This window comes from Mya arenaria, chromosome 9 (genome assembly GCF_026914265.1).
Source record: "Mya arenaria isolate MELC-2E11 chromosome 9, ASM2691426v1".
NCBI classification, from domain to species: Eukaryota; Metazoa; Mollusca; class Bivalvia; order Myida; family Myidae; genus Mya; species Mya arenaria.
This window is the reverse complement of record NC_069130.1, coordinates 38,535,474-38,588,647: the sequence shown is the minus strand read 5'-3', so window position 1 is coordinate 38,588,647 and position 53,174 is coordinate 38,535,474. Positions and strand designations below refer to the sequence as shown.

The following is a 53,174-nucleotide window of genomic DNA, read 5'->3' as shown; positions in this document are numbered from 1 at the left end:
TGCTTCTTGGTTGTCACCAAAAAGAGCAATATTAGGGAAACATTTAGCCTCCCTACTTGGAGTTAAGGTGTACACCATTTCACCACATTAAAAACGTATACATGTAAGTACGGACCCATGAACAGCATCATTTTAAACAAAAATGATAAGGCCCTTTTAAGGGGTATGAAGTGATGGTAATACTACAGTTGCTGATGGACAGACGGACAAAATGTTAATAGAATAATGCCATACATTTATTGACACCACACTCAATTACCACATTGTAAGAACAAATGTCCTCGGTAAACCTCTTAACTATCGAGTCAAAGATGAGCCTATCTAGACCTGCCTACTGCTTGTCGCCTTATTGAAAGCATAATAGAGACATTCTAGTCTTTGTATATGTAATGACCTCAGTCTTCTGGCTCTCTCCTGAGAAGAAATTAATGCGGACGATCTAGGCTCGAACTGAACTAATAATAACATCCGTCTACTGTGTCCCCCTAATAGGCATAGGTACATTAAAGGGAAATACTAGACGTGAGCTGATCAAAAAGTGACATCCACCTGCAGGTTGAAGCCATAGGAGACATACTTTTATAATGACATACCAGACCTCAGCTGAACATATTGTGACATCCGCCAATTGGTTGTCGCCTTGCACAATACATTAAAGAGACATTCCAGGCTTAAACTGTAAATATAATGTCGCAAAGGAAGACTCTAATACGGAAGCTATAGTCTTTAACTAATTTCACAATGACCTCCGCCTACTGGTTTTTTGTCCTAATAGGCTCATAATATGGACATACGAGACTTCAGCTAAACAATGACCTCCGCCTTCTGGTTGTCTTCCTAACAGGCTCATTATATGGGCATACGAGACCTCAGCTGAACAATGACCTCCGCCTTCTGGTTGTCTTTCTAATAGGCTCATTATATAGATATACGAGACCTCAGCTGAACACTGACCTCCGCCTACTGGTTGTTGTCCTAATGGGCTCATAAAATGGACATACGAGACCTCAGCTGAACAATGACCTCCCCTTACTGGTCTTCCTAATAGGCTCATAATATGGACATTAGAGCCCTCAGCTGAACAATGACCTCCGCCTACTGGTTGTCATCCCAATAGGCTCATTATATGGACATACGAGACCTCAGCTGAACAATGACCGCCTACTGGTTGTCGTCCTAATAGGCACATAATATGGACATACGAGACCTCAGCTGAACAATGACCTCCGCCTTCTGGTTGTCGCCCTAATAGGCACATAATAAGGACATTCGAGACCTCAGCTGAACAATGACCGCCTACTGGTTGTCTTTCTTATAGGTATAGAGGACAATGACCTCCGCCTTCTGGTTGTCGTCCTAATAGGCACATAATATGGACATACGAGACCTCAGCTGAACAATGACCGCCTGCTGGTTGTCTTCCTAATAGGCTCATAATATGGACATACGAGACCTCAGCTGAACAATGTCATCCGCCTACTGGTTGTCGTCTTAATAGGCTCATAATATGGACATACGAGACCTCAGCTGAACAATGACCTCCGCTTACTGGTTGTCTTCCTAATATGCTCATAATATGGACATACGAGACCTCAGCTGAACAATGTCATCCGCCTACTGGTTGTCGTCTTAATAGGCTCATAATATGGACATACGAGACCTCAGCTGAACAGTGACCTCCGCCTACTGGTTGTCGTCCTAATAGGCTCATAATAAGGACATGCGAGACCTCAGCTGAACATTGACCTCCGTCTACTGGTTGCCACCCCAATGTACACATAATAATGACATACTATCCCTCGGCCGAACAAAAAGTGATCTTCGCCTTCTGGTTGTCGCCTTATACAATATATTAAATGGATATTATAGTCTAAAACTGTATATCTAACGGCCTCCGTTTACTAGTTATCGCCTTAAACAATACATAATATGGACATTCTAGACTTCAACTGTATATTTAATGACCTCCGTAAAACGGTTGTCGCCAAAATAGGCACATGCTAGACATCGGCTGAACATATAGTTACTGTCTACTGGCTGTCGCCTTCTACAATACATTAAAGGGGCATTCTAGTCTTGAACTGTATATTTATTGTCCTCCGTCTACTGGTCGTCAAATTGGAAGATCCTTATACGAACTTTCTTGTCTTGAGCTGAACACATAATAACCTCTGACTACTGGTTGTCGCCATAAAAGACACAGGGACATACTAGAATTCAGCTGAACATAATGTTACCTCCGTTTACTGGTTGTTGCCTTGAAAGACCCTAATACGGACGTTATATAGTCTTGAACTGAACACATAATGACATCCGACTTCTGGTTATCGCCTTGGTGGACCCTTATACGGACGTTCTAGTCTTGAACGGAACTCATAATGACCTCCGTTTACTGGTTATCGCCTTAGATATATAAATAGTGACCTCCGCCTACTGGTTGTTGCCTTATAAAATACATCATACGGACGTTATAGTCTTGAACTGAACACACACATAATGTACTCAGTCTACTGGTTGTCTTCATTTTACGGACCTACATTTTAGGGATATTATAGTCTTGAATTGTATATTAAATGACCTCCGCCTACTGGTTGTCACCTAAGGAGACACAAACATGGGGAACAAAGCCTGAGCTGAACATATAGTGACCTCCGCCTACTGATTGTCGCTTTAAGAGACTTTTTGAGGGACATTTAAGGCCTGCGCTGAACATAATTATAGTGACCTCAGTCTAATGGTTATCGACTTAAGAGAAAACACTTGGACATATTAGGCCTGAGCTGAATAAAAAAAAACTCGACCTGCTGATTGTTACCTTAGGAGACACTATAGGTTTGAGCTGAGCCTATATTGACCTTCTTCTACCGGTTGTTGTAACTTGTAATGGTTGTCCTTCTATACGACACTATAGGGGATACGATGACGAATATTGTTTTTCTACAGTATTGACAAAAAATCACGGTGACATTTTGTTATTTTACCTAGAATGCATTTTTTAAATAAAGATGTTACGGGTTGCGAAATACAACGTAAATGGACTTTCTACGTTTAGCTATACGTCTATATGGTTATATTCTAATAAGGCCTGTATGTACGCACAAGGGGCCGTATCTAAATTGGTACAGTACCTAAATATGGAACACCCATTATAAAAGTGTTTTCCGATCGAGATCAGTTTATTTACAATTTCAATCAATAAAGAACATGATTAATAACACTTTCTAACATCAGGCCAAGAACAGTAACTATGGCAAAAGTTGAGTAGACATTTGCTACGTAGTTTTATAGTTGAGAATAACCTAACCACAATACAGTACGGCATCGCTTTTTCACAATAAAATTTTAATATTCATAGCTCCGCCCAAACCATTCGGAGCTCCTCGGCCATTTTATCGAAAACAACGTTGTTTTCGATAAAATGGCCGAGGAGTTCCGAATGCGCCCAAACTACATACATTCGGAGCTCCTCGGCCATTTTTTTCAAAAACAACCTCGGATGTATATGGACGGTTTACGTACTTAAAAAGTGGTACGTTTAAGTCCGCTGCAAATAGATCGCGTAGTAATCTTATTTAGTAGTTAAAATTTATGACTTAACTCTTGGGAATCGTAATTATGTTTACAATAATACACTTCACTGGCGATCAATTTAAACTGAGAGCAATGAATACAACTCTTAAACACTACATTTAATTGACCTTACGACAGCGGCTTCTAAGCCACGCCCCCTGATATCAAGGGAGCGAACTCTGTCTATGTCCGTCAAACAAACGAGGAAGTAATGGCGTCTCGTGTCGTTTCGCTTTCCGATATTCCTGACAAATTATCATAAATGTGAAATTACAATGCGAAAAAAATAGAAGTCAAAGGAATTTGTAACTGGCTGCTACATCGGAAGGCTCGTTATATCTTTAGAAAATGACGATATCTAACATTTACGGGGTGAAATCTATCCAAGTCAGAGAAAATCGATTAGCCGCCATGTTGTCAATATTGACATCGATACAAAGGAAAAGCATGTGTGTGACGCATACTGTAAATGCAAACAAGGGTAAGTTTAACTTTTAATAACACCGGTCCTTCTTACAGTATTGTTGAAACACAGATTAAATCATCGCACAATATGAGTAAATCATAAATGGCCCGAATGGGGAACCCGGAAGTGACATTAAATAACAGTTACATGCCAGCTATACAGTATAACCTTGTATTCTATAGTATGAGCAGAAATGGTTTATTGGGGTTATGCATAAAACATTTCAGTTCTAAGCGATTGAACACTCTCCCTTATGAATAATAATGTAATAGTTGACAAGTGACAATCGTGGGTGATACCAATCTGTAACTTTTGCATTGCTCAAACATTCACATGCTTTGATTTTTGTTCTTACAGAAATTGTGGAACATGTTCACACACTCTGGCTGTAAAAGTAGACCTGGGAGGAAAAGTGCCCCCGGTGTGGAACTCACAACCACCAGAACCGCCCGGCACTCTAACAAACTAAGCTGACCGGGCAGCTGGTTCTAACCCACACACACTACCCTCCCCCCAATTACCGGTTACGGCTGGTGGAGGGTCTCCTGCTATTTACCGTTGACACCATTAAAGTATTCTGATTGATGGAGATAAGGAAGTCCCCTTATTATTGTATTCAACAAGCCTACCGCCACAGGGGACCTAGCATAAGACCGGAAACCGCCCCCCCACATGATATTTGCCAGTCCAGGCAATTTCAACCGCAAGAGAAAACCAGTGATGACAAGTTTTACAAATAATCGGTAGGACCTATTTTAAAGCTTTTTATAACATTTAGTTTTACTTTGCTGTACAAAAGTAATGGACTATTTGTTCAGAGAAAAACAACAACCACAAAACATTAGCTATTATCTTGTCAATATTTCATTATGATATACATGTAGAAAGCAAACATCAAAGGCAGTAGCATTTACAGCTAGTATTAAAATATTTAACAATACATGTAACTGATTTATTTTAATATTGGCATCTTTTATTTATTTCAGGAAAGTGTGGTCTTTTGAAGAGAGTTCTTGAAGTTGTTCAGCATGTTGTTTTGATGGATTCTTGGAAGGATGTACCTCTATGATGTTAGCTTCAGTTCTGGAGTATAACACCAGTTGTTGCATATTTAATATCAGATTTATTAAATACATTGTTGTTTTGCAAACATTACTTAAACTTTGATATTTCTTTGGTGTTTATGTATGATATTGTAGGTGAATATCTCTTTATTGCAATGGCAAATATATTTTAAAATATATAGCATTAGCAGAAGTTATTTTTCACTGTTAAAGCTGCACTTTCACAGATTGATCACTTTGACAACTTACACAGGATTCGATTGCATTTATCATACTTTGGCTCGGAGAAGTTTGCTTTGTGATTTATATATTAGGTCTTAATTTAAAGAATGCCAAAATAAGCCGATTCTGAGACAAAAAGTGTCAAACTAGAATTCTGTGAGAGTGCAACTTTAAGAATACTGTTAATCGAGTGTGCATGTGATCCGGACTCTGAACATTGGATGAACTATCATTAAATATTGTAGATTAACGTAAATGGCCCAAAATATAAGAATAACAATGAAAATATGTACATGTTTGACTTGTTCTTTATTCATAATAAGTCTAAGTCTTTACAGCACATGTTTGGCAGAATCAAGTTCTAATGAACATAATAATTGATTTAAATTTACAGAAAATAATACCTTAACGATTCAGACCGATCTGTTCTCGTTTTGTTTTGGTGGCTCAAATATTTATCTGAGTTTTGGAGGAGGCCTAGCTGGTGTGAGCTGGTCAAATACAGTAGCTGCTTGAGGGTCAGGGTTTTCTTGATTGGATTTCCCGTCGACAAAGTGCTGATATGAAAATAAGAAATCTATGAAATGTGTCGGAATGACAGCTACAAAAGCCATTGTTTACATAGGAACCATACGAGTAGATGAGATTCGGAAGCATGCGATGGTTCGGACAAAAATTTAGTTGTACGATATTTCCTGATTTACTTTGAAAGCAAAGCAGTTTATAAAAACTACATAACGGTATTAACAAAAATACCTCTATCTTGAATGAAATCAATCGTGTCCATGTTGAACCAGATATTAAATGGCCATTAATGCCGATTTGACAACACAAGCCAAAGCATAAATGTACGATGTTTATAGTTTAAAAATAGTAACACTTATTTAGGTCATGCACGGACAATTTCAGTATTAAATAAATTTTGAGTGGATTGAAATAAGTAGTTTTGTTCAAAAAATACTTTTGTACAGACGTATAGATGTTTCGCCTTTGAACGATGTTTCAAAATTTCCAAGTTCAGCTGTTGATGAGGTCTTCCACAGAGTCTGATACAGCACTTGCATTTTTCTAAATAACTCGCTGGTTTCGAATACGGAACAAATTGGAAGTCATCTTTAGTCGGTCTGGCTACCTTGTATCCGAATTACAAGTGCCATGACAACACCTTTTTACCATAATACTTAAAAAGGCGAGGAATTGCCAGCGCATGTATATGACGGACTCTGGTCAGTTTGACAGACAAAATGGCGGATAGCAACACGGCTTATCAGCCCTACATTCTGATTGGCTGATAGGACCTGTCAATCAAATCCTGTCGTAAGGTCAATTAATGCTTTTTGTAACGATCTAGCATTCATCTTTGAAACATTATTACAGTATGTTTATCCTCCATTCACAAACACGTGGACATGATATTGATAAGCAAAGTACATGCGTATATTTGATAAACGAACAAAAACATGCAAACAGGTAGCAGGGTGAAACAATATGAACAATATCATTCCTAATGCTCAGAACGTATACTTGATCAAAGATAATGACATTCAAGACATGAGTTTTTAAACTATCATGAATTGCGTAAAGGGCTATACACTTTTGCAAAAAAAAAAAACCCTTGCAATAGTATTTGGATATATTTACTTCTTATTTATCAATGTAAAGCTATCATTCAGTTACGGCAGGTGTTCAATGTAACTGAGCACAATTTAAGAGTGTAAACGAATTTCGTCACTGCTTTTAGCTACAGCTCCTAAACCCTGACAATAAGTGAACCGAGATAATGGCTCCTTTTCAAAGAATCATTTGAAATGGATGAATTCTGAAACAAAGAATGATTGTTGAGCTTATTTTTTTACGAAGTATTAAGTCAATACACAATATTATAGAACATTTATAAATAATATCACTGACTTATAAATAATTGTTTAACCTATACTGGTAATAGGTTCGTGATAGTGCTATCATACATATATATGTACCCATTTCATATGGCAAGAAAAAAACATACCGTGAGTAATGGAAACGAAATAATAAAAAGAAGCCACTTTTGCATAGGATAAAAGATACACATCGAAATGTTTTTTTCTTTAAATTGGAGTGATCAAATTAAGTTTGTCACTAAGTCAACATAGTTTAATGTACCTACTGACAATATAAGATGGTGTTCTCTAACCTATTCGATTAACTGAAAGACACAAATTGAGCCCACCAGGAAATGAAAATTAGTAAGTTATTCTTTTTTAAAAGTATTTAATATTTTCGAGCATCTAGGACCAGAAGGCTTCAGAAAAGGATAAATAATTCGCAAATCTGACGCAGTTGTATATAAGATCACTGTTTTAGATTGCACACAACGTCACAAGTGAAAACACCGATGTAATACTCGAAATCAGGTAACATCTTGCAATGTTATTTTCTTGAATAATCTACAATATTAAATTAATGAGCAATAATATCATGACATGTATATATCCCAACTTTATTTCTCCCCAGCAGATGTTATATGGTGGAAGTCTCCAACTGGTGATTCCTCCAACTTCTGTGATCACCAACTTCTGTGAACTCCAATTGGTGGCTTTTATCTATAGAAATTGACTGTGGAATTCTCCAATTGGAATTTTCCCCAATTGGAGAGCCGTTTTTACAAAATCATAATTTTTGATTATTTATTAGATTTTAATTATGTTTATGAATCTAGTACTACAGACATACATAGAAATGTAATTTTCTGTTCCAAATTGTAATATTTGATTTTTTTCAAATTGCTGATTTTTTCCCCCGTTTCGGCTCATATGGAAAATTCTCCAATTGGAGTTTGCCAAAACCCTGCGGGGGACCTAAAATCCAATTGGTGGCCAACGGGAGAAATCAATTTTGGAATTAAAATTTTCATATTTCTTTTTTTTTTATTTTACTTAAAATATTTTTAATTTAATGGACAAACTTTCTATGTGTCGCTTTTGAAGTTGATATCTAAGATAATAAAAAAACTAAGTTTGCAAGTTAACCGGATTTGCAAACTTATACCGGATGCTGTTCGTGCAGGTTGTTTACGAAAAAATAGCTGAGGAGTTCCGAATTGTTTTTAAAATGTCAACACGAAATAAAAATACGCCGCCCTAATACCCCACACTGGTTATCAAAAACTCTCTAGCATATGTTCCTAAACTGCTTTTGCTTTTGCCTCCCTTAAGGGTTTTACTTATTTATCTGTCCAATCAGATCAATGAATTGGGATTATGTAGTAAACACATGATTTTACAGACGCCAAAATTTGATTTTAAGACAAAAATTAAATTCACATTCAAACGTTCTACGGACGTACCTATGCATACTTTAGTTTATCCGGGCATACCTACGCACACTCCAGAACGCCCGAGTGTACCTATGCACACTCCAGAACGCCCAGGAGTACCTATGCACACTCTAGAACGCCCCTTGCGTCCCTATGAATACTCGAGAATGCCCGGGCGTCTATATCCATTCTCCAGAGAGCCCGGGCGTACACATGCATACTCAAGAACGCCCATGCGTATCAGTGCATACAACAGAGTTTCTATGCAAATTTCAAAACGTCCGATAGTACGCATGCATACTTCAGAGTGCCCGGGCGTACCTAGGCATACCCCAGAGTGCCCAGGCGTATCTATGCATTTTCGAGAGTATCCGAGCGTACCTATGCATATTCCAGAGTACCCGAGTGTACCTATGCATATTCCAGAGTACCCGAGTGTACCTATGCATACTCAAGAGTGCCCGGGCGTACCTATGCATACTCTAGAGTACCCGGGCGTACCTATGCTTATCTAGAACGGCTGGGCTTACCTATGCATACTTCAGAGTGCCAGGGCGTAACTATGCATAATCGAGAGTACCCGGACGTACCTATGCATATTCCAGAGTAGCCGGGCGTACCTATGCATATTCCAGTGTGCACGGGTGTACCCTTGCATACTACAAAGTACCCGGGCGTACCTATGCATACTCTAGAGTACCCGGGAGTACTGTAGAATACTCCACAGGACGCCCGGACGTATCTTTGCAGAACGCATGTGAATACCCTAGGCATACCCGAGAACGCCCGGGCTTGCATATCCATACTTCGGAGAGCACGGGCGTACCCATGTTTATTCCAGAACGCCCAGGTGTACATATGCATACCACAGAGTGCCCGGGTTTACCAATGCATACTCCAGAGCGCCCGTGTATACCCATGCATATACCAGAACGCCCGGACGTACCTATGCATACTCCCGAGAGCCCGGGCGTACCTAGGCATACTCAAGAGTGCAAGGATATACCTTTGCATAATCCAGAGTGCCCGGATGTACCTTTGCATACCCAAGTACGCCCGGGCGTACCTTTGCATTCTCCAGTACGCCCTGAATTAAATATGCATTCTCCAGAGTGCCCGGGCGTACTTTTGCATACATCAGTTCGCCCTCACCCCCCCCCCCCCCGAGATACCTTTGCATACTCCACAGTGCCTCGGCGTACCTATGCCTACTCCAGAGTGCCCGGGCATACCTTTGCATACTTCAAAGTACCCGGGCGTACCTATGAAAACTCCCCACTACCCGAGCGTACATATGCATACACCAGAACGTCCGAGCGTACCTATGCATACTTTAGAGTGTTCGGGCGTACCATGGCATACGCCAGATTGCCCGTACGTACCTATTATATATATATATATATTCTCGTGCGTTCTGGAGTATTCAAAGGCACGCCCGGTCACTCTGTAATATGTATATGTACATCTGGCTCGGTGGAGTATGCATAGGTACGCCCGTACGTACTGGAGTATGCAAAAGGTACGCCCGGGTACTCTTGAGTATGTTTAGATACACCCTGTCGTTTTGGAGTATGCATAGGTACGCCCGTGCATTATGGGGTATGCAAAGGCACGTCCGTGCACTCTGGATTATGAATAGGTATGCCCGGGCATTCTGTAGTATGCATAGGTACGCTCGCTAGTACTGGCGCATGCAAAGGTATGCCCGCAAACTCTGTTTATCAACGCTCGGGCACTCTGGAGTGTGCAAAGGTAAGCCCGGGCACTCTAGAGAATGCAATGATATGCCCGGGCATTCTGGAGTTCGCAAAGTTACGCCCGGACATTCAGGAGAATGCAAAGATACGCCCGGGCATTCTGGAGAATGCAAAGGTACGTTCGGGCATTCTGGAGTATGCAAGGGTACGATTGGGCACTCTGGGGTATGCAAAGATACGCCCGGACACTCTGGAGTATGCTAAGGTTCAACATGACGATCTCGAATATGCAAAGGTACGACCGGGCGCTCTGTAGTATGCATAGGTATGTACGGGCGTATTTGATTAGGCATATCTACGCCCCGGCACTGTGGAGTATGCACAGATATGCCTGGGAACTCTGGAGAATGCATAGGTACGCCCGGTCACTCTGCATTATACATAGGTACGCCCGGTTATTCTTGAGTATGCAAATATACACCCGGGCATACTGGAGTATGCATATGCACACCCGGACAAACTAGAGTATGCATAGGTACGCCCGAGCAATCGGGAGTATGCAAAGGTACGTCCGGGCAATCGGGAGTATGTAAAGGTACGTCTGGGAACTCTGGAGTATGCCAATGCACGCCCGGGCACTCCGGAGTATTTAAATGTACGCCCTTTTATTCTGGCGTATGCAAAGGTACACCCGAACACTTTGGAGTATGCAAATGTTTGTCTGGCGTTCAGGATTATGCATAGATACGCCCAGATACTCTGGAGTATGCAAAGATACGTCCGGGCGTTCATGCAGAGTTACGCCCGGGCGTACTGGAGTATGTATAGATACGCCCGGGCACTCTGGAGTATGCATAGATACGCCCGCGTATTCTGTAGTAGGCAAAGGTACGCCCGGGCGTATTGGAATATGAACAGGTACATCATAGGCACACTGGAGTGTGCAAAAGTACGTCCGGGGACTCTAGAGTATGTAAAGGTACACCCGGGCACTCTGGAGTATGCAAAGATACGCCTGCGTACTTTGTATTATGCAAAGGTTCGCCCGCGCACTCTGAAGTATGTATATATATATGCATTCTCCAGAACGCAAGGGCGTACCTATACATAATCCAGAGTGACTGGGTGAACCTATGCATACTACAGAGTACGCGGGCGTACCTGTGCATACAACAGAGAGACCGGGCGTACCTATGCATACTATTGAGTGCCCGGGCGTACCAATGGATACTCCAGTAGGCCCGGGTGTATCTAAGCATACTCAAGAGAACCCGGGCGTACCTATGCATACTCCAGAGTGCCTGGACGTATCTACGCATACCCCAGAGTGCCCGGGCATACCTTTACATACTCCAAATTGCCGGGGCGTACCTTTGCATACTCCATAGCATCTTGATGAACCTAAGCATACTCCAGAATGCCCGGGCGTATCTTTGCGTACTCCCGGGTGCCTGGGCATATCTATGTATACTCCAGATTTCCCGGGCGTACACTTGCATACTCTAGAGTGCCCGGGCGTATCTTTGCATACTCCAGAGTGCCCGGGCGTACCTCGCATACTCCAGATCTCCCGGGCGTACATATACATACTATAGAGTACGCGGGCGTACCTTTGCATACTACAGAGTGTCCGTATGTAACTGTGCATTCCACAGTGTTCCCGGACGTACCTATGCATACTCCAGAGAGCCTGGGTGTACATATACATACTACAGAGTACGCGGGTGTACTATGAATACTACAGTCCGCCCGAGCATATATATGTATTCTCCAGAACGCAATGGAATACCTATGCTTAATCCGGAGTGACCGGGCGTACCTAAGCATACTTCAGAGTGCCCGGGCGTTCCTTTATATACTCCAGAATGCCCGGGTGTAATTTTGCATAATACAGAGAACGTTGGCATACCTTTGCCTACTCCCGATAGCCCGGGCATACCTTTGTATCTTCCAGAGTGCACAGACGTACCTGTGCATACTCCCGATTGCCCGGGCGTACCTTTGCATACTCCCGATAGCCTGGGCGTAACTATGCATACTCCATTATGCCCGGGTGTACATTTGCATACTCCAGAGTGCCCGAACGTACCTATGCATACTCCAGAGTGCACCGCGCGTACCTTTGCATACTCCCGATAGTCAGGAAATATCTATGAATACACCAGGGTGCCCGGGCGTATCTATGCATACTTTAGAATGCCCGGGCGTACCTCTGCATACTCCAGAGTGACCGGACGTACCTATGCATTATCAAGAGTACACCTTGCGTACCTTTGCATACTCCCGATAGTCCGGGAATATCTATGAATACACCAGGGTGCCCGGGCGTATCTATGCATACTTTAGAATGCCCGGGCGTACCTCTGCATACTCCAGAGTGCCCGGACGTACCTATGCATTATCAAGAGTACACCTTGCGTACCTTTGCATACTCCCGATAGTCCGGGAATATCTATGAATACACCAGGGTGCCAGGGCGTACCTCTGCATACTCCAGAGTGCCCGGACGTACCTATGCATACTCCAGAGTACACCATGCGTACATTTGCATACTCCCGATAGTCCCGGAATATCTATGAATTCATCAGGGTGCCCGGGCGTATCTATGCATACTTTAGAATGCCCGGGCGTACCTCTGCATAACCCAGAGTGCCCGGACGTACCTATGCATACTCCAGCGAGCCGGGCGTTCATATACATTCTACAGAGAACGCGGGCGTAACTTTGAATATTACAGAACGCCTGAGCCTATATATGCACTGTCCAGAACGCAAGGGCTTACCACAGAGTGCACAGGGCGTACCTATGCATAATCCAGAGTGACCGGGCGTACCTATGCATACTACAGAGTACGTGGGCGTACCTTTGCATACAACAGAGGGCCCGGGCGTACCTATGCATACTCCAGAGTGCCCGTACGTACCCGTGAATACAACAGAGTGCCCGGGCGTTCTTATGCATATTCCAGAGTGTTCGTACTTACCTGTGCAAACCACAGAGTACTCGGGTGTACATGTGCATACAACAGTGTGCCCGGGCATACCTATGCATACGCCAGAGTGTTCGTACGAACCTGTGCATACCACAGAGTACACCGGGCGTACCTGTGCATACAACAGAGTTCACGGGCGTACCTATGCATACTCCAGAGTGCCCGTACTTATCTGTGCATACCACAGAGTACGCGGGCGTACCTGTGCATACAACAGAGTGCCCGGGCGTACCTATGCATACTCCAGAGTGCCCGGGCGTACCTATGCATACTCCAGAGTGCCCGTACGAACCTGTGCATACAACAGAGTGCCCGGGCGTATCTGTGCATACAACAGAGAACCCGGGTGTACCTATGCATACTCCAGAGTGCCCGGGCGTATCTATGCGTTCTCCAGAGTGCCCGGGCGTACCTTTGCATACTTCCGAGTACGCAGGCGTACCTGTGCATACAACAGAGTGACCGGGCGTACCTATGCATACTACAGAGTACGCGGTCGTACATATGAGGCATCAGATTGCCCGGGCACACCTTTGCATACTTCAGAGTGCCCGTACGTAATTGTGCATACAACAGAGTGCCCGGGCGTACCTAAGCATACCCCAAAGTGCCCGTACGTTCCCGTGAATACAACAGAGTGCCCGGGCGTACCTATGCATACTCCAGAGTGCCCGTACTTACCTGCGCATACCACAGAGTACGCGGGCGTACCTGTGCATACAACAGAGTGCCCGGGCGTAATTATGCATACTCCAGAGTGCCCGTACGTACCTGGGCATACAACAGAGTGCCCGGGCGTACCTATCCATACTCCAGAGTGCCTGTACGTACCTGTGCATACAACAGAGAACCCGGGCGTACCTATGCATACTCCAGAGTGCCCGGGCGTACCTTTGCATACTTCCGAGTACGCAGGCGTACCTGTGCATACAACAGAGTGACCGGGCGTATCTATGCATACTACAGAGTACGCAGTCGTACATATGAGGCATCAGATTGCCCGGGCACACCTTTGCATACTCCAGAGTGCCCGTACGTACCTGTGCATACAACAGAGTGCCCGGGCGTACCTATGCGTACTCCAGAGTGCCCATACGTACCTGTGCATACAACAGAGTGCCCGGGCGTACCTATGCATACTCCAGAGTGCCCGTACGTACCTGTGCATACCACAGAGTGCCCGGGCGTACCTATGCATACTCCAGAGAGCACTGGCGTACATATGCATACTACAGAGCAAGCGGGTGTACCATACATACTACTGTCCACCCGAGCATATATATGTATTCTCCAAAACGCAATGGCGTACCTTTTCTTAATCCAGAGTGACCGGGCTTACCTATGCATACTCCAGAGTACCCGGGTGTACCTTTTCACAATGCAGAGTACGTGGGCATACCTTTTTATAATCCCAATAGCCCGGGCATACCTAAGCATACTCCAGAGTGCCCGGACGTACCTTTGCATACTCCGGATTGCCCGGACGTACCTTTGCACACTCCCGATTGCCCGGGCGTACCTATGCATACTCCAGTATGCCCGGGTGTACCTTTGCATACTCCAGAGTACCCGGGCGTACCTATGCATACTAGAGAGTACGAGGGCGTACCTGTGCATACAACAGTGTGTCCGGGCGAACCTATGCATACTCCAATATGCCCGGGCGTACCTCTGCATACTCCAGAGTGCCCGGACGTACCTATGCATACTCCAGCGAGCCGGGCGTACATATACATACTACAGAGTACCCGGGCGTAACTATGAATATTACAGAACGTCCGAGCCTATATATGCATAGTCCAGAACGCAAGGGCTTACCTATGCGTACTGCAGAGTACGCGGGCGTACCTGTGCATAAAACAAAGTGCTCAGGCGTACCTATGCATACTCCATAGTGCAAGGGCTTGCCTTTGCACACTCCAGACCGACAGTGCGAGTTTGTGCACACACCAGAACGCCCGGGCTAACCAATACATATACCAGAATGCCGGGGCGTACCAATGCACACTCAAGAACGCCCGGTCGTACCTATGCATACTCAAGAACGCCCGGTCGTACTTATGCATACGCCAGAGTATCCGGGCGTATCTATGCGTTCTCCAGAGTGCCCGGGCGTACCTATGTACACTCAAGAACGCCCGGTCGTAGCTATGCATACTTAAGAACGCCTGATCGTACCTATGCATACTTCAGAGTATCCGGGCGTATCTATGCGTACTCTAGAACGCCCGGGTGTATCTATGCATACTCAAGAGTACCCGGGCGTACCTTTGCATACTCCAGAACGCCCGTTCGTACCTATGCACACCCCAGATCGCCCGGGTGTACCTATGCACACTTAAAAAACGCCCGGTCGTACCTATGCACACTCCAGAGTGTCCGGGTGTATTTATGCGTACTCCAAAACGCCCGGGCGATCTATGCATACTCAAGAGTACCTGGGCGTACCTATGCACACTCCAGAACGCCTGGGCGTACCTATGCATACTCCAGAACGCCTGGGCGTACCTATGCATACTCCAGAACGCCCGACTTACCTATGCATACTCCAGAACGCCTGGGCGTACCTATGCATACTCCAGAACGCCCGGGCGTACCTATGCATACTCCAGATCGCCTGGGCGTACCTATGCATACTCCAGAACGCCCGGGCGTACCTATGCACACCCAAGAACGCCCGGGCGTACCTATGCATACTCCAGAACGCTTGGGCGTACCTATGCATACTCCAGAACGCCCGGGCGTACCTATGCACACCCAAGAACGCCCGGGTGTACCTATGCATACTCCAGAACGCCCGGGCGATCTATGCATACTCAAGAGTACCTGGGCGTACCTATGCATACTCCAGAACGCCTGGGCGTACCTATGCATACTCCAGAACGATCGGGCGTACCTATGCATACTCCAGAACGCCTGGGCGTACCTATGCATACTCCAGAACGCCCGGGCGTACCTATGCACACCCAAGAACGCCCGGGTGTACCTATGCATACTCCAGAACGATCGGGCGTACCTTTGCATACTCCAGAACGCCCGGGCGTACCTATGCACACCCAAGAACGCCCGGGCGTACCTATGCATACTCCAGAATGCCTGGGCGTACCTATGCATACTCCAGAACGCCCGGGCGTACCTATGCACACCCAAGAACGCCCGGTTGTACCTATGCATACTCAAGAACGCCTGGGCGTACCTTTGCATAATCCAGAACGCCCGGGCGTACCTATGCATACTCCAGAACGCCCGGGTGTACTTTTGCATACTCCAGAACGCCTGTGCGTACCTTTGCATAATCCAGAGTACCCGGGCGTACCTATCTATACTTCAGAACGCCCGGGCGTACCTATGCTTACATTAGAGTGCCAGGGCGTAACTTTGCATGCTCCAGAACGTATACATTTGGCTATCCTTTTCTCCTACTTCAATTAGGTAGATCCAAACATTTAGCCATGTTATTAATTAATTCTTGCCTACGGGCTAATATAAAACATGAACCCGTATGTAACACTTTTTGGACTAGGGCACTTGTGGCCTAGTTCATAGTCATAACCGCGATGTCTGCATTTTCAAGCCGCATCTGAGGGTTCACTGACGTAATGTATTCATACGCTGTATTTTGATTGGATTGCCGTTAGCGAATTTGAATAATCAAAGTAGTATCAGAACTGATTACAATCACAACATCCAATAAAAATAGTTCTCCTAACAATTCAAGCTAACTGTATGTTCTTTTAATGAAGCACAATAAATGCATACGTAGCGAGTGAGTTAATCGGGTTAACCACATGAATATTCTTGCATACGGTCAGATTATATGCAATAAGAATATGAACATATTGGAAAAGTATGCATCGAAGTTTTTCCGTTCAATGCTCTGTATTGATATACTGGTACCCTCTTTCTCTTTTATCCGAAAAGAAATTAGTATCAGCTAACCGTGGTGCCCGTCGCGCATTCGAAATGTCTTGTGAATTCATACGTAATAAAAGCGAATAAAGCGTGCGGTCTAAGTAGAAAACCACCAGGAAAGTTGGTTAAAAAAAGTAGTGTTATCCTTTGTATACAATGTTGGTATTCCGAAGTCGGTCCCTGATCTTTTTTTTTCGACATAATTTGCATGTTTCCGTGATATTTTCTTTTCGATACAAAGTTTATTTAACTAGTCATCGCATGGCACTTAGCAATTTTTTAAATACAACATGATTTTTGGTATTTATTGTTCAAATACTATTAATGTTAACTAAAAACCATATGCCGCGTACCTGTATATAACTTTATATTTTTGGAAAAGTAAATCAGGGTACCAGTCTACTTATTGACCTCAAAATTTACTCTGATCAGAGCGGCCGAATGATTCAGACATGTATGTTATCACTACTTCCGGATGTTGATGATGTGAATTTCATAGTTTTTTATCGAGGAAATTTATCAATAAAGCCGCCATTGAATGATTACAACCATCAAACGGATTTATTTTTATCTTACCGTGGGTAGCATTTTTAATTTGACACGTTAATTTTCAAGCAATACAAGTTCGTTTGAAAAAAATCATGTGATTCAGATTTCAATTTTGCAAAATGGAGATAAAAAAAACAAATATGCGCATACTTATTTATGAAGTTTCATTCTAAATGAAGCCAAATGTATGGATATGTGCACAGCATCTGTGAATAAGATGATTGTTTACCTATGTGCATAGAAAAATCTTGGAGCCACTCTCAGTGTAAGTACATGACATTGTGATAAACCATCGCCATTGATAAAACAATCTTGCATGCTCAATTTTGATTTCCTCTCTTATATAATGCACCAGTCAATTGTTACCACGCCCCCCTCGGGGATATACCAGGGAAAAGGGCTGTGTTTTTACCTTCCAGGTGCCCTCGTAGCTAAAGAACTTCAGCGAACACATTATATATTACCTTTTTGGACGTGTTGTAAACATCAAAAAATAAATATCAACATTACAGTTATGGAAGCCAGAACTAGTGTCCTCGCAATGCTGGGTGATTTTTGTGGTTTTACTTTCGCGCAAAAACATCACACGACTATTTAAAGAAGGAGCTAGTGGGTCGACTTAGTGCAAACACCAAATGAGTTCATTATTGCGATCTACAAGAAATGGTACGAGTGTCTTCGGTCTGTGGCCTCGCTGCACTCGCTGCACTGGCTCCATTTTCCGTAACTCTAACATATGCAAAGAAGGGCATTCTTCAAAATGTGCAGGATTTCAATGTTAAAAGCGCTCATAACTTTTTTCAATGGGATATTAACCAAATGATTCTTAATGACCTTCATGTTCGATAGTGCCAAATAATGGACTCTTCTTTCTCATGATCAAGCGATAAGTCATCTCTGCTGGTTGTGGCACACTAGCAGATGTGACCTGACACTGATTCAATCCGTAGCTTTAACAAAGAATCAATTTTATTCTTAAGGTGCGTTAGGACGGCTGGAATACAAACACAACATTTAAAGGGACTGTATCACAGATTGGCACCAAAAAAAGTTGTTTTCTGTTACGAATCTCAGGACAATTATCTAATAGAATGTGTCACGCTTTGATATCATAATTGTAAAAAAGTACCAAAATGTAAAAATAAAAATGTGTCGGAGACCGGGTTCGAACCCGCGTCGCCAAAATTGAAGTCCAATGTCTTACCTACAGAGCTGTTAATGCTTACTCTAATCGCGGGACATAACTAAGCTATAAACCTATCTCGGTAATATCGCGTCATAACACCGACTAGCCAATTACGCATAAGGAATGAATTCTACCTGGTAGACATACCCAGTAACTTTTTTAATGGAAAAATACGAAATAACTGCTCAACTTTAATAAATTGTAAACTATGTGGTACTTCAGTAATTAAGTTTCAATGCATTGTACACATCGATGCCAAGTTTCTGTCATTTTTCGACAATTTTCTCTTTTTTTTCCCGCTATTTTATCATCTGTGATACAGCCCCTTTAACGCATGGTGTAAATAGTCCGTTACTAAAATTTTCAATTAACAAGGTGCATAACTAACAGGTTAATTTCTTATACAATGTCATGCGTATTGTATCAAGTAATATGTGGACTAAGTATTATGCGATACCCTAGAACAGATTTTGAGTTTGAGCCAATGCAAAGTTTAGAAAAATGACGAGGCATATGATAATACATTTCCTAAAAATAAAATAAACACTAATCATTTAAATGTTGTTATTCCTTATCATGTAATAATTTACTTTTGAAACATGTCGGAGCTTTAAATGTCCATCTTATGATATTGCAGATATTCCGTCCGCAACCACTTGTTTTTTTGGTAACGCCGATCTGAGACGAAGGTATAAATATCCATATTGTGATATTGTAGAAAATATGCACAAAAACACTGTAAACAAATGTGTTTCATCGGGATTGAAGAAAATCAAAATAGACCAGCTCGCCCGAAAAGTCCAGTTCTTAGCTTGAAATTCGCATGTCTGTCTGTGTATGCATCAGCTCGCATATAAACCGTTGGCTTAAAGAGCAGCCTCGCCCATCGCATGACAGCTCCACAACATTTCCAGTGACAGAACCGGTGAAACTGCAACACAGCTTTCTACGCTAGGGATAAGATGTCTGGAATACGAGGACTTCGACATTATCAGTATGTTTAGAAATTTTAAAAGTTTAAAACGGAAGCTACTCTAATGCCCGAGAGAGAAAACGTACTGGCTGCGATTTACAGATTGCATATTGGAAGATCATTAGGTGTAAAATTGGAATTGTTATTTTTCTTGAAAAAAATGATGATTGAAAATAGATTATTCATTTTTAAAAACTTTGAATTTGTTAAATGCAGAATATTTACTGAGCATAACACTTTCTACCAGTGACATAAAACATTTTAGGAAATCGTTGAACTTATGGAAAATGTACAATTTAAGATGCTTCAGTCCAACGGCCCAAGGGTTCTTTCTATTTGTGAAATCAAAAGCGTACACTTTAAGCTCATGATTTTAAATAATATAAGATTGACTTACGATTAGAAACAAACACAATTAAAACGTAGGTACAAACAATGATTCCATTAGACTAAAGGATCGATGCTGCTGATGAAACTGTTGATGTTTGTGGTGTTGGTGTTGGTGTTGGTGTTGGTGTTGGTGTTGGTGTTGGTGTTGATGTTGGTGTTGGTGATGATGTTTGCATCAAACAAAATATTTGAAATTAGTTCGTTCAGTGGCTGGCTTTGTACAGGGGTAGTATTAAGGATCTGGTGTAAGAGGGGGCGTTAAGTGGCGTAACCTTTTGACTTGCACTCCTCTATCAGAACCAAAATTTGTTCGTTTTAAGGTGTTGACAGGGAGGTTTTGGGTACTGTCCAATGACAATAAAACATTTCAATGTCCGAATTCGTGCATTTCTTGTATATTTTGTTCTGTTTTGTTGACGATTTTAGGGCGGTGTGGGGTGGTGCGCACCATAGATCCGCTAGTGCTGGCGGTACACCACATGTTCGGTTACGGTATAAACTACTTTTTATGTACCCCGCATCCAGGATAAGAACCTTATGGTTGTTACAACACATCATGCATCTACTCAATTAACCACCCTTTTTACTTTAAGGCGAGTACGCCCTGGCGAGGTAGCTACCCCAGATTGTCACACAGAACCCGGAGCCCGTCACGCGACACGTGTCGGAGCTGGTATCGTTCATGGAGTCATGTGGTGTAACCGAACGCATCAGTCTTCTCCAGGTGTTGATCGCAAAATCTAAACACAAGGTGAGAGGGGATGAGAGGTGGGAGAGAGTGTTGGGCGAGACGGGAATCGGTAAACGGACTGAGAGATCAAAGCGCATACGTGCAATTTTGGTATCGCCTCCAATTCAGAGGAAAAAAAGGAATTACTTTGTCTGGGATCGTTGTAGTCCGTGACGGCGTCACACCTTTGATCCCTATTAAAAATCGTTTTGAACTACTAGTATTCGGTGTATACTTTTAAACTTCATATGTTCATTGGTCATTGATATAAGTTTACCCGTACTGATTTATGGGTTAGTAGGTCAAATGTCGACGTCATGGTGACAAATTATAGATGCGTCCGAAATTTGATGTTTTTCTACAATATATGAGATTTTAAGGTCGCAAACTCAGTTTTTCGAGAAACATGTTGGTTTCATTTAGAACCAAATCGAAACCATAGGGTCAATAGAGATACTGGAGAGGTTGCGGTTAATACTGATTTTAGGTTGGAGACAGGATTGTATTTTGAAACATAACTGATGATATGGAGATACCTTTACTTGCTCCATCGTTCAAAGAGACCATATTTTTCAGCATACATCCCATCGATTCATTTTCAGGCGCTGGAGGGCCACGTTGCAGCGTTCTGTAACTAACTGACCGTGAGCACACTCGTGCCCCTCATTCTCGCTATGTTTGTTGACATGGCGACTGCAAACCCCGCTGTTTTCATCGACCATGTGAACGCGCTGAAACTGCTAGCTGAACAGCAGCCAGAGTTCATTCATCAAATTGTGCAGATCGTTGGGGCGGTAGGTACTGTCTCATTGGTAGGTGCTACCATGGTAACCAAGTCAATAAATAAAAATAGTGGTTTAGAAGATGTCTATATTAACTCATTGGTAGGATTAGTGGAAACCATGACAACCAGAATAATACACCCGTGGTTAAGAACGTATCGTCCCTGTATCATTGGTAGATTTAGTAGTTACTAAAGCAACGAGTTAAATACATGCAGTGCTAAAGCAGTCGGTGCCCTGTCTAATTGGAGGGTTTAGTAGTTACCATGGCAACCAGTTAAATACAAGCAGTGCTAAAGCTGTCGGTGCAGAGCTTATTGAAAGGTTTAGTAGTTACCATGGCAACCAGTTAAATACAAGCAGTGCTAAAGCAGTCGGTGCAGAGCTTATTGGAAGGTTTAGTAGTTTCCATGGCAACCCGTTAGATCCAAGCAGTGATAAAGCAGTTGGTTCACTGTCTTATAAGGTGCCCCTTTATCAGCCTATAGGGTGCCCCTCTATCAGCCTATATTGTATCCCTTTATCAACCTATAGGGTGCCCCTTTATCAACCTATAGTATGCCCCTTTATCAATCTGAAAGGTGCGCCTTTATTAACTCATTGGGTGCCCCTTTATCAGCCTATAGGGTGTCCCTTCATCAGCATAAAGTTTGCTCCTTAATTGTCAGCCTCACATATCCCTACTTTAGCTCGGGTCAAAAGGAGATGCGGTCCGTATCCAGCCAGACAGAGGGAACTATGACCATTATCACTGTTGGCAACCCAGCCTACCCCAGTCATGTCGTTGGTGTGAGGCAGCAACAGCAGCAGTAGCAACAGCAACTACAAGTCCCACACAGCAACAGATCCAGTCAGCTTAGTCTCACACCATCATCCAGGTTGGTATCTTCGTTATAGTATGCGAAAGGCGGACATATGCCTCTGAAAATAACTTATTAACAAAAACTAGAATTTAGAACATTCGAACCCCGTTGGCTCGAACTCATTCAGTGAAGTTATAGTGAAGAAATTCACACTACTGAAGAAATTCACACTTGTTTCCTGGATGTCGAGGTATGAAGTCATAGAGTGAAGTTATAGTGAAGAAATTCACACTTGTTTCTTGCTGTCCAGGTTTGAACTCATTGAGTGAAGTATAGTGAATAAAATTTACACTTGTTCCAGGCTGTCCAGGTCTGAAGTCATAGAGTGAAGTCATATTGAAGATATTCACACTTCTGAAGAACTATTCACACTTGTTCCTGGCTGTCCAGGTATGAACTCTCTGAGTTAAGTTAAAGTGAAAAAAATCACACTAATGAAGAAATTCATTCTTGACGTTTAAGGTAGTTGTTCATATTTTTATAGGCCTAGTCAGCGTAAGCCCTGGGCCAGCAGGATTTAAATTCTATAGACAGCAACACTGTGTGACATCGAACCTATTTATAGACTCAGTCAGCGTCAGGACTGGGCCAGCAGGATTTAATTTCTATAGCTGGCAACACTGAATGACATCCTATATATTTAAAGACCTAGTCAGCGTTAACCCTGAGCCACCAGGATTTAAGTTCTTTATAAATGTTATAAAGCAATACTGTATGACATCCTATCTATTTATAGACATAGTCAGCGTCAGCCCTAGGCCAGCAGGATTTAAGTGCTATATAAAGCAATACTGCATGACATCCTACCTATTTATAGACCGAGTCAGCGTCAACCCTAGGCCAGCAGGATTTAAGTTCTATATAAAGCAATACTGTATGACATCCTATCTATTTATAGACAAAGTCAGCGTCAGCCCTGGGCCAGCAGGATTTAAGTTCTATAGATAGCAACACTGTATGTCATCATATTTATTTAAAGACCTTGTCAGCGTCTACACTGGGCCAGCAGGAGTTAAGTTCTATAAATAGCAACACTGTATGACATCCTATCTATTTATAGGCCAAGTCAGCCTCAGCTATGAGTCGGAAGGATTTATGTATGAGCAGCTGTTAACATTGCTTTGCAGAAAGGCTATGAATAGAAATACTGTATGACATTCTATCTATTTATAGGCCCAGTCAGCCTCAGCGTTAAGCCAACAGGATTTAAGTGTGAGCAGCCTTAAACATTGCCGGGATGCGCTCTACCCGGAGAAAGGAAACAGTGGCTATATCACACTTGTCACCTCATCCTTCCAATCAGCAAAGGTAACATCCCTAATGATAATGTATTGGCGGTAAATAAAGTAAATATATGTGAATGTCTTTGGTTTGCATATATATGCATGTTATTTAAATCCAATTAGAATTTATCAAAAGTGTTTATATATGTTACTGCTAAAAAATATGTGTCCAAAATGTATTCTCAATTATACAAGTTCTCTCTATTTGAATGCAGTCTTATCCAAACATTTTCCAGGACCAGGATGCCTTGCTTCAGGAGCTCCATGGTGACCGATACTGATGTGTTCGATTTTAACGCCTCTCGCAAGTACTGGGCCTGCTTCATGTGTAACCACCCGGAGAAAATGTCTGAACTGATGCCTGATGGAAGTCCAGTCATTGCTGTATGTTAACAGTTTTTTTTAATATTTGAATTTTTAAATCATACTTGAATTGTACTGGTGATTGATGCATGATGGCAATCCAGGCATGATAGTTTGTGTACACTTGAATCTTGCCAGATTTTACTGCCCGCTGGCAGCCCAGTCACGACTCAGCTGTTTATAATTTTAAAAATAGAATATTTACTTTTCTCCATTGAACAGGGTCAGTTGAAGGAGAAGAAAGGGCGCTGGAAGTTTTTGAAGCGGTGGAAGACCCGATACTTCACTCTCTCCGGCAGCCAGATAACCTACAGCAAAAGTGATTCGATATGTTACATTTTATATTCACTGAATTGTAACTGATATTAGACCTACAGGTAAGTGATTCCATATGTAACACTTTACATAACCTTAATTTAACTGACATGAGACCTTATTCCTATGTGACTTCAAAGTCTAACTGGAATTAGATTGTGTAAGCTGAAAGTAAGGGCATGGTGAAACATAAATCACCTCAGATTTTATTTCACTCTATATTTGTTGCGTCAGATAGACGTAGTTACCACAACAGCGGTCAACCAGGTGTATGTTAGTGCGTCCGGTTGTATGTCCATCAGTAAGTCCAACTTGATAATTCACTTGGTAATTTTTAAGTTATTTGTCACAAATGTTCACCATGTGAAGCTGGCATGTTAAGTGCAAGACCAAAGACTTTTCGTCAAAGGTCAATGTCACACGTTAAGGTCATTTGTCAAACTTCCATGTCAATGACTTATTTAAGGTGAACATACCTCCACTTTGTCTTGTCCTGGCTGTAATTATTCCAGTAGGAAATCTTATAATAACACAATTGTTTTCCACGTATGAGAAGGAGGCATTTCAATCCATATTGTTTGGTAAAATGTCAAGGTCACACTGTGTGGATTTTGTCCAGACGCTCGCTTGTTTGACATCCCTGTAAATAGAGTGCTAATCAAACATGCAGTGCCAAGTAGATATCTGATTATGAATGTCAATGTGATAACTTACATGTTCTTGTATAAGGAATGAAAAAAAATGTTCATCTTTAAATATTCACCTCCAATTTAATTAAATTTACAAATTAAAAGGATGTGAATGTTACAAATATTCCGATGGTCTTGTTCATCTGTGTATGGTACGGTGTCAAGCAATTTTACTATCAATGTAAGTTAAGGCTTAGTTTAATAAAAAATAAATCTGCGTATACCATCTATAATATCATAAAATTAAGTTGTTTTTATAGAGAAAAGAAATGTTACCAGTGCGAGAAATACAGAGTGTGAAAGCTGTTCGCAAAGGCATTTGTGATATTCCAAAGGCGTTTGAAATCTTCACAACAGACCAGAACTATGTGTTTAAGGCAAAAGGCCAACAAAACAATGAGCCCTGGGTACAGTTCATCCATCTAGCTGTGGCCAAGGCTCAGAATGATGGAGAGTGTACTGTTGTGGAAAACGTCACCATACCAACCATTCCAACCAGACCTAGATCTGCTGTACGCGATACAAAGTTATAGCATTTGTGACACAGTGCACACGCTGTGATAGACAGTAATATTAAGATCTTCATAACTTTAGATGTAGAATTGTTGTAATTATAACAAAGTGTACATATCTGAATAAATAAAAATGTTAGCATTTTGACTAAGTGCATATACTGTGATACAAAAATTTGTAGTTTGTTACCAAGTACAAACATTATTGATGAAAGATGGTGGACCATTTGTGTCCACTTTCCATTCTTTTGGTGTCTTAACTGCTGGTGTATTTTGATGGCTCAGCCTGTTTCTCTTTTGTTTTATTGTAGTTTATATTTGTTGTTCTATGATTATACATTTAAATACATTTATGGATATATTAATGTGAATGTTTTTGAAAGTGAATTTTATAATGGTGATATGGCCATGCATTTATTAATGTTAATAGGTAAGTCAGTATTGTATTTGTCCACATTAATGAACTGATAATTGCATTTAAAAAAAACACATGTACACATGTACAAAACCTTTTTCCAAAAAATGATAATTACTTCAAAGCTGTATTTTCTTATTTTAACAAAACGTGGCGCTTATGGCGCAAATGGATTACCATAGTAAAAACCCATTGTAAGTTATTTTTATGAAGACAATTTAAAATTAGTATTAATTGATATGCTGTAGATTGGAAACATTGTTACACATTTATCAGAAAATGTTGTTTACATGTATATATGTGTTTTGTTAAATAATACATAATTTGTTTTATTCGTATTCGTATATATACACAATTATCAAATGTGTAAATAAAAGCGTACATTGAGGCAGTAATAACAATATTGATGCCAGATTCAGTTTTGTTTAATTTATAATAAACAAAAGGCAAATGTTATCACCAGAAAACCACAATATGTTGACATTCATGTCATGTTAAGAAATGAAAATATTAAATATTCAAGTGCATAATGTTACATTAAAATCATCTCCAGCATCGTATTACACCTGCTTTCATGAAACATCATTGAAATGTTGGTTAGCATGGGAAATTATGCATCTGCGATTTTTATGTATTTTTACTTCGTTAAACAAGAGTAAGTGCCCTTTAATAAGTAAAACAGTGTATGAAGTACATATCTTGTGCAGAATTAAGCTCCAACAGTATTGTACCTTCACTCATAAGACTTCATAGGAATTTTGGTCATCACGGGCTGTTGCCATCCCTGTCACTTTTCGCTCTGTCTAACAAAAGTTAGTGCCCTTTAATTAGTAAAACAGTGTATTAGTGTCTAATCGTAATTTAAAATACTTTTAAGATAATAGTTGATAGGAAACTATCATGAATGCATAAGTGAACATCTGCTAACATGTCAATGTATTTTTCTTGTTTACATCAAGTGTGTAGCCAGTTATTATCATAATAATTAAATAAAAACAAACTGATTATACGAAATGTCCAATGGCGTTTTAAGTATTAAGTGTTGTTTCTATTAGAGACAATACCATTTGCCTATGTTTTCATAATTACAGTTAATTATTTCGATTGCTGTATTAATTTTTAGTAGAACAGGGGCTGTATTGCAAAAATTTCTTAACATTTTTTAGAATCTTATAACTTAACATGTGAAATTCTAAATTGTAAAATTTCTTTCAAAACCTAACACTTTCTATAGTTTTTTTAGTTTTAAAGCTTCAGTTTCCATAAATTAATGCCAGAATATACATTAAGCATATAAGCATCTTTGAGAGTGCAACACGGCAAATAATGAAATTCTTGACTCTAAGGAAAAGGCTCATTCTTTATTAAAAAAATAATAATTCTGTAATAGGGCTCCAGTATGGGTCTTTCTGTATTGGTCTTCTGTATGGGTCTTTGGTGTTCATAAGGACATTTTTCTGCTGTAAACCTTTTAAAAGGAAGTGCAATATATAACGTTTGTAGAAGTAGTATTAAAATGAATCAAAATTGGTTTAAAGCATTTGAGAGTACTGCAGCCATATTTAATACACAATGCTATTACTTTGAGGCTTGACTGTCAGGGGTGTAGCTAGCCTTATATTCATGTGGATTCATTATTGGGCTAGGCGGTTCGGGGGCATGCTCCCTCGGAAATATTTGATTAACAGGGTGCATTCTGGGCGTTCTAAGGGTTTTTTTAGTACTGGAAAATGGACAGTTTTAGTCAAGTACGCATAGTGCAACTTTGGCTGATTTTTTGTCAAAATCAGGTGGATTCGGCCGCGTACGTATAGTCAGCTACGCGCCTGACTTTCAACTATTACCCTGTGAACACCTTTGTCATTGTTACAATCCATACCTTTGTCCTTTTTTTTAATCCTTATACTAACTATACAGTATAGTTAGTATAAGGATTAAAAAGCAATGGTAACATAAAACCATCTTAAGCTAAGGCCCTTAAAACCAACTTTTGCGGTGTGGAACGCCTTAAATTCACCGACAAAATTGTGTTTTAGCCTATAACTTTATCGTTTTGTTTATAAAAGCCAACCTATCAAAATTAGTATTTAAATTTTGTGTTTAACCTATTTATATTGAAACTAATCAACTTGTTTATTATGACTCCCACAAATTAACTCCAAAGCAAAAAGTATGCTTGAGTAGTTGTTAAGAAACAAGGATTGTACCTAAATACATCTTTGACTGTAGAAAAGTATTCCCTTGGGATCTTGACCAAAGTCATACTTCAACATGATATTGTTTAATAAAATTCCTTATCAAAGGTGTAAACTCATGTTATTTTCAATAACTTCTGATGCTTTGTGGTAAAATGAGCTGAGATTGAGATTTGACTGAAGTGTTTTCGTGTTATTGGGGCCTGGTGTGATCTCACTTCTTCTCAAAATAGGCACCGGACCATTGTACACAGCGTTTGTATCTCTTTGGCCATTTGTTGAAGATGGTATCCCGAATGTACTCTGCCGGGTACTGGTGTATCGATGCGTTTGCAGCTGTCTTTAGCTCTCGTAAACTTTTAAATGGGCGAACTTTGAGGTGGGAGTTTAACTCCGGGAAAATAGCAAAGTCAAACGGGGCCAGGTCAGGTGAGTATGGCGCTTGTGGGAGAACCTCCAGCGCTAGGACGCTAATCGCATGCTGAGTGGTCGCCGCAGTATGAAGTGGGGCATTATCCTAATGGAGAATTATTAGTATCTATAAATGTGTTTCCGGTATGGATAGAAAAATCCGACCCTAGGGCACGCGCGTAAGCCGGTAACGAGGCTTTCCGACAAACAAATTACTGTTTAAACTCAAATTAGTTGACTGCAGTCTATGTACATTTTGCAATTCAAATGTAGAATCAATTGAACATTTATATTGGGAATGTCAAAAAACACAACAGCTATGGAACAAATTAAACAACTTTATTGCATTGACGCCAATGAATATCACAATTAACAAACACGAAGCCCTATTGGGAATAGTAAAAAAAAACAAGTACAGTAATATCTGTAATTTTTTAATTATCTTAATGAAATTTTAGAAAATCTCAACAAAATGTAATGACAGACAATTATCTTTCGATGCATATTTGCATTATCTGAAACTAAGAATAAATAAAGAGCAAATAGCATTAAACAAATATAAGTTTGAAACCCATCGAAATAAATGGGAAGTACTCAATATTCTAAACAACTAATATAAACAGCAGACACATCGATAAAGCGATAAAGAATGCCTTTCAACACAACATAGAAATGTTTAAGCATATATATATATATGTTCTTGATGCATTATGTTAATATGATATATGTTGAAAAATAAATGAGTTACTGGCCACGCAGCGTGTCCGAGTGTCGGGTTTTGCGATCCGGACCGAAAATACATAATTGATATTTTTCTTGCATATCTAAAATTATGAATTTGTGGAAAACATGACGTAGAAAACGCCCTTTTGAACATTTCACAAAAAGCGCGTGCGACGTTGGGTACTGACGTCAAAAAGTGCAGTAATTTTAAATCACTATTGACGTCAAACAGTTCCTCTAAAATCGGTTTTACGATTATTTATTTTCAATTTTAATTAAAAGTATTGCATACTTATATTTCTAATTGCGCTGTTTTGAAATGGCATGATATACTTTTTATCAACCATACAATAAAAGAAATAAGAAGATGCGCGTTGTTGCGCGTGACTCATCTTACATGGGGGTGTAAGACGACTTTTTCTGGCTAGGCATTTTCGGTGAATTCAGCCATATGGCAACCCCCCCCCCCCCCCATGCCAGATGAGTCACGCGCTGTGACGTTATATTGTTAATTTCTTTTATTACACACTTTATATAACCATTAATATGATATTTCAATAGATGAGGTTCATTCACATGAACTTTTCAAAAAATATTAATTGAAAACAAAACAAAATAACCCTTAAAAGACGTAAAACTGACGGGACTTATTGACGTAAGCAGTGAATAAAAAGATACTGCGCGTCATGACGTCAGTAAACATCATCGCACGCGCTTTTTTGGTGAAATGTACCAAAATGCGCTTTTTAAGATGTACTAGAAAAATATCAATTATGAGTTTCTGTTCCAAATATAAAAAACTCGACCCTCGGGCACGTTGCGTAGCCGGTAACTTGGCTAGCCTCGTTACCTGGCAACACAGGTGCCCTCAGGTTGACCGGGATGTCACTCCTCTTCTCTTCTAAGCGCCCGGATGAGATCACGGCCGAGTACCTGTTCACAATGTTAAAAATATTTTAGGATTCATACTGTTACCTTATTGTTAGAAATAAGGTTGGTGGTCAGATTTTTGTGTGCGGTTCCACAGCCGACATTGGCAGCCTCTGACAGCTCTTTAACGCCGCATAGCGGCATCGCCGCATAAACGTAATTTTTTTCGTTTATGAGGTGATTTTCAACGCATAAACGTTTATGCGGCGACGCTCAACGCATAAAGCAGAAATTGCTTATATGGGGTGCAACTGTGCCCTTTTGCCACATAAAGAGGATTAACCTAACCGTTTATTATAAAGCTAAAAAATATTTCAACAAAAACGATGGTGATGACGTTGATGAAGATGATGATGATGATAATGATGGATGATGATGTTGATGATGATGATGATCAAGATGATGATGATGATGATGATGATGATGATGATGATGATGATGATGATGATGATGATGATGATGATGATGAAGATGATGATGATGATGATGATGATGATGAGGATGATGATGATGATAATGATGATAGTTATGATGATGCTGGCGTTGGTAATTATGATGGTGGTGGGGATGATGATGATGATGATGATGGTGGTGGTTGTGATTGTGGAGATGATGGTGGTGGTTGTGATTGTGGAGATGATGATGGTGGTTGTGATAATGATGATGATGATGATGATGATGATGATGATGATGATGATGATGATGATGGTGGTGGGGATGATGATGGTGGTAGTGGTTGTGATTATGGTGATGATGATAGTGGTTGTGATGATGTTGTTGATTATGGTGATGATTAAGATTAGGGCGCTGCATATTACTGTCAATTTAAAGAAAATAAACCCTTAGAGTGTTCAAATGACTAGTGCATTTAAACACAATCAATGAAAGAATGAAGTCCATGATGACCCTATTATTAGTTGGAAATGGCGTTGAAAGTATGTAGTTAGCGGCCTAGCGGCCTGGCGGCCTAAAATGATATGCTATTTTCTTATAAAACAAAGAAATATTAGCTGAGTATTAAGCACACTCTGAGGCGAGTATTAACATTTTTTTTTTAAAAAGTCGAACAAGCAGTCAGCTTTTCAAAGCATGTGAACATGCCTCTTCTTCTATTTTTTTTTTAATATATTTTCTGTGTTTATGCCCAAATTATCACTCTTAAGCAATTATAAACCTTTTCTTAAAAAAATGTCGATCGAGCACTTCAGCGGCCTAGCGGCGTGAAGTTAGCGGCCTGGCTGTCTAGCAGCCAAAAATGGTATGTATACATCCGTTTTCTTCAAAAACAATGATAAATCTATGGTTTAACAATTGTTTTAAATGCTGATATTCGTTATAATGGTTGTTTTATGCAGCTTGGTCGAGTTTTAGGCGAAATGCAGACATTCATTAAAGGATGGTGATTTGTGATAGAAACCATAACTTTGTCATTTTTTAGAGAAGGAAAGGCATGTATAAATGGTTTATATTAGAAACCAATTTTAGGCCGCTAGGCCGCTGAACTGCTTGATCGACTATTTTGAAAAAAAAAAGTTGCTTAAGAGTGATTATTTGTGCATAAAACAGTAAATATATCATTGTTTTAGAAGAACAGGCATGTTTAATGCTTTAAAATAGCTGACTACTTTATCGACATTTTTGAAAACAAAATGTTGATAATAGCTTCAATGTGTTAATTTGTGCATAAAAACAGTTACTTTGTCATTGTTTCAAGAGAGAATGTATGTATACATGCTTTGAAATAGGATTCAATTTTATGCCGCTAGCCCGCCAACTTCACGCCGCTAGGCCGCCCGGCCGCTTACTTTGAGTTGCTAGGCCGCTAACTTCACGCCGCTAGGCCGATAACTTCACGCCGGCAGGCCGCTAGGACGCATGACCGCTTACTTCAAGTACATGTTGAATGTGCGCATTGTCAAGGGTTCATGCTCGTCAGTCAGACAATAAGGCAAGAATATATGTTACGTCATAGGACGATTCAGTTTTCTGAATGTCCCTAATGACGGTGTTGTGCTTTGTCGTAACATTTATTCCATCCTTTAGTCGGGTTAAACGTCATTTCAAACGTTTTCGCAGAAATATCAATTGGTTTGGTACACATTTAAACCGATCTTACTAAATCTTTGTCAAAAATTACGTCTCTAAAAGTCTTGTTCAAAGCTTGGTTAAGTGGACATAAAAACTAAGACCGATCTTGATGAAACTTTATCAACCACTATTATATACTAGTATATGTTTTAATAGCTTTTTATTCGGCGAAAGTGTGCCTTTTTGCCCCATAAAAAATCATTTTTATGCGTGAAAATCACCGCATAAACGAAAAAAACACGTTTATGCAGCGATGCCGTTATGCGGCGTGACACAGCTCCCGTACAGTCACTGTGCAGTCCGCTTTCAGTTTCTCTTCAATTGACGTCACGGCTAACGGTTCGATTGTTGACTTCCGTCCCCAACCTGCATCATCTTCAATGGACTGTCATAACAGTGTCGATGCCACTTGAAAACAAGCGCACGGAAAACGCAGTTTTCTCCCCGTGTCAGCTTTAGTAGCTTATACGTTTCGGATTGTGTTTTCCCTATTTCTTTGCAAAATTAAATGTTTGAGCGAATTTCAAAACGTTCTTGTTACGATATATTTCATAGCATGCGTGACTGTTTAAGAGCAGACGTTGTTTATTTCAAAATGCAACAGTCGATTGACGTCAAATGTTCAGATGACGTCGAGCAAACGTCGTCAAACAGAATCGCGGAGTTGCATTATATTGTGTTGTTTCGTGCTATGCTATGCTATGTCATGGTACTCTTATCGAGGCAGTAAGGAGAATGTAAGTATCTATCATGTGTTTCCGGTACGGATAGAAAAATCCGACCCGAGGGCACGCGCGTAAGCCGGTAACGAGGCTTGCCGAGTTACCGGTCACGCAGCGTGCCCGAGGGTCAGATTTTTCGATCCTGACCGGAAAAACGTGATTGATATTTTTTCTTGCATACCTGAAATGATAAATTTGTGGAAAACTTGACGTAGAATACGCATTTTTGTACATTTCAACAAAAACGCGTGCAACGTTATGTACTGACGTCACAAAGCGCAGTAATTTTAAATATTTATCGACGTCAAATATTTTGCGATTATTTATTTTCAATTTTAATTAAAATTATTGTCTCATCTTACATGGGGGAGGGGTGTAAGATGAGTTTTTCCAGCAACGGTCACATGGCCGGAAACACACGTCCGGTATGCAAGAAAAAGGTTTACTCTTTCAAATGGTACTAATTTTAGTATTTTGCAAGTGGTATGAACACAATTAAGGGACAAGTATACGTAATTAATGATCATCCCTCGAATATGTTTGAAATTGATTAAAAGATACGCCCCACACCAGTCAATTGTAACCACGCCCCCCTCCAGGTCCGGGGTTATACCAGGGATAGCCGGGGAATTGGACCGTGTTTTTACCTTCAGGTGGCCCTGCAGTGCCGGGTGAATGCGGTGGTTTTGTCTTCGAGCAAAATATAGCAGAGGGCCTAACCTAGGGTCCCTGGGTGTGGGGGCATTTGGCAGGTATTATACCATCTGTTCGTCCCCGCAGTGTGGGAATTTTACCCGGGCTTGGCTGGACCCTAAGTCAAAGTCCCCGCTATTCCCCGGACCTGGGGGGAGGGGGCGTGGTTACAATCGTGGTTGTAGTCATTATTATCATACTTATACTCACCATTCTATTACATTTTCATACTCATCGAATTAACCACTACAACCACCATCATCATCATCATCATCATCGCCGTCGTTACCACGGCTACCGCCATCATCATCATCGACGTCGTCGACATCGTCTCAACCACAACTACCACCATCATCATCATCGACGTCGTCGAAATTGTCTCAACCATCATCATCATCATCATCATCATCATCATCATCATCATCACCATCATTTTCATCATCATCATCATCATCATCATCATCATCGACGTCGGCGTCGTGGTTGTAGTCATCATCATCATCATACTTATACTCATCATTCTAACACATCTTCATCCTCATCGTATTAACCACCACCAACATCATCATCATCATCATCATCATCATCATCATCGTCGTCGTTGCCACCACCGCCATCCTCACAATCATTATTATCATCATCATCATCATCATCATCATCATCATCATCATCATCATCATCATCATCATCATCATTTTAACACATCATGACCCTCATTGTATTAAATACAATATTAAAATCAAAGCACTTTAAGCGCTACAACTCTCTAAAATAGACAAAACATTCCATTAAACTTTTTATATAGACTACTTTTGCACAGTTATTTTGTCGAAAAGTGATAAAACGAGTAAGTTAACATTTTGAAGTTTTCCAGATTTCTGTTCCTTATTCGGAGTTTGGTACGTTTTTAAAGCACTTTAAGTACTAAAACTTTCTTAAAGAGACAATGTTTTTCTGTAAACTTTTTATGTAGACCACTTCTGCATAGTTATTTGATCAAAATATGTGTTACTTTAAAAGATGACAATTCACCGTTTCTGTTCCTTATTCGAGTTTGAATAAGGAATAGGGAACTAGTTCCTTATTCCTTATTCGACTTAGTGTGCGTTATAAAGTACTTTGAACACTCCATCCTGCTCAATAAGACAACGCATTTATTCAAACTATTGGATAAGATCAATGTGCAATTAATATTTCGGCTATGGTTACCTCCCTTCAGGAAATGGTTGTCAATTTTTCGTTCCGTGAAATGTTTAAATATAAAATGACCTAAAGGTTTTTAAAGTGTCAAAACTTGCAAATGTGATTGGGATAATGTAACTGGACTTATATATAAACACTGGAACTAAAGGTACTGTAACTTGAAGTAATAAAAAACGCATTGTTCTCAAAATTTTCACCTGGATATTAATAGCCATTTTATTGTGACCACGACATACATGTGTGATAGCTGTTGTTACATGTAAAAACTTGAATACATCAGTACATAATAGTGTAGAGGATTACAAAGGATTATTTTCTGCGCTCATAGTTCTGGTCGCTCATTAAACTACACTGCGCAGCGAAAGTTATGTCTAACCCAAATAGTACATCTACCCCGATTTCTAAGTCGGCGGCCTCCAAAAGGGACTTATCATCACCCATGGACGATGCCGACACCAAAAAGTATAAACTGTCTGAATCAAACACAACAGTACATATTGAAGATACCAGTGGCATCGCCCCTTGTGCACTTTCCAAAGAAGATCTGTTTTATGTCTCAAAGCAAATATCAGCAACATTTCATGATGACATGTCCACTCTGGTTGAGACACTGATATCAAAGTTAGTGCCTCCTCTTGTCAAGAGTATTCATGCTGACCTAACATCACGCATCAATGCTCTGGAATACGAAAATGCAGAACTTAAAAGCAAAGTCTTTAAGCTTGAAAATGAAGCCGATAGAGCTGAACAATATAGTCGGCGAAATTGCTTGCGTGTTGCTGGTGTCGCAGAAACGACTAGCGAAAATACTGACGACATCGTTTTGGGCATATCTAATGCTGTCTCGAGCGGCTTATCGATCGAAGAAATTGACCGCAGCCATCGTGTTGGGCCGGTGCGCAACGATAAAAAGCCGCGCGACATCATCGTGAAGTTCGTCTCGTATCGCTCTAGGCAAAAACTGTACCAGCGTAGATCAGCTCTCAAAAAGTCTAGCGAGCACTCGTATGTCTACGTCAACGAAGACCTCACCAGAAAACGAAGCTCTCTTCTTTATGAAGCTAGAAGACACGCCAAAACTGGTTCCCTGTTAGGCGCTTGGTCGTCCGACGGGAAAGTGCTTATTAAGGACAAGGCAGGCAAAATACATGCTATTAACTGTCCTGATGAACTGTACGCTGCTCTACCTGCAATGTCCTATGCCTCAGCGGTGCAGAAATAATACACATTTTCGTCATATGACACAGACTTTTTTTGTTCTGCAGTATACTTCGATCGTTATTTTGCTCGTCAACTGGCGAGTTCACCTGTACCATATTCATTGTAATCTTGTCTTACTGGCCGTTCTGCATCCGTGATCCTATAATATTAAATTAAACAATTATGTTCAACATATCATTTATCTTTTATTATTATAAAGTGATTGTAATACTGATAAATTATCTTAGTGACGACTGAACAGATAATCCGTTACTATTCTTTGAAAAATAGCAGTGTTATTATGTCACCATATGCTTTTTATAAACTGGTATAACATGCATCGTACTGATTAAATAATAAGCTATTCACTCTAAGCTATGTTTAAATATATAAATTATCGATCTTGATATTTAAATATAGCCTTAAAGATATATTTGGTAATATCCATAAAATATTGAAGATATTGTTACTTGTTTTTAAACATTTGGATTATACCAACATAATATTTTTCATAACTATAATATATATAGTGTAGATAAAGTACTTTTGTTGCCAAATTTTAAGAGAAAACAATACAAGTCCTATTTGTAAGATATTTTATGCACTATTGTTTTGACCAATTCACCATTATCATGTATCGTGGAACATTATATTTTTGTTCCGTTTTTCTTTTTACTTCCATTTTTGTTCACTCATTGTGTCTCCAAGATATTACACTTTACTCTGTAAAAAGATATGAATTCAGCGACCGCACTGTTGTATACTTCCTTATGCGACTGCGTCTCTTCTGTACACTTGTTTCACATATAACCTAAATATGCCCCTTGAGTTTGTTCATTCCCCTACTCAACAAACCTTTGACATAAGATCAAGACTTACTCGTCTCTTAACCCTGTTGTTTTCCCTGGTAATATTGTTCAACACCATCTTCGCTTTCTCAGTGCTTGTGAACTTAAAGTCACTAGACACTAGACTCTGTGGTAAGATATACCGTGGTCTGCAATCCAAGAAGTATGACCTAGCAGGAAGCCGAGTGTTCCAGTGTAATAACACTTTTATTAGGAATTGTATACTCACACTATCCGTATATACTCTTTGCACCTGGTTGGCAGTACTTCTTAACCAGAGTGGTGACATCCATCCTAATCCAGGCCCTGCAGATCACTCATCACGATCATCGTTAGATTTGTCCCATAATTTATCCTTGGTTCATTACAATGTCCAAAGCATATTACCAAAACTTGATATAATCAAAGCTGAACTTCTAGACTTCGATGTTTTAGCGTTTTCGGAAACTTGGTTATCACAGTCAGTTGACACCAACAATATTCTTCTTCCACATTTTCAGGCTCCTGAACGCAAAGATCGGGCAACCAACAATTATGGAGGTGTTATTTTATATGTCAAGGAAAATATATTTTATAAGAGGAGATTTGATCTAGAAGTTATGGACACTGAATGCATTTGGATCGAGTTGGCTATTAAACCTAACTTGAAGATGCTTGTTGGATTGTTTTATCGACCCCCAAACACTTCTGCTGTCTTGGATTCACGTATTGAGGAGTCTATTGACACGGCTGTAAACACTGATATTTCTAACATTGTTTTGGTGGGTGATTTTAACTTGAATGCTACTCCATATTGTATCAGTCCTAAAATAGTGTCTTTATGTCAGCAATATGGTCTTACCCAATGCATTTATGAGCCCACTCATTTTACCGAACATTCTTCGTCTATTATTGACCTGGTATTTTTAAAAAATACTAGAAGTTTGCTTCTCTGTGAAGTTGGAGATCCCTTGTTTGATCAACAAGTTCGCTATCACTGTCCCACTTTTGTCTTCTTTAAGTTTTGTAAGCCAAAGTTAATTTCTTATCGTCGTCTTGTATGGCTGTATGACCGTGGTGATTACAATACATTTAGAGCACACCTCGAAGATTTTGATTGGGACTCGATTCGCTCCAATGATCTTAATACATGGGTTTCTCGTTTTACTTCTACTATTCTTGATGGTGCCAAGCGCTATATACCTAATCGTATGATCACTATCAGACCTCAAGAACCCAGATGGATTTCATCGGATATCAAGAGGCTCATTCGTCGTCGCAAACGCTTATATAAAGAGGCGAAGAGGTCAAACATACCATCTACATGGAGGAAATTTAGAGAGCTACGGAATCTTATTATTTCTAAAATTAGAGAAGCCAAGGCTTTGCATATTGACTCTATCTCTAAATCTCTACTCGAAAAGAAACATTCCAAAGGCTGGTGGTCTACCATTAAACAATTCTTGTCCCCTAACTCTGGTTCTCTTTCGATTCCACCTTTAGTTGTTGAATCTGGTATTATTCATAGCAATGCAGATAAGGCTGATGCTTTCAACACTTTTTTCGCCAATCAAACACATCTCACAGAGCCTAACAGTGAACCTGTACCACCGACTTACCATATATCCTCCCTACTAGCAACAGTCGTTTTTAGTCCCTCGGATATAGAGCCTCTCCTTCGTTCTTTGCCACTAGGGAAAGCTGTAGGTCCAGACACGATTAATAATCGTGTTCTTATTGAACTATCTGCCGTCCTCGCAAAACCACTTAGTGATATTTTCAATTATTCGATGTCTATTCCATCCTTTCCTGATTCCTGGAAGATTGCTTATGTTTGCCCTATCTTTAAGAAGGGTGAGTCTAATCTTGTCGCTAATTATCGACATGTATCTCTACTTGACTCACTTGGCAAAGTCTTTGAACGTGCAGTCTATAAGCACTTGTTTAACCATATTGTAGATAACAATATATCGACGGATTTTCAGTCTGGCTTCCGACCATGTGATTCAACTGTGAATCAACTATCCTTTATATATAACAGCTTCTGTGAAGCACTTGACAACGGTAAGGAGGTGCGTATCGTATTTTGTGATATAAGTAAAGCCTTCGACCGTGTCTGGCATAGAGGCCTTCGTTCGAAATTGCATGCAGGCGTCCGAGATCATTTGCTACACTGGCTTGGTAGTTACCTACAACACCGCAAACAACGTGTTATACTTCAGAATTCTTCGTCTTCCCTTCGTTACATTAAAGCAGGTGTTCCTCAAGGTTCCATTTTAGGACCCTTGCTCTTTATCATTTATATTAATGACATTGTTCGCGACATCGAAGCTAACATCAGTCTTTTTGCTGATGACACTAGCCTATCTATGGTAGTCGATACCCCTAACAATACTGCTTCTGTTCTTAACTCGGACTTACAGAAGATAAGCCGTTGGGCCGATACTTGGTTAGTCTCCTTTAATCCCCAGAAAACCAACTCGATGATAATTTCCAGGAAACTCCACCGACCCCTACATCCCCCTTTGACTATGCTTAACCATAACATTTCAGAGACTTCCTCCCATAAACACCTCGGTATGTTTCTTTCTAGTGACTGCTCCTGGTCTGCCCATATTGATTATATCAAAGACAAAGCATGGTCCCGTGTTAATATTCTACGTTCGCTCAAGTTTACTCTTGATCGTCTCACCCTTGAGACAATTTATATGACCTTTATCCGACCATTGCTTGAATACGGCGATATTATATTTGACAACTGCACTGCAGGGGAAAAGCAGGAACTTGACAAAATACAACACGAGGCTGCGAGAATCGTCACAGGTGCAACAAAGCTAGTTTCTATTGATAAACTTTACAGTGACCTGAACTGGCAGCCCCTTTCAGATCGCCGCACCAACCACAAACTTATTTTTATGTTTAAAATCAAATCCAATATTAGTCCTACATACCTTGTTAATCTCATTCCTTTACGCCCAGCCGATCCTAGGTACAATCTTCGAAACTCTTCGGATATTCCACTTATACATTGCAGATCCACACTATACTATAACTCTCTTGTTCCGTCTGCCATTCGTGCTTGGAATACTCTCGATTCAAGTTTCAAGTCCGCTGACTCAATACAAAGTTTTAAAAGGCTGATTAGTAATACTCCTAAGGTTCCTTATTATTTTAACACAGGACCTAGGCGTTTACAAGTCCATCACACTAGGCTTAGGCTAGGCTGTAGTCTACTTAATTATGATCTTTACCGGAAGAATATTGTTTCCTCACAAGCTTGTCTCTGTGGTGACTCTGAATCTGTCCGCCATTTTATGTTATTTTGTCCCCTTTATACCTCCTACAGAGAGGATATGTTCGAGTCAATAAATTTGCTCGTCCCTGGTACAGCTATCACGCTCGACTTATTGCTAAAGGGTAACGTTCGATTTACTGATCCCGTCAACTCGCAGCTTTTTTCTATTGTTTACTCATACATTGATTCTACCAAGAGGTTTCTTTGAGTACTAACTCTCTAAACAGCTTATGTGTGCGTTGAAATTCATCTAATCTGTTTACTTTGAGACACATCATTCCCATAATCTTTTACTGTTTCTAATGATTTTGTATTATGAGCGCTTAACTCATTTTATCTATATGTTTGACTTACTAAAATATTTACATTTTACTATAGCAATATTCATTTGTAGTACCGCTCAACTTAAAACTTGCTCTATGTTTAATTTATTACAATACTTAAATTTCATAATAGCATTATTCTTCTACATTTATTTTAGACATATTCATCTTCTTGGTAAATATAATAAATGATATTTTGTGCGACAACCTTTTTCTGATTCGTAAAGTATACATGCATACGAAAATGATCTATATAAGCTATGCTTTCGATCAAATTCTTTGTTTTTCATTGATGTATATATGTTGTCTTGTGTTATTTTCCTCAATAAATATGTTTAAACTAATTAATATTTCGTGAAAAAATAACATATATGAAGCACTTTGAAATTCAGTATTTTTTCGTATATTCTGTTCCTTATTCGGATTTTGGAGCGTTTTTAAAGCACTTTATGCACGAAAACTCTCTTGATTAGACAATGCATTTCTTTAAACTTTTCATATAGACAACTTCTGCATAGTTATTTTGTCGAAAAGTGATAAAACGAGTAAGTTAACATTTTGAAGTTTTCCAGATTTCTGTTCCTTATTCGGAGTTTGGTACGTTTTTAAAGCACTTTAAGTACTAAAACTCTCTTGAATAGACAATGCATTTCTTTAAACTTTTTATATAGACCACCTCTGCATAGTTATTTGATCAAAATATGTCTTACTTTAAAAGATGAAAATTCACCGTTTCTGTTCCTTTATATTCGAGTTTGAATAAGGAATAGGGAACTAGTTCCTTATTCTTTATTCGACTAAGTGTGCGTTATAAAGTACTTGGAACACTCCATCCTGCTCAATAAGACAACGCATTTATTCAAACTATTGGATAAGATCAATGTGCAATTGATATTTCGTGAAAATATAGCATATATGAAGCACTTTGAAATTCAGTATTTTTTCGTATATTCTGTTCCTTATTCGGATTTTGGAGCGTTTTTAAAGCACTTTATGCACTAAAACTCTCTTGATTAGACAATGCATTTCTTTAAACTTTTCATATAGACAACTTCTGCATAGTTATTTTGTCGAAAAGTGATAAAACGAGTAAGTTAACATTTTGAAGTTTTCCAGATTTCTGTTCCTTATTCGGAGTTTGGTACGTTTTTAAAGCACTTTAAGTACTAAAACTTTCTTAAAGAGACAATGCATTCCTGTAAACTTTTTATGTAGACCACTTCTGCATAGTTATCTGATCAAAATATGTGTTACTTTAAAAGATGAAAATTCACCGTTTCTGTTCCTTATTCGAGTTTGAATAAGGAATAGGGAACTAGTTCCTTATTCTTTATTCGACTAAGTGTGCGTTACAAAGTACTTGGAACACTCCATCCTGCTCAATAAGACAACGCATTTATTCAAACTATTTGATAAGATCAATGTGCAATTGATATTTCGTGAAAATATAGCATATATGAAGCACTTTGAAATTCAGTATTTTTTCGTAAATTTTGTTCCTTATTCGGATTTTGGAGCGTTTTTAAAGCACTTTATGCACTAAAACTCTCTTAAATAGATAATGCATTTCTTTAAACTTTTTATATAGACAACTTTTGAATAGTTATTTTGTCGAAAAGTGATAAAACAAGTAAATTAATTTTTTGAAGTTTTCCAGATTTCTGTTCGTTATTCGGAGTTTGGTACGCTTTTAAAGCTTTTTAAGTACTAAAACTCTCTTGAATAGACAATGCATTTCTGTAAACTTTTTATGTAGACCACTTCGGCATAGTTATTTGATCAAAATATGTCTTAATTAAAAAGTTGAAAATTCACCGTTTCTGTTCCTTATTCGAGTTTGAATAAGGAATAGGGAACTAGTGTGCGTTATAAAGAAATTGAAGCTCTCCAACCCTTTAAATAAGTTAATGCATTTATACAAGTTGTTTAAAAAGATTAATTTTTTATATTTCTTTAAAAAAAACTAGCAAATTAAGCACTTTGAAATTGAGGTTTTTTCGTAAATTCTGTTACTTATTCGGTTTTTGGAACGTTTTTAAAGCACTTGAAGCACTAAAAGCTTCTTGAATAGACAATGCATTTCTGTAAACTTTTTATGTAGACCACTTCTGCATAGTTATTGGAAAAAAAATGTATTACTTTAAAAGTTTTTATTCCTTATTCGAGTTTGAATAAGAAATATAGAACTAGTTCCTTATTCCATTTTCGATTTTTTCTATTATCGTGCATTATTTTATTCACAAATTTGTTCAATTGTGATGAAAATATCACAAAGAAGTGATTTAATGCATATCTGCAATTATTTATTTTGAATAAGGAATAAGGAACCAGTTCCCTATTCCTTATTCGAACAAGGAATAAGGAATAAGGTATAAGGAACTAACTTATCGTCCATACATTTCCATACCACCGCAACAGCAGCAGAGCGACGTCATTAAGGTATGGAAAATATGATGTGTTTTATTCGCTCGTTTGATTTTGATGAAAGACAGATCTTGTTCATTGTCATGATATTGATGAAAGACTATCATGGTCAATGTCAAGCTGAAATCAGTAATGACTGATGGTTGATTTCGAATTATAAGCTAATATTAAATATAGATTTAACAGTTTAAATTAAAGAACCCTTTTATAGTTCATATGAATCACTCTACATTTCCTTGGCAGACACCGCAGTTTCATTTCAATTCAAAGAGGGTAAGAGTCCTGTGGCAGAGATTGAAGTTTTTGTCGAGTTAACAATGGGCAGGGTGTCTAAAAGTTTTAAACTTCAATCAGCCTTTGTAGCATACATAGGACACCCCCCCTATAAAATGAACAAATTTTAGACTGATTTTTTAACCATTTTCTGTTTCTGAAATCAGCATGGTCAAAATTGGTCAAGACCAGCAGATTGTCGGTTTTTAGAAGACCTGTAAATGGCATTATGGCTAAATCCATCTGAAATAGAATTTTGAATTGTATACTTAACAAAGCAAATAAATAATGAATTTTACTGATTTTAGGTGACAGGTCCACCAGCAAATGTACAACGGGCCCCGACTATCACCCGAAACTCATCAGCCGTCGTGGGGAGGTGATTAACAAGATACGCAGCGACCATGATGTTCGCATTCAGCTGCCGGAGAGAAATGACGAGGACCAGAGCGTGATTAGGATCATCGGCTACGAGAGGAATTGTGAAGCAGCACGTGATGAGATCCTTCGTATGGTGAAAGATTATGTAAGTGACTAGAAACAGCAATTTTTCTGACGGGTTTGAAATCAGTATTTATGGTATTATTACCTACCCAGCTTAATGGGCATATTAATATATCTAAGGTTCTAAATTTCCTATGTGAGAATATTGACCCGGTAGTCATTCCTGAGAAATAAATCTTTTTTGTATGGAAATCTCTCGAAATACAATTGTAAGTTTCTCTGTATTTTGAAAGCTTTGCTGTCATCAAAATCTTTAACAATTTTCAAAATCTCTCATAATTTAAATATCATTCAAAACTTTGGACACATGCTCGAAGGGAAATTACAACTTTCTTAAAATTCTCAACTCCATTAAATGGCACAAATGGCAACATGTTGATAATTTTCATTTTCTTAACTGTGTGTGCATTCTTAATACTGGCTACTAATACATTTGCAAAGATATGTAGCAATATAACGAAAAATGATGCAAACATATTTCCCAGTTTTTGAATAAAATAGTCTTAACATCTTCATTGAAACAAGCCCATGATAGACCCTTAAGAACACTGTAGCTCTGATAACTCCTCATTGAGTAAATTGCAGCTCTCATATAATGAGGTGCCACCGAGGATACCCTGAATTGTTACCAATTTTATCATCAACCTTATTCATACTACAGGAGGACCAAGTTCATCTTGAGGTTCGTGTAGACCACCGCATACACTCCCGCATCATCGGGCAGAAAGGGCGCGGTGTGAGGCGTATCCAGGACGACTTCAAGGTGGATCTCCGCTTTCCTCGGGGTAATGACGACAAAGACATACTCGTTATCAGCGGTGCTGAGGATGACGTCTACGAGTGTAAAGACCATCTTCTCAACATGGAGGAGGAATTTGTAAGTTTTCAAAGACTTTTTTGTCAAAAGACTTGCCTTAGCCCAAAGCTCAGTCTTGTAAGATCTGCATGATGGATCTGGTAAAAATAAAACAACATGATTACAGTTAATAGCAAAAGGTACGGAAATTTAGTTTACAATCTAGTAGAAGCTCGCACTCATTTGCAAATTCTGTTATGTCTGAGATTGCAACATGATGAAAGTTCAGTTTTTACAGAATTAAAACATCATTGTTTTGCTTTTAGTTGCAAGATATCATCGATGATGAATACCTGAAGAGCCTTCAGAAGCCCAGCAGGATTGAGCCCGAGAGACCCAAGAGATCCGAGAACCCGGGCTTCTACACTAAGAACGCCCCATGGGATAAGGACGATGGCTCCGCCCCTGATACCAGCAGCACGTCAGAATTTCCTGGTGCTACAGGGGGCTCGGCTGTTGCTCCGAAATCATCCTTTGCTTGGGGACCCATGCGCAGAAAGTGAGGAATATCTGTGCAATTTTAATACAGCTATATCAACTTAAGAGTCCTCATTTGTTTTTTGCAGAAACTGTTTGCAAGGGTTTGGATTTAGCTGCTCTGTTTTGTTTATGAGGTATTTTTATTACTTTTGTTGATGATATTCCTTTTTACCAGTTGTTGCCGAGTGATTTGTGTTTGGTTAAATGCATTTAAAAGAGGATAACAAGATTTTACAATACACTCAACAAAATTAGTAAAGGGCCACCTACTGGTATTAAAACAATTGTTTTATTTACATTCAGTAACCTTTCAAACAGGCTTTAGGCAGAAGTCTGCTGATCTATATCAATATTTTAACATTATATATCAGTAGTATGAGTGACCCTTAATTAATTTTGTTCAGTGTATATCAGTTTTTTTTCAAATGATCAGGTAAAAATACTGACGATAATTTAAGATAAAGTAATGCATAATTTTGAATGTCAAAGAGTTTACCCAGTGCATACAGATGCTGTTTTTATGCCAAATATTTTTGGTGTCGGTGTTTTAAAGCACATTTTTCATTTCATTTTTAAGAGGCCGGGATAAACTTTGCTAATTTACAGTTATTATGGGTCGCTTAAGAACTTTCAGGTTATACTTATTTTCAGGTTAGCGAAGTATCAAATAACGCCATAATTTGCTAGAAGTTTAAAGTCATTATTTCTGTTGTATGTTTGTAACTAAAGACAATCAAGTACACCAATTATGTTGTCTTTAAATTGCAAAACACACATTTCTTTTTGATTTATATAAATGTTAAGAATTATTTAAGATGTTAATTAGTGGCATACATTTTTTGAAAAATGCCTACCGGTATCAGGATTTATTTTTAGTGTTTGTTTGGTATGTATTTATTGTTTACCGAAGTTGTATTTCAATGAGGTTGTTTTAAGAATAAAAAGAGAATTATCCTAAAGCTAGTCATAAAAGTAATCTTTATTTTTGAGCTTTAACTGGTCTGCTTGGCATGTTTAACCCGGGCTTTCTAAAACATAATTCTGTGTTATATAATGACCAGTATGAAACACTAAATTCAGCATATGGCCAGCATAAAGGAATAGTTTGTTTGGCGTTCACCTGTCTAACCCTTATATTGATGTGTTGGTAGTTTTTTTTGTATGTTTCTTTTACTACTAGGACCCAAACCCTTCATTCGGTTTAAAAAAAAAAGTAAAACAAAAATGACCTACGAAAAGGCGAAACAAACTACTTTCAGGTAGCCAATATTTTTGTGAGTCAGTTGGGGAAAGCCAAGCAAACTTTCATTAATTATGGCCTTGAAGTTCTATTTTGGTCTGAGAAAAAATATTAAAACCACGAAAAGAATGAACTATTTGACGAAGTTTGTTTGTATAATTGTATAGTTCAGGCTTGACCTCTGTTTTATTTTAATGATAGATTTTAATCATTATCAATCAGCCTAATATTGTACGACACTGCTGTAGTTACATTGGATGAATGTCAGAGCAAAAATGAAATACTTTGGATTTTATGAACTTATTTATGCATGAAATATTTACACCAAATATTTCAAATTCATTGTTGTTGTCCAGTAATCGTTGACATTTGCAGGGGTTTATTAGCTCGGGATTGATAGTGATTTCAAGATTTAGAGCTTTTTACTTCAAACTATTGTACACTTATAAAGATCATTCTGCGGATATGTCAAAAACAGTAGCAAACACCAATAACTTCGGAAAGAATTTCAAAACAGGGTCCAAGCCCCTTGACGCTTTTTGGGGCATGAATCGCTCAAACTCCCGGCTATTTTTGTCAGGATTGGCAGTTATCGGCCATTAGAACCCCTGCACAGCTGATATATGCATTTCTCTGTGTGCAAATTGTGTATAGATTAGCAAAAAGGTTGTACTAGATTTTTGTATTAAAATTCAATGAATTGCTAAATGTCAGTTAAATGTCCTGTAATGCTCTTTTTCGCCTGTTTTTTGTGAATGAATTAGAGGGCTCAATGGAAGAAGGTTGTGACTCCGAATAAAAAAAATAAGGAGTTACCTCCACCTTGCTTTGATTCCTCAAAAAATGATTTGTTAATGAGAATATAAACTGTTGAGTATTTTAGTCATATGTTTATCCTTAGTTTAACAAGATATTGTTAATGTTATGTTTTTCAGAGCAAGTTGATCGTAACTGTTTTTTTATTTAAACTTCGCTCGCATGATTTATCAGTTAAATTGTAGTTATATAAATGACGTTTAAATGAAATTATATAAGTCAGTGGTACTGTAGATGACTTAAATTTTCGTAAGGTCTTTTTTCACATTTTTGTTCTTGTATATTTCACACAGTTTTAAATCTGTGACTTACAGTATTGAAGCATCTGAATGCAATGGTACAGAACATTGAATATTTTTCTTGGTCATTCATGGATTCACGAAATATCCCAAAAATTTACGTTCACAAAATGCAGTGATTCTTAATTGAAAAGACCTGCGTGATTCTGCTCAATAGATGTTGAATGAAAAAAAATATATGCCTCTGAATAACAACTGTTTGAATAGTGAATTAATACAACATGACCAATGTCATGTATTGTAGAGTTTCAAAAGCGAATTACTACAATTTGTTAAATGTAATGTATTCCCCCCACCACCCCATCCCATACTGTGTAGTCTTAATGTTCTCTGGTTTTGAAACCTAATATGACCCATTTTTAATGCATGAACATTGGTTGGAGGGAGATCATAGTCACATATTGGTCTGCACCATTTGTTATTACATGTGACACATATTGTTAAGACATTCATGGAGGGATCAGGGATAAAGGGACGTAACTCCCTGGATTAGCATATGGAGTTACGTCCCTTTTAAACTGAAACCTCAACACATATTGCATGTTCGTTGTGTTCATTATTTTACTTGAGTTTGGAATTTTTTACCACGGTAAACTCTGACCCAGCTTTACGTCTAGGGTGATTTGCCAAGAAACTTTGGTTCTAGCTTATGTGATAAAATAAGTATTTATTAACGGCAAAGTATATTATGGTAATAAATTGAAACACAGGTTTATGCATTTCATTGTTCACCCATGTATTTTAAATGATTCTAAATGAATTGTATGTTATGTAAATTGCATTATATTTTGGAATAAGGATTTTGTTGAGATAGTGAGCTCTATCTGATGTACTATGAACGATAATGTGAATACCACAGTATAAATAATTAAAACTTGAAAATTAGAATATGCTTGTTTTGATTCCATCTGTTCGGCACTGTTGGATGGTTTCTCTTTTGGATTGTTGCCCTTTATCAAAAGGCGCTGTTAGATTGTTGCCCTTTATCGAAGGGCGCTGTTGGATTGTTGCCCTTAATAGAAAGGCGCTGTTGGATTGTTGCCCTTTATCGAAGGGCACTGTTGGATTGTTGCCCTTTATCGAAAGGTGTTGTTGGATGGTTGCCTTTTATCGAAGGGCGCTGTTGGATGGTTGCCCTTTATTGAAGGGCGCTGTTTGATGGTTGCCTTTTATCGAAGGGCGCTGTTTGATGGTTGCTCTTTATCGAAGGGCGCTGTTGGAAGGGCGCTGTTTGATGGTTGCTCTTTATTAAAGGGCGCTGTTTGATGGTTGCTCTTTATCGAAGGGCGCTGTTTGATGGTTGCTCTTTATCGAAGGGCGCTGTTTGATTGTTGCTCTTTATCGATGGGCGTTGTTTGATGGTTGCTCTTTATCGATGGGCGCTGTTTGATGGTTGCTCTTTATCGAATGGCGCTGTTTGATGGTTGCTCTTTATCGAAGGGCGCTGTTTGATGGTTGCTCTTTATCGAAGGGCACTGTTTGATGGTTGCTCTTTATTGAAGGGCGCTGTTGGATGGTTGCTCTTTATCGAAGGGCGCTGTTGGATGGTTGCCTTTTATCGAAGGGCACTGTTGGATGGTTGCCTTTCATCCAAGGACGCTGTTGGATGGTTGCTCTTTATCGAATGGCGCTGTTGGATGGTTCGTCAAATAAATAAGGGCCCTGTTTAATGGTCGCCCTTTATCGAATTGCACTGTTGGATGGTTGCCTTTTATAGTAGTAGAATAGGTAGAAAGTAATATAACAGAAAGGTAACAATAATATAATCATACTTATTGAATATGAATTTCTTGAGATATTAATGATACAGGTATGATTTAATAACACATTTTTTTTAAACACTTTTGATGACATATGCACAGGATTACCTGTAAAAGTGTGCAAGAGTATTTCTAACAGAGTCATGTCTATATTGTATAACATGTGAAACCCAGAACCTGGTTGCCCACTTGTGTACACCATATATTTGGAAAACAGTGGAAACCAGGGACAAACGAAGCATGGATCAACTATTGAGCTTCTTGAAAAAACATGAGAAACAAAGTCCCATGTCACTCGAAGAGACACACTACACCACAAGACAAAAGCGAGCATAACAGGTTTAAGTATCGTATTTCATGTCGCCACATATCTTGATTTAAAAGCATGAGTATTGTGATTATCTTTGAAATAATTTCCTGGTTAAAAAAATATACACATGCAATCATAACAACGCCGCAAGACATTGTTTACACTGACTTGGCTATTTTGGCTTAGTTTCAAAACTTATATAGGTAGAATTATATACAACTACTACTGGGGTAATTATGCACCAGTTAATTGTACCCCCCCCCCCCACAAGGTCCGAGGAATAGCGGGGACTTTGGCTTTCGGTCAAGCCAATCCCAGGTAAAAAAAAATCGCCCTGTGGGCGCAAACTGCTGGTAAAATCCCGGCCAAATGCCCTTTTACCCCCGGGGTATTTTAGGTAAAGCTCAATCCCCGCTATTTTTGGAACGAAAAGAAATCACCGCATTCACTCGACACTGCAGGTCAACATGGAAGGGAAAAACACGGCCCATTTCCCCCACTATCCCCGGTATACATCCGGACCTGGGGACGTGGTTACAATTGACTGGTGCATTATATTATGCTGCTTTACTTTGAAAGAACCTCGGTCAATTAATATAAAGGACCCCGGTCAGTATCTTTAATTAAATGAGTGTAAAATTTCTCAATTGGCAAATCTGGGTTGACCATTTTATGACAGCAAACTAAATTTTACACTCCGATCATAAATTAGGTTGTCTTACTTGTAAGGGTATTATTTGAAACAATTATTTTGCTCTATATTTATATACATGTATTTTAAAAGTGAAACGGATATCTTACTTTTTAGGATATTATCACCTATTAACTTTATTCATCAATAATTATTTCAAAATCTTATTTTAATGATATGTTCATGAACATCAAAGCTTCAACACCTCTTCCTCCATAAGGGCAAAAAGGTGCTTCCAAAAAGGGACAGGGTGCAGCACCCTACCATTGCCTTCTAGCTTAAACCTAAGTTTTAGTTGAGACCACATTTTGCACTCTCTTTCCTTCAAAGAATTTAATGATTAAGATAATAAAATATTCCCTTTATTCTGATTAAAGCTGCACTCTCACAGATATACAGTTTTTACAACTTTTTTTTTTTGTCTTGGAAAGAGCAATTTTTTGCGTAAATATCTGCAAACCAATGAGAAAAGATTGCTGTCAAAAGATCAGAGCGCAGATTTGCATATTTCCGATCGAAAATTAATGTTTTATGGCTTAGACCGTTACTAACGGTTTAAGAAAAATGCATAAAACATGAAATTTTATACTTAAATATAAAAATCTGCGATCCAATTTTTGTAAGCAGTCTTATATCACTGGTTTTAATGGACTTTCGCAAAAATTGGCCCGTTCCAAGATAAAAAATAAAAAAGTTGTCAAAACGTTCAATCTGTGAGAGTGCAGCTTTAATACTTAGCAAGCATGCTAAATACATCCGTTGCAACATGTTTAGATGTAACTTTTTTATGGAATAAGATTTTATCTAAAAAAAAAAGCATTTACATTTTTTTAAGGAAATGTCTTCATACATTATTAATATGTTTTGTGTCAATGTAGTCCGGACTACCCGATCAACAATGTCTTGCGGCTTTGTGTTGATAGCATGTATTTTGAGAAAGTTTTTTTTTTCATTTTTGTAACCAGGAAATGAATTTCATCCACTAGTTTGCATTACTTTCTTGAATATCTTTCTAATTTGAACTTACATGATCAAGAACCCTCAAGGCATTGTTGATTGGGTAGTCTGGATCATTATGACACACAGAAATATTTAAGTTATCGACAGATAAAAAAAATACAATTGCCCTTTGAACTAAACTCTGATAAAATGTTCTTTCGTAAAATTTGCTCAACTCCTTATCACCCAAAAATGTTGCTTATGAGGTTTTTTTCTACTCCTGAAAAAGATTGTACCACAAAACTTCTTTTAACATGAACTTGCATTGTGGAAGGCCCGTAAGAGGTGCACTATTTGAGGTGTTTCAGAGGGAAAACACGCCAGTTCCTATCCCTCTCCCGTTGAGATGTGTTTGCAGCGGTTTCATTTTAATTTGAAAGCAGCTGGATTATTGCTGAAACTAGGGATTTGGGGAGCTCCCACTAAGTTTAAAAGGGGCATTCAAAAAGTAGGCGTGTGGGACGATACTCATTTCCGTGTCATTTTGAAGCCCCTGATATGGCTTGTTTTGTTGTTTGCAGGAAGCATTTTAGGAATATTAAGTAGTGCCAGTGAAATACTGTTTCTGGTATTTCGGCAGATTGAAGTGTTTTTGATTTTGTTTATGTTAAATAGTATTCCACTGATGATTTGAATTGATCATGGGCATTTTCAAAAGGATTTACTAGCGGATCCAGGGGTTGGAGCCGCACCAGGCGCCCGCCCCCGCACCCCCCAAAAAATAAAATAAAATAAATACATAAATAATATATATATAAAATCAAGATTACTTTATTTAATATAGGAAATGAAATACAGAATACAGTATGAAATAGGCCCAAAATGCACAATTTCGGACTAGACAATGTTAAAAATGTCATGTTCTTGGGGGAGTACCTCCAAACCCCATGCCAACATTTTCAACCAAATTAATTACGGTTCTGCGGAGAAGGCGCAAGTCAAAAAAGACGCTCCTCAAGTACGCCCCCTCTAACGTCGAATCCTTGAGCCGCCCTTGGTAGATATATAACCAGAACCTCGTACCAGTCCTAACATTTATCAAAGAGTTTCACTTCTGGAGATTTCAACCAGTCAGCAGCTCTATTTCTTTGGCCGCGACTTCTTCGGAACACCTCTGGATGGATCATAAACCGCTCGGCATTTATATTTGTTCTGTACTGGACCCCTGCTGATCTTTTCCTCACATACGGACGTTTTTGACCATGATTTTGCGTGTTAGTGACAATGCATTTATTAGATTGAAATGACAAATGATTGAAATTGCCACCTAATCCTTGTTCTTGTTTGTACTGTTTTATTTATTATGAGACAAGGAAATTAATTAATTTCTCAAGTTCAAATGAGTTTATCAAAAGCTGAGCTTGATCCTGTTATAAAAGACAAATGAATTTTCGACGAATTTGGAATCATGAATATGAAATATCTTGTTCCGAACGCCATTCCAAGTATAGTAAAAACATATTTCACATGGCGCTTAAAAGAGCACAATATAGGCTGATGCATTTCGTTTTAAATTTTATTAATCGTATTTGACTTCAATGCTCAAAGCAAAAAAAAACAAGCGTATACTTTTGGTACAGTTAAAAACATAGGCATTTATAAATGTTTATTTTATATTTAGCTCCATAACCCAAAATTCCCCAG

The 53,174-nt window shown here is 39.1% G+C and overlaps 2 protein-coding genes, 1 long non-coding RNA gene and 1 pseudogene across 3 annotated transcripts; 3 read left to right on the top strand and 1 right to left on the bottom strand.

Annotated features, from left to right (window-relative positions):
* The first annotated feature begins 3,673 nt into the window (after nt 1–3,673).
* LOC128246907 (uncharacterized) lies at nt 3,674–5,614 on the top strand. The gene is made up of 3 exons (XR_008263392.1): nt 3,674–4,051; nt 4,394–4,779; nt 5,023–5,614. It is a non-coding gene; the product is annotated as an uncharacterized LOC128246907 (long non-coding RNA).
* On the bottom strand, nt 4,873–6,405 carry LOC128246904 (uncharacterized). The gene is made up of 3 exons (XM_052965441.1): nt 6,292–6,405; nt 5,727–5,879; nt 4,873–5,119 (listed from the first exon to the last, which is right to left on the bottom strand). Exons 1-3 carry the CDS (start codon nt 6,384–6,386, stop codon nt 5,014–5,016), a joined length of 354 nt encoding a protein of 117 aa, XP_052821401.1. The 5' UTR covers nt 6,387–6,405; the 3' UTR covers nt 4,873–5,013.
* Nucleotides 6,406–10,318: 3,913 nt separating this feature from the next.
* On the top strand, nt 10,319–25,874 carry LOC128245986 (uncharacterized; annotated as a pseudogene).
* Nucleotides 25,875–39,968: 14,094 nt separating this feature from the next.
* On the top strand, nt 39,969–45,438 carry LOC128245985 (vigilin-like). The gene is made up of 4 exons (XM_052964197.1): nt 39,969–40,083; nt 43,884–44,101; nt 44,741–44,956; nt 45,202–45,438. Exons 1-4 carry the CDS (start codon nt 39,969–39,971, stop codon nt 45,436–45,438), a joined length of 786 nt encoding a protein of 261 aa, XP_052820157.1.
* The last annotated feature ends 7,736 nt before the right edge of the window (nt 45,439–53,174 follow it).

Coding starts and splice junctions, on each gene's coding strand:
- LOC128245985 (XM_052964197.1), top strand. CDS start 39,969: ATGACCTTTATCCGACCATTGCTTGAATACGGCGATATTATATTTGAC. Junction 40,084..43,883: donor GGCTGCGAGAATCGTCACAG/GTGCAACAAAGC, acceptor TACTGATTTTAG/GTGACAGGTCCACCAGCAAA. Junction 44,957..45,201: donor TCAACATGGAGGAGGAATTT/GTAAGTTTTCAA, acceptor TTTTGCTTTTAG/TTGCAAGATATCATCGATGA.
- LOC128246904 (XM_052965441.1), bottom strand. CDS start 6,386: ATGCAAGTGCTGTATCAGACTCTGTGGAAGACCTCATCAACAGCTGAA. Junction 5,880..6,291: donor GGCGAAACATCTATACGTCT/GTACAAAAGTAT, acceptor TTTTCATATCAG/CACTTTGTCGACGGGAAATC. Junction 5,120..5,726: donor GATCGGTCTGAATCGTTAAG/GTATTATTTTCT, acceptor GTTATACTCCAG/AACTGAAGCTAACATCATAG.